The sequence below is a fragment of the Carassius auratus genome, unplaced genomic scaffold (genome assembly GCF_003368295.1).
Source record: "Carassius auratus strain Wakin unplaced genomic scaffold, ASM336829v1 scaf_tig00006550, whole genome shotgun sequence".
Classification (NCBI taxonomy): domain Eukaryota; kingdom Metazoa; phylum Chordata; class Actinopteri; order Cypriniformes; family Cyprinidae; genus Carassius; species Carassius auratus.
The window spans coordinates 4,491-76,579 of record NW_020523764.1 but is presented as its reverse complement, the minus strand read 5'-3'; the positions used below and the strand labels follow the sequence as shown (position 1 = coordinate 76,579).

The 72,089-nt window shown below is 35.8% G+C and overlaps 2 protein-coding genes across 2 annotated transcripts; both read left to right on the top strand.

Moving 5' to 3' along the window:
* Positions 1 to 15,711: 15,711 nt before the first annotated feature.
* On the top strand, positions 15,712 to 41,887 carry LOC113071213 (sodium/potassium-transporting ATPase subunit beta-1-interacting protein 2). The gene is made up of 3 exons (XM_026244576.1): positions 15,712 to 15,918; positions 37,364 to 37,424; positions 41,802 to 41,887. The coding sequence occupies exons 1-3, from the start codon at positions 15,733 to 15,735 to the stop codon at positions 41,885 to 41,887; spliced, it is 333 nt and encodes a 110-aa protein (XP_026100361.1). The 5' UTR covers positions 15,712 to 15,732.
* An 11,538-nt stretch (positions 41,888 to 53,425) lies between these two features.
* On the top strand, positions 53,426 to 65,937 carry LOC113071212 (probable E3 ubiquitin-protein ligase RNF217). Its single transcript, XM_026244575.1, has 6 exons — positions 53,426 to 54,381; positions 60,751 to 60,981; positions 61,133 to 61,297; positions 62,412 to 62,613; positions 63,629 to 63,700; positions 64,935 to 65,937. Exons 1-6 carry the CDS (start codon positions 53,533 to 53,535, stop codon positions 65,012 to 65,014), a joined length of 1,599 nt encoding a protein of 532 aa, XP_026100360.1. The 5' UTR covers positions 53,426 to 53,532; the 3' UTR covers positions 65,015 to 65,937.
* Positions 65,938 to 72,089: the final 6,152 nt, after the last annotated feature.

Here is a 72,089-nt window from a genome sequence, read left to right as displayed (position 1 = left end):
AAAAATATGCTTTAAATTTAAGGGCTGTTCACACCATTAACTAAAAATGGTTAATAATCATTCTAATTTCATGAGAATAGTGAATTCCACACCACAGCTTTAAAAAATAATGACAATATCATTGGAATCACTTTCAGAACCATTTTTTTCCAGTTGATGAATGTAAAAAAAAAAAAAAAAAAACCTGAAACATTTAAAGTGTCAGATGGCAAAACTGCAGAATGCACTTAAAATAATAATTTAAAAAGTCATCCACTGGTGTGGATGCTCATTTACTTATCAATATAGTTGTAGTCACTGTTCTTGGTATGAACAGGCCTTCTGTCAAAACAGAATGTCTTGTTCTGTAATATGTCAGATTCTTTCATTTTAGTTGATTTTAATCTGACTAAAATTGCATTTAATTTTAGTTGACAGGAATGAAAATAAAATATTCAAACGTTTTATGTTTTATTTATATATTAAATTGAACAAAAACATGAAAATTCAAACTTGTATTTTGTATGGCTTAAACAGGTGTTGCTACAGAGAAAGTGTAACTTACTGTACACATTCTGACTAGTGTTGTGTTGTTTGTGCAATGTTGATATTTTTTCTTTGTCATATTTTTGTAAACAGTATGTTTTATTAAAATCACTTTATTATTAATGCTCAATTATAGCATTAATAGATAAAGACAGATAATGCAAATTTTCCTTATCAGCTTCAACTGCTGAAAATTTTTTTTTACAAATATTTTCATCAGTAATTTGGCTGACTACATTGTCCAGCTTTGGTCGGAATCTTTAGTTTGTGGTTTACTCCTGTAAACTATGTTGAACTCGAGCGCCGGTTCATGGCCGTTATTGATCTGTTCACTCTCCTAAAAGGCACTCATAAGTTGGGCCTCAATCCAAACTGGAAGCAGAAAAGCTTTTACCTCAATTAACTATGGACCATTTTGATTAATGCAGTTTAACAAATTATGATAACAGGCTTGAGTTGGGCTTCTTTTCTTTTTTTCTACTGTAGGTTATTTATTTTTGGCACCAATAACTTCATTACATCAGGAGAATAATTGGTGACATTAGTCAAATTAAAATGTGTCCAGAGGTCAATTATGAATAATAATAAAAAAAGATTTTCTTGAGATTTTGCAGAACACACTGACTCTGGTCGCGAAAAGTTGTAGATGACACAAATAGACAAAAATAGTTTGTAATAGGTTCATTGTAAACAAAAAGAGCATATCGACAAGTAATTAGTTTATTAATACCTATTACTTGACGAAAACATACTGTAATTAATTTGGTCTCATAGAGGTTCAGCATTTTTCAGGATTTTTTTGGAGACAGTGTTAGATTCTTTTTTACAAATGTAAACCTGTTTTCCCTCTAGGTCCGGAGATTACAGTGAGATTACAATATGAACATGTTATATGATTTGTGTTTGCAGGGCATTGCGGAAAACAAAACGGCTTTAAGGTTCAATATGTTAAATAGTAATGAAAGCTGAATAACTGACTGTTCATCGTGAATATCAAACGTGAGCACCACATTGTTTTGCCATGTCTTTGTTCACATCTAGAACAAAAGCTTTCAGAATATGAAAAATCTCGTGCAATTTAATCAGTTCCTATACTAAAGACAGATGAAGTGATTTATCTTGTAGTGTTGTCTTTACATGATGTGATTTATATAAACACACAAACATGCACATCAGATATTCACGGCTTGTTGAGCCTGTTCTCCGTATGATTCATTGTTACTATCATTTTGCTCCCCCAAAATATGCATAATATTGCAGTTACCATTTTTATGGCAGGGTGGTAAGAATAAACTTACATTTAAATATGTCTGTGTGTTTTCTTAGTTTAATGTCATGTAGTATTTAAGATTTAGACCAACCGTTACAGGCCTAGTAACATAAAATGCCCTTACACAACATTATGCATTCACTTGGAAGAAAATATGTATAACATATTGCAGAACTTTGCTCTGGATTATGTCAGCATGCGATTGTGCTTAGCGATTATTTATTTAAATTACACAGGACACTGTATTGTATTAGACGGGCTTCTCATAATTCTTACGATTGCGCAGGTGCCTGTAAATCCTTTTGTTATGCGTCTGGTGGGCATCAGTTTGACCTTAAGCAGCTTCAGATATGCCCTTTGCAGCTGGAATAAATTCAGTCTCCAGTGCTGGCGCTGCATTTCAGAGCAGTTCTCATACTCTCAGTCAGTGCGACACCGCTGTCTCCGTGGGGGATCTAGAGACACACAGTTGAGCTCTAGTCGGTGTGTAAGCCATGTATCTTACAGAAGGCTAATGATGAGATGGTGTTATTGGTTTTTGATGAGCCCAGCCGTGTGCATGCAGGAGAGAGATTACTCTGTGTTTCTCTGCTGGCTTTGCCCAGTGCTTTAAAGAGCTGACACTTCATCTAAAGAACAACATGTAAAACTGTTCTACTTCCCACATGTACCGTTGAGCTTTTTTTGTGCCGTGTATAATAACAGACTCATTTGCACATCCAGCATATAACTTTTGCCTGCAGGTAGTGAATTTTTAGGCTTGCTTTGCTAATGATCCGTTTTGCCAAGAAAAACAATAAACAAAAAAGTAGGGAGAACAGAAATACAATAGTTTGCATAAATAATCGTTGTGTGCTGGGTTTTTCTTACACTACATTGTCCCTGGGGCGGATTTTTATTATCTTTGATTTCAGCTTTTTCCCCCATACCATTATTTTGATCTACTTTTCAAAAGCTTTTTATGTTTATATATATATATAATTTTGGCGGAAAAGACGTTAAGGATTCTATTTCAAATAAATACTTTTCATTTTCAACTTTCTATTCATCAAATAATAATATAATAGTGGATAAATTAAAACAATGCTACCACTAAATTAAAATAATGATACAGAGGGCAGAGGTCGCGAGCTAGTTGAAGAAAGAGGCTGACATTTCTGTCCATGATGCTCAGCTGCACCTTGGTATCGTTTCGAGACAGAGATGGTCGTAGTGGCCGGGTCTCTTGAGACCGGCGAGGAGGGGAAAAACTTCAGAACGGCAGCAGAGCCCCTCCAGAGAAGAAGCTATATCCATTTGACCCACTTTTCACATCTAAGCGTCTGCTACAGGACGAGCCATGCACAGACTCCAGAGTTAGGGGATGAGAGACTTCTTTCTTCAATTGATTTGGTTTTATAGCTTAAACCTTGTATTTAAGATGTAATTTTCTCTTTTGAGAAAAAGCCATCGTAAGTTTACCAAATGTCCAGAAATCATATTTGAAGTGTTATTGGTGAAAAGGAAGGAGAGATTTCTATCCACATTTGGTTGTCTGTTTTTGAAAGGTCAAAAAGAAGTTATAGCAGTAGATTAGACACATCAGTGTTTGTTCCTGATTTCTAGATGTTCTTCAAATGGATTTTTCTCCACCAATTGTACTCTTCACAGGTAGCTTAGTGGTTAATGATCTAGGCTGTCAGCTGAAAGGTTAGTGTTTTGATACTGAAAAGGAATGGATGTGAACAGAGTGAGGGACTACTGATGTCACTTTCTGCTTCTACAGTCACGATACCCTTAAGGAAGTTAGGACTTCTTTAGGGAGCTGGTCTTCGTAATAAGTGGTAGCAGATAAAAGCATCAGCTTTTGGCAATGCTTTCAAGATAAAAAAAAAAATAATCATTAATCATTTGTGCATGCTTTCATTTCATGTCTATTAATACCACTGGCCATTATGGTCAAAGTCAAAGGCACAATAGATTACAATCGTCAGTGCTATTTGAAGAGCATTGAAAAAGGAAAACAAAAATCACATGCTTTTCATTTGCCCAGCATTCTGACCTCAATTAGACTATTCATATCATATAAAGGCCGGTAATGCACTGCTCTGTGTAAGTGACTAGGCTGTTTAGGGCTATCAATGCAATTCATCTTGAACCCAGCAACTTATTAGGGGAACAGTTGTAGCACTGGTTGCTTTAACATCTGTAACTCTGTTGGTGCATGTGTTTTGGTGCTATCTCAAATGTTGAAAAATTATTTTAATGCTATTTATTTCTGTGATGGCAAAGCTGAATTTTCAGCAAACATTACAGTTTCCAGCGTCACATGATCCCAGTGTTATTTTAGTGTTATAGTTTTTTTTTTTTTTTTTTTTCATTACTATTATAGTTCTATTATAGTTTTTATAAATTTTGGGTGATTTATTTGGATTGTGTTTGAAGTTTGTTTTTTATTTATATACATATATAATTTTTTTTTTTTTTTTTTTTTTACTTTTTTACTTTTCTTACTTTTTTTTATTTATATTTCAGTTAACACTTTTTAAAATAGGTTTCATTTTAGTTTTAACAATAATAGATAACCCTTACTGGTTCTATTTTGTAATAATAGAAATGTCTTTAGTTTCATTTTGATCATTTTAATGCAATAAAAAATAAAAATAAACATTTTACTGATCCCAAACTTTTGAAAGGTAGTGTACATGATGGCAAATGGCAATTTATTTATTTATTTATTTTTTAATAGAGAGAGATGATAGAGTCTTTTTTTTTACACAGAAAGTGTAAAGACTTTCTTCCCAGTGTTCATGTTTGATAGTGATTTTATCCCTGTCCATAATTTAAAAGCAGTTAAACTGACGGTGTTACAGCTGCCCCCATGTTACAGGCATCTCTGATCTCCCCTTTATGTGAGTCAGACAATCACACAAGTCGAATGCATATTTAACCTGCCTCAACACTAAAACGCTTCTGTTTGTACCTTTCTTTCCTCTGCTGTCTGTTCGATTACACTGCGTGCCGTCTGAAACCATTCCCGTTTGTCTCTGAAGACCTTTCCACTCATTTGTATGGTCCATTTGATTTCCTTCCCCTCTAAATGTCCAAAATAACCAGATTGAGACTTGACTCTGCAAACAAAAACAAAAGAAAGAAACCCTGACGTTTACTCACACTTTGCACTGTTTCAGAAAGCTGCCTGTTAATGGTTTAGCATGCAGACTATGTGACTTTAATGCTTTTCTTTCGATTCCCAGCAGCTGTTTTGCCGCTATTTAAGTCCACAGTAAAGCCTGAGTGCAATCACAACATCTGCATATGGTGCTTGTCTTTAGTGAAGCATGATAATGTCTCAGACGCCTCAACTATGTGCAGATGGCTCATCTATCGGGTTGTTAGGGAAAATTGCCGCACCAGTTAAAGGGAATGCAGAATTTCATTTTCTCTCGGCACAGACGGCTGTGTCCATGTGTTTTCGTCTCTCTGTCTCTCTTGGCCTGTGTGTAACCCATATAATGACGGGTGCTCAATGGCAATGTGCAATCAATTGTGATCATGCACAGAGAAAGTTCAACAGCAATTAGTCAGCCAGTGCCATGTATCACCTCCGAAACAACCCACATCTTTAGCTTTTTCTCTTTTGCCCTTGTCTCATTTATTATCCTCATCCCCTACACTTCTTTTGTCTGCCCTCAAAAAAAACAGTCACCAACTTGAGAGGATGGAAGCCCTCACACTCCTTCCACTCTCATCTCATCTTCTCTTCCACTTCCTCTTCTCTATCATTTCCTATGATTCTCTTCCCATTCGCTGTGTAAATGACATGCAGATAAGAATTTTACTGTAACTTGCCGCTATTTTCCTGCGAGGCTCATCGGCTTTTGATTTCTTTGGCTTTCATCTTCGCTCCCTTCCTTTGTTTTGATTGTTCATAGTCTACTCTCAATAATGACCTCAAAAAGAGGGTTTATGTCACATACAAGATGTCTCTGTCCCATCTGCATTGTTCTCTAAATTGCATGTGATTCCCTCTCAAATGAACTCATTCTGACTCTCATTTATGTCACTGAAGAGAAAAAAAACTCCCTCCCAGTTTTGTTGCTTTAAAATATCTATTCCTGATGTAATTAGCAATAATTTATTATATATATATATATATATATATATATATATATATATATATATATATATATATATATATATATATATATATATATATATATATAATTTTTTTTCTCTCTTTTGGAAAACTTTTGTATCATTATTTGATCAAATATACTGTATTTATTGGCCTTTATGCAATGGCACCTGTCAAGTTGTTATTGGAAATGGTCATAAATACGCTAACAATGTATCAGATTTAGACATCAAAACAACAATTTTGTTATCTAACATTGATAGTGTCAATATTGAAATGAATGCCTGAGCTATTGTTAATTTTCCTGGACAGACACAGAGGATATTGAAAACCGTGTCCGTGTTGTTTTCATCTGTAAGATGTAAGGAAATGAAAATGTGATTCATTCAGTTGATTTTAATATTTACCAAATATGTTTCCCCCTGAGGTTGTTTGTGATGAATCTGCATTTTAAGACATGTTGTTGATTGATGGCTGACAGCTGATGTTATGAATGTGCTGATCAGAGTCTCCAGTCTGCAGTGAGGTAAACATTAGAGAATAGGTTCAGATGCAGAAGAATACCGCAACTATTACGATTCTCGAACAAACTGATTTTTATGAGCTGGTTCTTTTTACTGAAACATATAGCATCAACAGTAGTTCAACTCCTGAATAAATCAGATTAATGAGCTGTTTATTTAGTTAGTTTTGGTGGCACCAGTGTAGTCCTGGTTCCGAATGAATCCCTTCTCTGATTAGATTTTTTTTTAGATAATCAAAAACATACAGTACAACCAGTGTAATCCAATTCCCGAAAGAATCTCTCTTGGGATTCAATTTATTTCAGTGATCCAAAAAATTCAGCACAGCCAGTATAGTCCAATTTCTGAATGATTCCCTCTTGTGAGTCAGTTATTTTAAGTGAATTGAAATCATACAACGCAAGCTGTGTAGTTCTCAAAACAAACTGATTCTTGATAGTGAAAGATGCACATAATGAGTTTTGTTGTAGCCAGTTGTATTTTATTAAATTATTATTTAATAATTATTATTTAATTATTTTTTAATTTAATATATTTTCTTATCTGCTCTGTCAAAATTTGGCAACTGGCTGCTGAGGGCAGTAAATACAGCAAGAATATTTTTCCCAAATATGTCTTTCTCAAAAAGCACTAAGCTGGAATTCCTTCCTTTTTCCATTTCTAGTCCCTAGCTAAACTCTATGTTAAGTGTGCAGCTTGATCCATTTTGCGTGTGAATTCAGGTGGAGATGAAGAAGGCAGGTGTCCTCCAGTCTTTCTGAGCGTCCCACCTCATCAAACCTCTGTCCTCCGCAGGGGTCCTCCTGACAGTGTGGCAGTATCAATGATTTCCTCATCCTGGGTAACTAATGGGGCAGCCCTTGCTCCCATACGCCTTTCATCTAAAAAGTGAATTACCTCTCTAATATCCAGCCTGCTGAGCCGATCAATACAGCGCCTGAGGAACTGATGAGCGCTGACTGGTTTGGAAGCTTCCTCCATTCCCCTCTTGTTTTATCTGTTTTCTTTTTTCTTCTGTCTCTATTCTATCTCTCTCACTTTAAAGTACTTGGCTGGCACCAGGTAATACAGATGGTAATACCATGGTACTTTGATATTACAGGCCACGGTACTGAATACTTTTATAGATATACCATAGTACTGTATTTACATTGTATCGAAGGTACTTCAAAGAATACAAAGGTACTTTTTTCATTACTCTCTAAGGTTTTGTTCACACAGCACTTAGTTCTGATGTTTTTTTTTTTTTTCAAGTGTGATCTTCAAGACAGACTGTCAGTAAATAATACTTTTAAAAAGATGCATTAAAGTGAGGAAAAAACAAGTTCCCCATGACTTCCACTGTATGGCCAAAAAGTGTAATGGAAGTCAATGGGAACCAAAGCAACTAACATTATTCAAAATGTCTTCTTTTGTGTTCCGCAAAACAATGAAAGTCATGTTTGGAACAACGTGAGGTTGAGGAAATCATGACAGAATGCATATGTAACACATGTGAAGCTCACGTTTTACATTCTCCTTCTACTGCATCTAAATCTTCTCAAGTTGTTCGTTTTAACTGCTGTAACCAAGCCGCACCTTTAGACTTTCAGATGCTCTGCCAGTTCCCAAATCGGTTCTAGCGAAGGCGTTGCACTCTTTCCCTGACATTTCTACGCGAGGCACGGGCGTGCTTTCCTCCAGTGCTAAATGTGTAGTCCTTGCACTGCAGTATTCATAAATATAAACAATTTTCCATCTGTTAACGCACATTTTGAAATGTCACATCTCGGTCTGTGACAGATGCATCTGCTTTCACTCCAAACAGTCTTCTCTCTCTGAGGGGCGAGAAAGGAAGCCTGTCGATTAGCAACAGCTCCTTCTGGAGCATCACAGCAGCATGCACTATTATTTTTGGAGCTCCAAATGAATTCAGTTCTGCTAAACAGGCTAATTTCATGCTCTTATGCACAGACAAAACTCTTCCGCTGGCATAAAATGTTTGTTAGGCAGCATCTGGAAAATTAACACAATGGATGTCTGTGATGGGCCCTTGTTTACTAGAGGAGCTATAATAGAACCTAAGGCGGTAAGTGCCTTGAATCTCCTCCAGGAGGTGTTGCTTAGTGCCATTTGTGACTTCAGTGCAGACGTCTGACACTGAGGTGTGTGTTTTTCTCCGAGGACCAAAAGGAAAATTGTTTTTAAAAAAGCAAATAGTTTGGGTGAGTTTGTCTTAGTTATGTTTCATTTAACTTTGTCTCAGAAGTCCTTCTAAAAGAATTTGCTAATTGTTGACACACAGTAGAATCAATTTGAAATGTAATTTAATGTTTGTTTTTATTTTTAATTAATTTGTTCTATTTAATTAAATTTGGCTATCCACTTTATCTCAGATGTTCCTTCTAAAATCTGAGGGAAATAACTGACATCACATGAGTACATGAGTATTAAGAATGAATTCTAAATATAATTTATTTCTATTTACAATTATTCATTTATTCATTCATTTTTGGTGTATTCGGTTATGTTCCATTTGATTTTTAAATAAACCAAGTAATTGTAAATTGTAAAATACTTAAGTGCATTTATTATAATTAATTCATTTAGTAACAAGTTTGTCTCATGTGTTACTCATAAAATTCCTCAGAGAAAAAAAAAAAAAAAACACACAAATTGAGACACAAAGATAGTTTGAAAATCTAATTTTGTGTGACATTAACAGAGATGTATAAAGTACTAGAGACCCATACTTGAGTAAAAGTACAAGTGCTCTATCAAAAAAGTGACTTGAGTAGAAGAAGTGCTCTTTAAGCACCACACTTAAGTAGAAGTACTAAAGTATTCAACATTTTTTGTACTTAAGTATTGCAAGTAGTCTTTTTTAAAATTTACTACTCAAGTACTGAAAGTAAAAGTAGAAGTATTGTGTTATGTAGCTATTAAAGAAAATAGTCAAAAGTTTGAACATATTGTTTTTACTATTTCAAATGATTAACCTAAAGGACAATCACAATTCCTTTGACTGTAACTTCTTGTAAATAAAAAACGGTTAGTAGGGTTAGTTAGCCCAATTTGCAAAATGATGTCATTGATAACTTACCCTCATGTTGTTTCAAACCCGTAAGACATCAGATGGTCATTTAGAATTTTTTGAAGCATCGAAAATACATTTTGGTCAAAAAATAGCAAAAACTACGACTTTATTCAGCATTGTCTTCTCTTCCGTGTCTGTTGTAAGACAGTTAAAAACAAAGCAGCTTGTGATATCTGGTTCGCGAACGAATCATTCGATGTAACCGGATCTTTTTTAAACAGTCCACCAAATCGAACTGAATCGTTTTAAACAGTTCGCGTCTCCAATACGCATTAATCCACAGATGAATTAAGCTGTTAACTTGTTTAATGTGTCTGACACTCCCTCTGAGTTAAAACAAACCAATATCCCGGAGTAATTCATTGACTCAAACAGTACACTAACTGAACTGCTGTGAAGAGAGAACTGAAGATGAACACCGAGCCGAGCCAGATAATGACTCGTTCACGAGTCAAGAACCGTTTCTGTCAGACGCGTCCGATTCGTGAACCGAGGAGCTGATGATACTGCGCATGTGTGATTTAGCGTGAAGCAAACCGACACACAGAGCGTCTGAAACGAACTGATTCTTTTGGTGATTGATTCTGAACTGATTCTGTGTTAATGTTATGAGCCCATGTGCAGTCAACGCCAATGACGCCATTGCATCGAGCGCAAAAGAATCGGTGAACTGTTTTCTTCAACTGGTTTATTGAATCGAACTGTCAGAAAGAACTAACGTTACTGGTCATCCGAGAACCGATGCAACCGGTTCTTGACTCGTGAACGAGTCATTATCTGGCTCGGCTCGGTGTTCATCTCTCTCTTCACAGCAGTTCAGTCAGCACGCGCAGTCTTCTTAATCGCTTGATTCGCTCAATGATGTGCCAGCTTCATCAAACCTGCCATCTACAGTTCTGGCAGTGGTTTGTAATGGAATGATTCGTAACAATATTATAATTGTAACGAGTAACGATGGAGCACATAAAAAAAATATCGGAGTAAAAGTATTAAACTCAGCGAAAATATGTACCGAAGTAAAAGTGGAAGTAGGAGAAAAAAATAATACTCTAGTAAAGTACAGATACCGCCTTTTAGTACTTAAGTACAGTAGTGAAGTAGTTCTACTTCGTTACTATACATCTCTGGACATTAAGCCATGAATATTTCACAACGCTTCTCATGTGATGACATCAATTTATAGGATGCTGGCACTGGATGCTTGCTCCATTTGAGATGTGCCTTGTGGCATCCATTGCCATGTGTGTGTGTGCAGAGAATGCTTCCAAATAATTTTTTGGAACAAACCATATAAATTCCCACTTTCTGAAACTTTTGCCACTTCTAATAGGCTTAGCTTGTCTAAATAAATAAATAAAGTTTATCCCTGGTAGTCTTAATCTTCTATTTTGTTCTGCCCCAGTCCAGATATCACGGTGCTAGCCTGAGGGAAATATAGCTGTAGCTCTTGCCTGCAGAAACCTATTTACTGATGGACAGATGACTGACAGTCATCCCAAGGCTGAGTCTTCCCATCTTGATCCCCTCCAAACGCCCTCTGATTGTTTTCCGACAATAAACAATCCCTGATGATCGAGAATTATCCCAACATGGCCACTGGGTTTTGTAAGCATACATAAATAGAATGTGTAAGAAAACTAGCGTGACTTCAAAACAAAGGCCCCTTTTTGGGGGAATCTACTGTATCTATCTATCTATCTATCTATCTATGTCTGTCTGTCTGTCTGTCTGTCTGTCTGTCTGTGTGTCTCTCTCTCTGTTTGTGTGTGTGTGTGTGTGTGTGTGTGTAATCTTCAAGTTAATTTAAAATGTAGTTTATTTTTGCATAGAACATGGCACAAACTTGATGGATAGTAATTGCCTTAGCAAACATCACTAATTACCAGCAAATATTATGTCTTTTGATTCATTTCCTATGGCACTCAAAGTCCTCTGTGTTTTAGTAATGGTCAAATGTTGTTCCAGCAGAAACGTTTTTATTAGAAACCGTAGGGAGCATTCGGCATGTCATAATTTCTCTCTGTGTGGATATGTTCCTTTGTTCATCGAGTAAATCAAATCTCTCGTTTCTAGTGGAACAGCAGTGTTTTAGCTTCAGTCGGCCATGCTCAATATGCTTATCTTGAATTGCATTTCACAGCAAGACTGCACAAATATGCCCAAGCATAGTCTTGGGTCAACAAATATAAATCATGATTTGTTCCTTTGATCTGAATATGTTCATGAATTTTTAGATATTGAACTTGCATGAGGCAGATGGACCCAGGCAGTAGTTTTAAAAAGCTCGCTGCAGGATGAAATATCCCATCTTTGTTTGATTTGCATATACAGTGATTCAGTGTAAATCTTTTCAGTGCTTGTTGCGGTTTAAGTATTATTTATTTATATTTTCATTTCTATTTTATACAGAAAGCATTCAGTTGATCAAAAGTGACATTAAAGACATGCATAATGTCACTTACAATCACAGGAATAAATTACATATTCAAAAAGTATTTAAAATTTTAGTAATATTTCAAATTTTTATGACTAAGTAACTTTATTTTTTGCAAATAAATGCAAAGAGAATCATATTTAAAGATATACATATAGTATACTGTATGATATATAATTATCACATTGTCATATTCATATATATATATATATATATATATATATATATATATATATATATATATAAAGTTTTATTAATACTTTAAAATATTACTGTATTTACTATATTTTTGGTCAAATAAATGTACCCATGGTGAGAGACTTCTTTCAAAAACATTCAACAATCTTTCCTACTCCAAACTTTTTAATTAATTGGTATAATTTGACTGTTTTTAGACATTACATCACAACAGCATCAAGTGTTCTTTGTTTTTATTGTGCCTAGCAAGACATCAGCTACATGGTTTCTGCAGTCCACCATCACTCACTGTAAAGCATGCTGGCACCTCAGTCCATAACGCCTGTTGAAATGTGGTCTCATCCATCTCCAGACACTGTCCTGACAGCCCTTCTTTCAGGCCGGCAGTGTTTCCCATTGCTGTGACTCTGGCACAGACTGAAAGAGAGTAATGGAGGAGTGTTTGTCTGCGAGACCCCTGCCGCTTTGCAGATTGAAATGCTGATGTGCTGAGCAGTCCGTCCTGTTATTTGACTGCTGATGGATCACGATTATCCACTGGGCTGATGTTCATTACACCTGTTAGAGAGACAGAAAGCAACAGAGCGGAAGAGTGAGGCAACATGTACATTCACTCTCGTTCTGTGGAAGGAAATGTCTGACACGTCTGGGGTCTGACCATGCAAGGGCTTTTCAAGTTTTTTGATGATAAGGACCCCCAGATATGATGAGGAAGATGAAAGGGCTATATAGAACATTTTACTGTTTGAGAAAAAGAGTCCTATTATAAAGACAACATGGAATTTACTTAATTGATTATTTAATTTAATTAAATATAGTGTATTATGCTGAAACCAAAGCAAAGTTATGAAAAATAAAATATATGTATTAAAAAAGATTTTAAAATATACAAGTAAAAAACTATTCTGATACATACACTTTGAAAAATCCAGTTTGAAAATCTCCGGAGGAAAAATACATTCGTTTATTTATTTAAAGAACTCTCAAATTTTCCACAGACCCCCTTAAACTCTCATGAAAATCTCTGATGGGGAAAAAAAGTGTATATTTTTTGTTTGTTTGTTTTTAGATATTTAAATGTTATATTTATTTATATATTAATTCCTTCAAAAATTCTGCGGCTACTGAGTGCTTGGATGACTCTGTATTCATTCAAAGCTAGGATTCATTTTTTGCATCATGGTGGCTATTTATGTCCATCACTGGAGCGTGCTACATGTGTTTCTGGGGACAAACAGGGATTTTTCGCTAAACTGCTATACAAGGCTATTGATTTGGAGTAAACAAATCAATCCAACCATTCAGGTTCTTTGTATATGTTTAAATAAGCACAGAGGACCGAGGACTCGGTGTGTATTTTGCAGAAGGAGAAGTGCTAAGCCTTCCTCTAAGGAGGAGCAGGGCTTATTCAGTCATTCAGGAGCCTTTCAGACGAACCAGTGTCATTCTCACGCTGAGATAGACATTGCACTGTGCGGTTGGGCATTCTGCCGTTAGTGTGCATTTTGAAATGGATTAAAAGTTCTTTATCACATCACTCACACTGGCTGGGTAAACAGTGAAGCCATTTATGAAGGCGGGCGAGTGATTGATCTCCCAGTGGCCTTTAAGAAAACATAATGGGGACTGTGACTTGTGCCCCTCAGATGATTCACTCAGAAAACACTGGAGACAAGTTTTCGACAAATATATATATATATATATATATATATATATATATATATATATATATATATATATATATATATATATATATATATATATATATATATATTATTCTTCATTATGTATTATACACTATTATATGTTTATATAATATACTGTATATTTTCTAATGTGTTACAAAATTACACTTAAGTTATATTGTGAAATATTTCTACATTTTTAAATAACTGTTCTCCATTTTTATAAATAATTTATATGATATATTCTTTTCAGAAGCAAATTTTTTGTCGCATGATACTTCAAAAAAAAAATATTTTTGAGTTTTTTATTAAAAGAACAGCATACACTACCATTCATTATGTCATAGGAAAGGGGTATCTTGCAAAGGGTTCACATTTAATATCCATGGCATTAAAAAGTGTGATTGCTCCTGTTGTAGAGAACACTGATTAGACATGAGTCATCGATATGGAAGAGAGAGACTAAATTGTTGAGCAAAAATCTGCTTGAAAAGATTCTAATTTGTGAGATTCTTTTAGTGGTGCACTAGTATATTTATGACTTCTTAAGACAACTTCTAAGCTGTTGTTGTTGTCTTTCCTCAGGAGGGAAATATCTCCTGGGGAACTTCAGGTTCCAACATGAGTAGCATGCTCAGTGCCAAGCTTTAACACTTGTAGGACCGCAAATCTGGCTATAAAATGCTAGATCGCTGCTCTTTAGAGGGATTTCTTAGAGCACTCGACTCGTACATCAGATTTATGCAGACATGCATCTGTAGGTGTGAGAGTTAGAGCTCTGTTTCTTTCTTTCTGCTTTGCGTCTAGGCTTGGCATGTGTTTTCTAAGACTGATGGATTTGTCTGAATATGTTCTCTGCGTACTTGAAGCCCTGGTGTATAATCCTCCACTCGTGTAACTGGCATTCACTCAAATGACCCAGGATATTGCAAACACTTCAGTCGCCAGCGTGCAGATCATTAAGGCTGAAAAATGGCACACAAAAGTGAATTTGGGATTAGAGAAATGTGATTTCTTCCGCCACTTGATTGTGGAATTAATCTCATGCCACATTTATAAGTATGTGTTGGCTGGTTATTGCTCTGCGGGTCCCTTTGATGTCTCAAAATTAACCACATAAGAGCCACTTAAATAATTGTGCCTCAATGTTAAAAAGCTTCAAAATTATTATTAATACAACAAAATACAAACCCTACAATGGCTGCTAGGGGTCCCATTTCCAGTGTCAGACAACATCAGACTTTTTAAATGAAGGGTGAATATGTTACACTGATCGTGAGCCAGAATATATGATTATTTTAATATAAACAAATGAATGAAATCATCAATTTCAAGAGGTTAGAATGTGAGGCATCTCACTAGAGGGAATGCCTTGCTCTCTTAGCTGTCAATAAATGAGAATGGACTGGATTTAGCTTGATTAAAATATTATGGAGTGCTTGTTATTTGACCCACATTGTTAAATAAGTCAGCGTTCAGAGTATTACATCTCGTAAGCTTGAATACATAATTGAAATTGCTTGAATGCAAGGAAGTGAACTTACTTTAACATTTTTATCTGGGGTCTGAGGGGGTTTTGGGGCTGTGGAGAAATTTTGTTCTACAATAATATATAATCATCATGTTTGTGCAAATTTGCATTTCTGAGAAAATTAGGTTTATGTGTGGTTAGCAAAAAAACTGAAAAAAAAAATATTTAAGTCACTGATGATCTTCGCCGTTTGTTCTGAATATAGTTTTGGCGCCATTCCACTTTTCTTTGCATTTAGGTGAAATAGAAACATAAACATTGATAACTGATTATTCGGAAAATAGAAATATCATTTGAATGTAGGTAATGTTACTTGAAAAACAAGCTTCTCTTCTAACTCATTCTTCTCTCCTGCAGGACACAGATCTGATTATGACATTCAACATCTCCATGCATCGCTCCTGGTGGATGGAGAACGGCCCGGGGTGCAGGGTGACCCCGGTGACCCCTCCTCCCTCCTGGGCCCCGGAGGACCATCGCTACATCAGCATCACCGGCTGTCTGCTGGAGTACCAGTATGTAGAGGTGGCCCACAGTTCCTTGCAGATTATCCTTGCTGTGAGTAATGTCTGATCCTTTACAGGCTTTTCTTTCCTTTTACTGCGATTGCGATTGCAGCTCCTGGTATTAAATATATATAGTTCTTTATTATGTGTCTCTTCTTATTGGTCGGTCGTGGAATTCTGAAGTGAAATATGGGGGTACAATGCCAGCTAACCTTTATGATTTACTGTTTCCTCATGGATAAGAAGCTCTTACTAAGAGTCAAATTTGGTAGGTGTCAGTGCAGTGCATTTGTTTTTGTCTGTTTAAAATATAACCAGTTGATTACACCAAGTCTGTAAATAACGGTTCAGAAATGCTTCTGAATATGAGACACATCAAGAAGTTTGGCCAGGCTCCAGTGTTGATATTGCTTGAATGCGGGTTGATAATAGGAGCTCAGCATGCTGCCTTCCTCTGAGTCTTTATTTTTTATCTCTTGCATTAACTGCTACACCTGCTTCTATTCCCCCCACCCAACCTCCACCCCCCACCCCCCACAGCGTCTCTAAAGCTGCAGTGAAATTAACTGCCTCAAACGTGGATATAGCAGTTCTCTGATTACAACCCTGTACATGACTCTCCCTCTGCTTTCATTCTCATACAATGAAATCTAATTTATTGCAGTATTTTCAACGCAACATGAAATTAGAATTGACCCCGTTTACTGCATGATTCATCAGTGCATGTTATTGAACTCTAATGTCTTTTGATTTCTGTTGATGTAACCAAGGCCGTAGGGGCATGGAAAATGGACCAATAATATCGGAGCCTAGTTTTCATGATCCAACCAAATCCCAATGGATGCAGTGAAGTCATACACGTTAGTTCGAGCTAAATATTATGTTTCATTAAAAATCACATCAAAAATGTTAAATGAGTAGTTGACATAAAATGTCAAGTAGTAACAGCAGTGTCCTGCACTAGACATGTTATACTTTCTACTCTGTATTTAACCTATTTTAAACTTTTTTTCTAATTCTCCTGTACTTAGGTATTGTATTGTATTGTAGAGTTTTCATAGTTTCATGTTTTATAGTTAGTTTTTTTTTTTATCTAATTTTAATTAACAGACTCAATACTGTATATCTCCTTTATTACTTTATTATTATTTATTTTTCACATTACTTGACTGCAGCATGAGTTGCGCTGTACACAAGAGCTTTTCTTTGCATTACCAGTATACCTTATCAGGTGTGATGTCAGGAGGACAGGAACTTTAATGGTGACCCCTGGTGTCTCATAAAAAGCTGTAACAGAGCACAGGCAGGTATCGGCTCTATTCACCCCGGTATTTATAGACCTTCCTCTGTTACGACTGATGTTCCTGTGGAGATATTATACAGTGAATAGCGGAGGAGAAAGGCAGCTGCGTGTCTGTGCAGACACAGTGCCTGGTGGGAGCTTTTAGTGGCTTTGTGGTGCCCCTTCTCAAGAGAGAGGAGCAGGAACCGCTATTCCCTTATTGGTGGTCTGATCTCTATTTTACTGCAGGAAGCTATGTGCATATTGAGGGCATGGCTAATACACACACATAGGTAGCTATAAAACAATTCTGATTTTATTTATTTTTTTCTTCGTTTTCTTGTAATTACAGATCTGAAGCTCCTTGTTAGTTTGCTTGAGTATGAGATAACCCCACGGCTGCTGAGGTGCTTTATAATGACTTCACACGTGCCATGTAATTAGGTGCGTGTTGATGAAACAGATCTCAATGTGGTGCTGTGGAAATGACAATATTGAAGCACACCTGTTCCCAAGGGAGCTTCACCTTCTTACTGTATACCTGAGGGATTTTGTCTTCAGGTTTTTCTTAAACTGTTCCTTATGAAGTGCATAAAATGAGAAGTTACTTTTCAGACTGCCAAAAATCATTCTGAATAGATATCTTTTATTTTAGGGGAACATTCTATGAACTTAGAGGGAACATTGTAGTTACCTAAAGAAAACTTTTATTTGAAAACCAACAAAGAATATTAGGATGTCCATACTGGGAAACAAAAACTAATGTTCCCATTAAAAAAATAATAATAATAAAATAGAAAAAAATAAAAAAATTATATATGTATATTTATTTATTTTTATTTATTCATTTTTATTTATTTAATTATATTTATTTTTTTATTTATTATTTTTTTATTTTAATTTTATTTAATTTTATTTATTTATTTTTACAAAAAATTGTTTGCTGTGTATTTTACAACAATGAAATTTAAATAAAAAAATTATATATTTGAGACATAACCGGAGGAGTATAGAGCTGTAGAATGAATGTGGATGTCTTGGAAGAATTTAATAAAAAATGTATGAATTCATATTAAAAGCTTAAGAAAGATGCCATTAGCCCCCAATTTAATTGCATTGCTGTCTAGGAGATATTTAAGACATATTATTTTTGATTTTTCTTTCCACAATTCACACTTTCATATGCGCAATAAGTAATATCATTAGGGGCTGTCAGATATTATGTAGGAAACTGTTGAAGTCATTGCATGTTCAATAATGCTTGGACTTCTAAACACAGAAGCTGTTACAGTAGGCCAGTGTCAGGAGAACGCATGGTGCCATAATCAATATGACAATGATTGAATTAAGCTCTCTCTGAAGCATTGAAAGGGACAGGACATATGTCTGTGTCAGCGGAAGTGCTGAGTTGAGTCCCACCGCTGGCTGCTGAGACTGTTCCTACGGAGTGTAAAACAATATCAAGGCCTGAAGTTTATTGCTAGCATTTTGTTCATGGGTGTCCCTTCGGAGGATCACAGTTTGAGTCGTTCCTTGAACTCACCAAGCTGAGACAAGCTAACTTTCTTGAATGTCCAAGTTTCTTTTTTATGGTTTTCAAGTTGCTTATAATGTTGTGTTCAGTAATGTACAATATATGGATGGATATCAGTCCCTGGAGATTTTTTTAAATGTATTTATTAGTGTTGAATTTATAACCTCCGATATTTGACAATTAATCAGTCATGCACATTTCCCCTATTTTTACATTTAGATTAGTTTTGCATCATCTAATGCTCATTAAATCTTAATAAAACTAAACACAGTTAATTGTAATTTTTAGCAAATCTCAGCATGAATATCCACTTTTTAGGATGCTGTGATGCCTGTGTTCAATATTTTATAGAATTGTAATATTAACAATTACTCTTTAAATGTGCACAGCAATAAAATACATTTTTCCTTTTCCTTTTTTTTTTTTTTTGCTATTACCCTTTTATGTTTTTGAAATAAAAAAAATTGTGTATATTTTTTAATATTTTAAAATGTAGTTTATTGTGTGATTTGTTTTAAATCATTCTAATATGCAGATTTAATGCAATTGAATTCATCCTTGCTAAAAACAAAAAAGTATACTCACCCAACTTTTGAAATGTTGTGTATATATTAATAGTATAGTAATGTTAGCATTATTATAATTAATATCCATTTCTTTCTTTATTTGGTAAGCAGCTGTTTAATTCAGGATAGTGCACACTCATTGTACATTTATTGCAAAATGGACTATTTCAGAGTGAAACAAAATAACAGTTTTAGCGACAAAGACTGTATGTGTCAGTACATTATCCATTACATAATATTTGCTGTTTAAATCTATTTCATTCAGCAAGATTCAAAAGCATTTGTCAATACTGTCACAGCTCAGGCACTTTTTTCCAGAGATTTATCTGTTGTGTAGCAGAAGTCTTTGTCTTGTATGCAACCAGGTGACCTCAGATGCATGTTCATGTGTTTTCTCTGGAAATGTCTTTGTTTGCAGCAACATCTCAGTGAAGAAACTGATAATTGGAGCTGGAAATATGTGCCAGTGCTGTTTTGCCGCCTCACAACATGTTTCTTTATGTTTTAGACCCTCCCCAGATACACAGTTGTGTCTGGATGCATAGACAACATTTTCAATCATCCCCTCAAGCTCCCAGATACAGTACATAATGAGCGTCTTTGTTCCCCACACAGAAATCTGGGTGTTGAAAAATGGACCCGTTCATTATTTTCTCCTAAAGCGAATAAGTGCCTCTTTGATCGGTTAACTATGGAGACCACCGCTCTCTCGCTCCCTCTTCCCACTTCTCATTTTATCTATAGTTAACAAGAACACAATTGATCAGAAAATCTTGCATCTCTTCTCTTTCACTAAAACACAGTAATCTGACAGTACACAAAGTTAATAATTCCTTATCTCATATTTATTAATGGAAATTACCTGGAGGTTAATTCAACTCAGTAATATGGAGATGGATGTGGCTTGTTGAAAGGGTGTTGATGTGAAGTAGATTAATGACAGCTCGATCTTCATACACACACAGAGATAATTATGTGGATTACAGAAGAGGCATTCGGGAAGGAGAGTCATTTCACTGCTAGCCAGCCACTTTGCACTTTTTTCCAAACGGCACCTGCAGCAGGCTCCGAGTCGTGCCTTCGGTCCCATTGTTTTCCCACGTCAGAACAACAGTGCCTGCACCTTCAGTTAATTAGGTTTCTCTCCCAGCCGAAATGGATGTGGAGCCTTCGACCATTCATTTACAAGCGTCTCAGACATTAGTAAGGCTGCATGCATCATTACACAGTAAGGGAGCGTCAGTCTGAAAGTAATTAAGTAGAGTTGTATGATAATGAAAGGCCCGTGCTGTGAGCTGATTTCGGAATTGTACACCGATCACTTCTTGATAATCCTCCTCTTAAGCTTTTTGTCTTTGCGGGGCCAATGCACAGGTGGTATACAGAATTTAATTTGATCTAAATGAGCATGAATGATGCAAAAGACCAGGCATAAATACCTTTCTGCATATTAAAGAGCAAATTTGCAGGCATTATTGTTACATTTTGGAGTCAGTAAGAATTTTGAAAGGATTTATTACTTTTATTCAATAAGGATGAATTAAATTGATAAAATATTAAATATGACATTGGATGCCCTTTTTCCACAAACTGGTATGCTTCTTTAGGGTCTTCAAGAAATGTCTGCAGCATACATTGGTTAAAATTTCTCAATTGTCGTGTAAAATAACTGTTCCAAACGACCCATTTTGGTGCATGTCTCTTTAAATGCCTCAGAATATCAAAAACGCTTGATAACTGAGATTGTTCAGGTTTTCTGAAGATTAAAAAAAAGAGCGAATGGATTTTTATCATTGTAGGGCAGTTGTGTCCACACACTGCTAAGACACATTATATGCAAACACCATGTTAAAGTGAATGTTGCATCCAGTGTCCCCTTTAAGCAGTGCAACAGAAACACTGAAGACTGGCATAATGGCTGCTGAAAATTAAGCTTTGCCTCGACAGGAATAAATAATATTTAAAATATTACTGTTTTTACTTTTATTTTTATCAAATAAAGAGATTTCTTTCAAAAACTTTAACAAAAATCTTATTAAATTGTTTGATGTTCAATTCAAGAATGAATAAAAATTTACTATTTTTAGTATTAAAGGAAAAAGTGTTCAACCAAACATAAAAACTTTATCATTATTTCACCCTCATGTAGTTTCAAACATTTATAATGGTATAAAAGTTTTTTTTTTTTTTTTCATACAAAGAAATTTAATTGGACCTGGTTAAGATTGTTTATAGTTAACTTTTGGAATATGTGTCTGCAGGTCCATGACTAAATCCCTAACCATTTGAGCAGATCAGATTCATCGGGGAACACTTGCATGATGTATTTCCTCATTTGAAGATGCCACAGTGGATTTCAAACTTATTTCTGAATAGCCCTTCTGCATACCAACTTTGGAGGTCCTTTAGAGGAGAGTGTGTTAATTTCCTCGGGTGCTTGGGAAGAAACAGAGTACGTGCTTGTATCTGCTTGCAACCAGTGCATTGTGGGAAAGAGAGAGAGAGAGCGAGAGAGATAGGAGAAGAGGGGAAGAGAGCACTGATAGTGGGATAACACTTCTCATCTGTGATTAATGCTCTCTCCCTCACCTCCTGCCCCGAGTTCTCATGAGGTCTGTTGTGTTGCTATCCACCAGCCTCTGCACTTCTGTAGACAAGAGGAAGAGGACACGCTTTTGTTCCTACTTGTGTCATATGCAGAATATAGGACTCACCTGAAAAAAAAAAAAAAAAATTGTATGGAAGCTTATTTCTGCCACAGAACAAAAAATACAAGCTTTTTGGTATCACAATTTAGACTTTTTTTCTTGTAAGTCTAAAAAAAATCTGAGTGTGAGAAACTGTGTCAAGATTTTTTCTTCCAAGGAATAAAATAAATAAATAAATAAAATAAAAAATGGGAAATCATGACTTTCTCTCAATTCTGACTTTTTTTTTTTTTCTTGCAGTTCTGAGTTCATATCCCATAATTTAGACCTTTCTGTTCTCAGGATTGATAGACAAATCAGAATTATGACATATAAGCTCAGAATTATGGGGGGCGGGGGGGGGGGGGGGGGGGTCAGAATTGTGATGATTCAGGTGATTACATGGCACAATTCAGAGAAAAGTCAAAACTGCTAAATGTTAACTTGCAATTCTGCGAAGAAAAGAATTAAACACAAAAAAAGATAAAGATATGAACTCAAATTGTTAGAAAAAAAGTCTGAACTGTGAGTTGAAGTTCCACCAAGAAATAAAAAAAATTATAGACGCAGTAAGACTTTTTATCTCACAATTTGTACCTTTTCGCACATTTTTTATATCTTAGATTTAAAAACTTAATTTAATTTGAGTTGAGTTGAGAGAAGAAAAAAAAATCTGAATTATGAGGTAAAAAGTCACAATTACTTTTTTATTCCATGGTTCCATACTTTTATTCTATCACACTCACCACAAATGTACACCTAACTGACATTCTCCACAGAAGTCCTTTAGCTGAATGACTGGCTCATATTCATTTTCGAGAGTCCATCTCTGGGGCGCTGGGACCTGTTCCTGGGCAGATTTCTCTTTCACAGTGAGAGAGAAGGAAGAGAGTGTTGGCAGACTGTTGGCCATACCCCTGCTCTCTCTCTCTCTCTCTCTCTCTCTCTCTCTCTTTCACACAGTCACTGATATGAAGGGGAGTGCGGGGCTCTCGTATACATGGATGCGTCAGCAAATGAGCTGTGTCCAGCACACTGAGCTGCACTGATGTGGCAGTGCCCTGGGATCTGCCTGACCATGAGCAGACTGTGTAACCAGAAGGGCTTCCAGTAGACAGTCTAGTCAAAAGACCTGCTCTCGTGTCAATGTTGTGCACAGAACTGAATAGAGAATGGCTTTTAAAACTTTCAAATCGATTTTTGAATTTGATTTAAAGATTTATTTCATTTATGGGGTTTCACTGTTGCTTCAGAAGTTAGTTATCTATGTAGACAGCAAGTTGGCACACTAGGAGCTGCAATGAGTACATCATGCGATTGCTTTTTATTAATCTTGCATTGTGTTTTAAATATTAAATACCATCTCTGTTTCACAGTCTGTACAGTAATGATAGTGAGCAGCTTCAGGCTGAAAATTTCACGTCATGATAATTTCTGTAATGTGGTCACTGGGTGTATTCTCATCCCTGGTGCTGTCATGGCTGTGCAGCATGACATATGCTAACCGAAATCTCAGCTAGTCCCTGTTTGTGTCAAGCCCCAGTCTCGGTTCTCGTGCAGATGACTGGGTCATGCTGAGTTTGTAGGACTTATGCTGTCTTCTGACAGCTGGTGATTTTGAGTCACCTCCTTTTCGTTATTATACTTGTCCCAAACCTGTGCGCTTCTCAACAGGCAGCAGTATCCAGAGTCCAGCCTAATTAAAGCCTCTATGAGCAGCTATACTGATGAGCTTCTGTGAACGTTAGCAGTGACTGTCATAATCAATCAAGCCTTATTTTCCATCATTTATGTTATCATTATGCCCTGCAGGACTTGATGGTACTAGTATTATATATTTACTTATTTTAATTAAATAATTAATTTAAATTTTATTTTAAATATTTTAACATTTATTATTATTATTATTATTATTATTATTATTTAAAACATTTATTTATTTATTTTGATTAAATTTAAAAATTATTTAACCAGAACACAGTGGGATCTGCCTTTGCAATAATCAGTCCCTGTAACATTCAACGTTATTGAACCACTTTTTCTGCAGTATGAGTAAAGGGGGATAAATTAAAGTGTTTTTAAAAGTGTTTAGTGACTCTGTTAGACACTCAGCAAAACTAATATAATGGGGGAACTTAATGGGCAAATAAAAAGCAATAATGTTGCTTAATTAACAAATATATTGTGAATACATAGCCTTAATTAGTATGTATTTTTTTAGTTAGGAGCATTGTTCCTGGGTCCATTGTTAGTATTAATGTACAAGCCTTCTTGATAAGAGATTTCCTCAATGTCTTACACCCTGTTTAAAGCTGTCTGTATCATATTTGCCTTATTAATAGCCCAGCTTTCCTGTGTTTTATGTACCCTTTTCATATTAAGCCTATTGATCAAGAGGTATAATTTGCATAACGCCCTGTGTGCTAACAATTCTCCCGATCCGGTGTCTCTTAAGATGCATTGAGGGAGATCCTTGCTATCCTTGAGTGTAGCCGGTTTAATACTGCTTGCTTTCTGAATTATCAGAATGACTGATTGGTATCCCAAGCTCACACATATATTTCAACAGCTGAACCTAGACATGTCTCACCTTCTGCTGTTCATTTCTATGCCCATTGTTCTGAGCTATTTGTGGCAATGGAAAGAAAAATGAAGGAAAGGTGAGTGCCAGGTTCGTGAGGGAAATATGTGCCACATCGAATGAGAAAAGACAAACACTGAATCAAACTGGATGCAGTCATTGCAGCAAGGCTAAAAGGATTATCCGTGATTTTTCTAACTTTTTTTCTGAAATAAGGTCAGCAAGCTGGATCCAGTGTAAGGATGTTCAGATACATGTTTTGGTTTGAAAGTGACATGACATTAAGCCAAGTATGGTGACCCATACTTAGAATTCGTGCTCCGCATTTAACCCATCCAAAGTGCACAAACACAGAGCAGTGAACACACACACACACACACACACACTGTGAATTGTCCAACAGTAATTGGCCTGAAATGTACTGTGTGCATTGTTATTTATCTATCTTTGAGTGCAGCAGAGGTGCTTTAAAGGGGATGAAATGTGCTGCTTCAAAGCATCGCAAAAAGAGTTGCGTGTAGTGTTACTGACAGTAAAAGCCTCTCTGAGAAGTTTGCCTCTAAAATCATCCCCTTCAAAGCATATAAAAAATAGAGCTAAAATATAAATAAATAAATAAACTCACTAGTCAAACTTACTATATATTTTTGGTAAAGCCCTTTGATCCATTAATTCCTAGTCTGATGGTAGAATGCTTTGCATTTTATTAAATTAAATAATTTAGTTAAATAATTTTTTTTTTTTTTTTTTATTTTTAAATTAACCAATAATAAATATATATATATATATATATATATATATATATATATATATATATATATATATATATATATATATATATATATATATATATATATATATATATACATTAATTAATTAATAATTACAATAAAAAAATAGTTTATAAAAGTTATTAATAGTTTATTTGACCAAAACTGGATTCTGCATTTGTTTGTTTGTTTGTGATGTACTATAATGTTGATTTTTTTTTTTTCTCCAACATTGAAAAGGTTTCAGCTAATCTCACTATTGGGACTCTAGATCACTCGTTTTGAACTTTCTTCTGTTAAAACTCCTTAAAAGAGGCATTTAAAAATGGATGCATTAGCCATTATGCAGATGTAAACATCCTTTAGCATTTATACTGAAACAATAATAACTTTTCTTAAGCTGTCAGTCAATGAACGATTTATGGAGCACCTAAAGAAGACCTAACTCTTTTGACAAAACATAACACCCAGAGGAGAAGAAAATCAATGGACCTCATTAATTGCCAATCCCTCAAGACCTCCATGGAATTCTATCACCAATTTCGATTCAAGACATAATTTGGTGACAAGGATGAGTTGTGTTCAGCAAATCCTCAGCTTGGCAGATGCCAGTGGAGCAGGCGATTGTCATCAGCTCTTGTAAATGTCAACACTAGGCAGTGATCTTATTCAAAGTCTATTTTTCTTTCTTTTTATCCAGTTGTTGACCCCTTTCATTCTCTTTCTTGTCTTTCTTTTTCTCCGTCACTCTGGCGGAGTGAGTAATGACGCAGGCCACGGCTGAGTGACAGGAGGTCTGATATCGTCTGCCTGGCTGACGTGGCCGAGTATCTCATCTGATAAGTCAGACAAATCAGCGACTATGACTGAATGGCAGAGCCCTATTACTATAACATCACACACGGCATAAGCAGAAGGTTGACAGGCGTCAGCTGGCAGAGCTGGTTATATAGTATATACTGGGATAGAAAATTCTTGGGATAGAATTTTTGCTTTCGGCACCCTTTTTTGTGCTGTTAGGGTGTTTGTGTGGTAATGTCTTTGTGATGCAATTCTTTTATTATTATTTTTGTCTGTGCAGCAACATGTGGACAATACATATATGTGCTGCTGTATACTTTCAACATCATTACCATAAAGACATGGTTCCTGTTAGTTTTCAAATATCGGCATCGGCCGATAAGTTTTTCTGTTTGGCCGATGTTTTTGAGGGGGGAACACTTTTATTTTGACGGCGCACGAGATGTGCTTTCCCTGCTTTGCCAGATATCGGCATCGGCTGTCAAAAAGCCAGTTGACCACTAGGTCCTGTCTTCCTCTGAGCCAGGTTACAGCTAATTGTAGGAAGTCATGGCCTAGTGGTTAGAGAGTTTGATTCCTAACCCTAGGGTTGTGGGTTCAAATCTTGGGCTGGCAATACCATGACTTAGGTGCCCTTGAGCAAAGCATCGAACCCCACGTGTGTGTGTGTGTGTGTGTGTGTGTGTGTGTGTGTGTGTGTGTGTGTGTGTGTGTGTGTGTGTGCGCGTGTGTGCGTGTGTGTGTGCACTTTGGATGGGTAAAATGCAGAGCACAAATTGTGAGTATAGGTCACCATACTTAGCTGTATTTCAAGTCACTCATTCAGTGTGTATATATATGATGTATGTATATATATCACACATAATGTGTTTTTCAGCTCTGAAGTTACAGAGAAATCCAGCAAAAAAATGATTTGTTAAAATCTTTAGAAGCTTATCTCGTCTGAATCTGACAGATTAATAACTTGTGTGGTGAATAACTTTAAGAAGCCTGCCTTTCCCTCACACATCAGAGTCTGGACCAGATCAATGTTCTACACGTATGATGCACAGCATTATTGGCTGGACTCAGTTGTCAGACTGAAACCAACTAGCTGTCTGTCATCTGTTATTGTAGGCAGAGATGTTGTTTTCTATGTTAGAAATGATTCCAAAGCCCTGTCAAAACAAACATGTCATTTATTTACTGGAATCCCTTGCAAGGGTTTTTTAACCTTCCAGTAGCCTCTCCATCTAATATCAACCTACCCACCACCTGCGGGCTTCAGCTTTAAATCCTTTTGTCTGTTCCTCTGTTTTTCAGGATAGAACCTTTCACTTACCCAGTTATACAGCAGGAAAGGAAATATCTCTGGTGTGTTATAAAATTGTCATTACTGATGGAGGTCTTCAGGAGGTCACTGAAGCATTTATTTGAGAGTCGTTGCAGATTTTGCTCCGAGTGCTGTCTGACCTCTCGATCTCAGCTGGACACCTGCCCACCACCCATCTTTTCCTTCTAACACGTCAGGAGGCCATGAGGTCTGCCAAGCGTTATGTCATGTGTCCTATTCAGTGCACAAATTCTCCTTCTTGCTTGCTTCATCTGTCTGAACAAGCTCATAAGGCTGCCATTTTGATTTGTATGTTTTATGCCATTCGTTATGGAGGTCACAACTCAGAAGATCCACTCCTGGTGGCGCTTTTGTCACTTTGCACAGTGGAAAACTGGAAATGCAAGCAATTGTGCACCATCGTGCTCCAGGCCTTTGGCACTCTTGGCAGCCGATATGCTGAGCAGGTATTCAAACATTATTTGGTCAAGATCAATAAGATGTCTGAATTCATTACTGTAAACAAAGAGCAATTATGCTCTTTACTTAGAGAGTCGGATTTTACAGCAGACAATCAATCCAGGCACAATGGAGCTGAGAGCTCAGGGTCACGATATGAATTAGCATCAAATGAAGGAAAAGCAGGAAATGCAACTATGCTGAAGCCAGTAAAATTGAAGCAGAAACACATGAGTTGAAATCCATAAATCCCTTACAGCAGGAATGAAGAAGTTACCTACCTATAAAGGATATTATTTTATATTTTAGTTCAAGTTGAGCTTTATAGTCATTCTGCTGCATTTGGGGACATACAGTGCAACGAAATGTCGTGGCTCACAGGACCACAGTGCTACATAAATACAGACATACAACAATGAAGTAAAACAGTATAAACCTATACACAACTAACCTACTGAGTTCTTCATTGATGATTTTCAATATATTCATATTCCTGTTATTTGGTAATTAATGAAATGCATTGAAAGTGATGTGTGTCATTTTCTTTAATCACATTTTTGCATATTTTTTTTAATAACATTTAATTAAACAACTTCCCTCCCCCTACAATTTTCATGATGTTTTTTTATTATTATTATTATTATTTATACATCATAGTATACATTTTAGTTTTTAAATTTAGCTTTTAAAGCTAAATTTTTATTTTTATTTTTTCTGTACAATCATTTAAAAAATTTAGTATTTTTCAAAAAATGTACAAATAAATTAGACTATTAAAGCTGCCACTGTCTATGACATCATCAGTAATAATCAAACAGCAATAATAATGAAAAAAAGAAAGACCCATAATTGCAACTGTCTGTAAACTTTCAGATACTTAAAGCACTCTCAGATACTGAATGTTTACTTTAAAGTATATTTGCTTGTATGTTTTGAAGCTATAATTAGTTTTGTCAACTCCTTTGACATAAAAATGATCATGTGATATTTGTAATCATTACAGATTATTTGCTTTGAATGTACCATAGTCATAAAGTGAGGAAAAATAAGTCTATAGAAGAAAATGGTGCAACAAGATGTTTTGAAATTCATTTTATCATAACATCAAAGATCTCTGAATCATAAACAAATCGAATCATAAGGTGCCTAGGGATTCCCACCCCTAGTCTCAAGTTATAAAAGCAAACAAAAATCACAATATATAGCAGTTTTGAACTGCAATAATTGTAGAATCGCAGTTCATATTTATTGACTAATTAAAGACCATAAGTGATCAGCAAAAATGTTGGTTCTGCTGGTTAAATGAAAATGATACTCTTCATCTTTAATTTAATGAATCTTTTATTAATAATAAAAAAAGTGTTAGACTATTTTTTGTTTAATAGTTAGTAATGCTAAGTTGCAATAATCAGAAGCTTGTGGGAATGATTATTTATTAATATTCATAATTACAAATAAGTTGGTTTAATTTTTTCATGCAAAATCTTAATCCCTATACATTTTTTTTTTATTCACCCTAAAAGAAAAACATGGCCATTGTGAATCTTGTATGTTATAAATAAGAAATAGTAAATAGTAAGTTCTATCTATCTACCTATCTTGCCACGCCAGGTTCACCAACATGTTTTCTGGAGCGCTGCAGTCTGTGGAGGTCTGTGTTGTGTGTCTCTTCTCAAGAAAAGCTTCCTCTATGAGCATCGGGTGTTACTGTGTCATGGAGAAGCTTATCCCCTCTAGCTAAGTGCCTGCTCAATTGTGAAAGTGGAATATTGGGTGTGATGTGTTATTTGAAAATCAAAGCAGTTGTGATGAAATTGCCTGCTTTACTTCCTTTTTTGTGTTTCTTCCGTAATAACATTGCCAATTATGCCATTTGTCAACAAAGCACAAACTCTTGGCGTGTAGCATTGACTCATGGATTGCTGCCTTTTAGAAAAACGTTGGCAGAAATAGATAGAGAGTTAATTTTGATATTGATATTGAGAACTCAAGGCAGTGAATTAAGGAAGTTCTTAGCCATGATTAAAAAGCTTAAAAGGTTCATTTAGCATTGCTAACAAGACTTCTCTTTGCTAGCTCCGAGGTATAGTGTGGCCTTAGCTACACTAATGTACTGCGTCTAATTCAGATTAACAGCCATGTGGTCAAGGCCCAAGGAGGTCAGCACTGAAATTGATTTCTTCCGAGGACTAAAGGCAGTGAGGGGATTATGCAAATGGGTCAAAAAGTGACTGTCCGAAAGCACAAGGACTAAATAATTTGTAATATATATATTTTTTTTTTACAAACGATCAGTGTTTGTGCCTGTGATTGGAAATAGGCTGACATTTATTTTAGATGATCTGAATTGTAAACGAGGCTTTGAATGTTTAATTCTTTTGTTCCTTTGACACATTTTGTTTTAAGACTGATGGTGGCACAGTAAGAAGGTCAAAGATGGCATGTCTGGTACTGGTGTAGCCCACAGCAAATGACCCAATTAAAACACTTAGTCAAACACTGGAACATTCAACTCTGATAAAATAGTCTATTCTGTAATGTGGTGCATTTTCAAATTACATGCTGCTGGATAATTTGCGTTGTTAAAATGAATACTTGTTCATAGCGCATGAAATAATGTTAACAGATGCAGCTTTAAAAGTAGAAATAAACACTCTATTTTCTGATTTGTTTATATGTTTCTGTCAGCTGCAAGAACAACAATTTGCTTACTCATGTCACAGCTTTAAAGGTGTCATATGATGCGATTTCAAGATTGTCTTTCTCTTTGGTGTGTTAAAAGCTGTTAGTGAATAGATAAGATCGCTACAGTTCCAAAGACTAAAGTCTCAAACCCAAAGAGATATTCTTTATAAAATTTAAGACTCGTCCAGGCCCTCCTAAAAGACATCGTTTAAACATGCCCCCATGTTTATGTCACTGGGTGGGAGATTTGCATAACACCACCTAAATGTTCACGCAAAGAAAAAACACGCAACTTTGATTCTCGCTGTAGTATTGTTGCCGCCGTCATGTCGTGGAGATGTTGTGTGCTTCATTGTGAAAGCGAAAATATTTTGTTTGGCCTTCCAAAAGAGGACACAACTAGAAATCAGTGGCTAAGTTATATTTATAACACTGTTCCAGAACAGTTCGAACCAAATATACGGAGGACTGTTTCCTGATCCTGGGAGAGTAGCATACAATGCCAGCTGTTCTGACTCACATCCTGTAAGTATGTTTTCATATTTAAAGAATTTGCCACTGACGATGCAAATGCGAGTTTTGAGCAGTGTAGAGTAGTGCTTGTTTGTTGTTCTCCTATAAAAAAGTTTGATTTTTTTGCATTTATAGCATCTGCGTCCTTGAGCTAGAGCTAATCAAAGGCATTAGACGTCTTTGTGATATTCTCTTGGCTTTGAGCCAAGCAACACTCCATCCATTTGAAAACAGGACCGATTTACTGAAAAAAGTGTTTGACTTTACCACGAAGACTCATAAAAAAGACATTACTTCCCCTCTCACCCAATAAAACAACCCAGACAGCAATCTATTTCAGCATTTCTTTGTCAGCTATCCACATTTTACAAGAACACGGCCGCTATAAACGGCTATCTAAATAATATCATAAAAAGTGCATAAACCATTCACCCTTGAGTGTTGTTTGAAAAAAACACACACACAATTCCGACTGCCCCGAATAAGTGTTTGCACTTGGTAGATTGCAGAAGAAGTTTGGTGTGCATTAAGACATGGGTGGTTGTTGGCATGTTAAGTAGCTCACTAGCGCAGTCTATAAATCCAGGAGTGAGCAGCCCACCTGGAGAGAGGCCCAGCGCCCGAGGAGGAAGTCAAGGACGTGAATTAGTCCAAGCCGCCAAGTGTGAGAGCACAGTTTGAAGCAGACATCCACACTGGCACAGAAATGGGTTGACTGATGCTGTGTCGACATACGAAATTGATTAAGCCATGTGATTCTGCCCAGAAAAAAAATGAAAGAAAGAAAGTAGGTTATCTAAGAAACTGATCTTAGTGAACGTGAAGAAATATATAAGAACACCAGTCATCAAAAGGTTTTAGAAGATGAAGAAGGATTTTTTGCTAGGTTGGTACGTTTTTGAAAGAAGGCTCCTAGGCCCACCAAGGATTTTTTTATATATATGACCAAAAATACAACAAAAAGAGTGATATTGTGAAATAATATTACAGTTTAAAGAGTTGTTTTGTAATTTAATATGTAATTATTCATGTGATGGCAAAGCTGAATTTTTACCAGCCATTACTCAGTTTTCAGTCTCACATGATCAATGCCTGCTTGCAAAATGAAAGGATAAATTTAATTTTAAAAACTCTTCCTGGCCCCAAACTTTTAAACAGTTGTATTATAATATTGCATATTTGGACATTTTGACTTTTTGATCAGGGTCAAAGAGAGGAATGAAAAAGGCTTGTGAAAAACAAAATTTACGGGAATAACCGTCAAATAAAATTAGCAGAACTGCACTTTTTTATATATATATATATATATATTAGATATCAGGGAAACTACTAAATGGTTACTGGCTAAATTGTATGATATTTCAAGCTTGAGTGTTTGTACTAGGCTGATCAAACAATGAACTTGTGTGGAAAGTGACTATAAAGCCATTTCCGAAGTCACAATTCTCTCCTGTTTCCAATAATGCTGTACATGTTTGTGTTTTCCTATGTATTGTGTTTCTTCATAGTCACTTAAATGAGAGTTTGTTCTTTATTCTGTTTGTTGTGAATGTGAATCAGTACACAGAAGGATGTTTGCTATTCTGTGTTATGTAAGACGTGTAGCCTGTTTCTGTGTGTCTTTGTGGCAGATGTTCTTAACATGCCGAACCAGCTTTTTTTCATCGTGAATTTGCTCCATTCTTTGAAGATAAACATATTAAACATTAAAACTCATTCATCAAAACTGCAGTCGATGAAGAATGAGCGAGCTTGTACGTGAGGTTCAACTTTAAGATCCTTGCATCGAGATCAATCCTTGCTCCCAGACGCATCCTCAATTATTTAGCACCTCCTTAGAAACCCTGCATGTATTATTCACATGTATAGAATCTAAATTTAGTCATGTCTATTGGGAATGACATGGCAGAGGAAGAAAGAACACAATACAACAGCATGTCTGTGGCTGTGAATGAGTGTACTGGTCTGAGCTGCTCATCGTGCAACTCTTATTCTCATTTCTCATTATTACTCATTTCTGAAGAATGTACATTTTCTTTGTTTATGGAGTATCCAGATGTGACAGAGCTCACTGTGTAGAATACAGTATACCACAATAGATGGAACTTTACTCGATCTTCCATTTACATTGTGACCATAACCAGTCAGTAATGTCTGCCTCAATAAAATTATTATTTTTATTGGCTCTGATTTCAAGTTAAATAAGTGACATAAGTGTGCGATAATGACAGAAAGTGATATCTCAATATTTTTTTTACATTTTTTAGACAATATTTTGCTGAGTGTGTTATTTTGCTGGTAACTTTGCAGGTTTAGGACCGCCGTGTACAGCTGACTTAGATTTTTTTTCTTTTATGGGAATTTTTTTCTTAGGCTATATGGTGTGGGTGTGTGTGTGTGTGTGTGTGTGTGTGTGTGTGTGTGTGTGCGTGTGCGTGTGCAAGTGCGTGTGTGTATGTGTGTGTGCGTGCATGTGTGAACTCATTTTCTATATTTCAAAACTTATAAATGACTAAAATGTATATAGTTAGTTATTGTAGGTTTAAAAATTAAATAAAACAGACTTATTACTATAGAGTTTAATTATTTGGCCATTTTTGTTCTGAAATATTGGTGTGTTTTTGTGTGTGTGTGTGTGTGTGTGTGTGTGTGTGTGTGTGTGTGTGTGTGTGTGCGTGCGTGCGTGCGTGTGTGTGTGTGTGTCTTGTTCTGCACATCAGAACTACATTCTTTGGTTTTACTCCTTGTGGTGGATGATTAAAGGATTTTGTCCTTTGTTTTCCTCATATTTATAATCCTTTGAAACAAGAAGTCATGGCTGGACAGTTTCATGCTCCTAGTCACCCTGGTGTGCCAAAAAATGTGAATATAAATGGGAAAATACTTCAGAGATATTTTACTCATACGAATTTCTAGAGGTGCCCATAATTGTGGTCAACATGCATTGGAGAAAAACATTTATTTTTATAATCTGAGTTTCCTTTCAATTGTTTAACTTCAATGAAAAGGTTATATTTTGTGAATATTTTGAATGAAAGCTCGAAAGGATAAACAAGGCTAATTTATTTTCACAACCACCTTTGCTCATATTTGCAGATATTAGTAGAGGGCATTGTATATAATACTGGACTGGTGTTCCTATATATAACTATTGTAGATTTTGTACATTTACTTAAACATATTTTTTACAAGTTTCAGTTTTTTACATGATCTCATATATATTTGGTCATTTTTTTTTTACATATTATCAATCTAACTTGTTTTTCCCAAAATATATGTGTTTATGTATCTGCCTTTCGAAGTATATTTTGTAATTTTTTGCCATTTTAATTTTGAACTAAATAAAAATGATTAAAAATAAAATTCCTTCAGCTGTGCTGTTAAAAACATATATTTAGCATGTATTTGAGATATATTTTGGCCAGAAAATATATAAATATAAATCATTGCTGTCTCTTTTCACCGCTCTTCATCACACAGCTAGTGCAGGCTGTATTTACATCCTGCTAATTTGGTTTACATATTTTGTAAACACAATGGGCAAATGATAGCATCAGGTAATCAAAAGAGCAGCCTGTATTGTGTGCGTTGAACCCTAATCTGCCTTTTTTCCAACACAAACACACATCTTCCATTGCCTCCTTACCCTCACTGGGTGCTGTATCCAAGGAACCGGGAACCAAAATACTCTCTGGCCCAATGTGGTGTTGCCTTAGCTCAGCACATTGGGTCAGACAGTATTTTGGTTCCCGGTTCCTTGGATACAGCATAGTTGTGTGATATTATGTAAATGACCCTGTCTCGATACGGACTGCATGTGTGCGAGCACGGCCCCATGCTCTCCACTGCCACTCGGAAGGAGGAGGGAGTGGTACATTATTCAGTGTAAATGAGAGCAAGACCTTGAGGTATTCTCAGAATCCTAAATCTGCTTTTCCTCCCATTTACCGCCGTACTGTGATTATCCAGAGGGACTGGACCGGGAATGCAGTGCTGGACTGTTTGCTCTGTTCATTTAGTTAAATTAACTGCTCAAATGATAAGAAATGGCGATACATAAACAGTCTTGTAAACACGTCCGCATTCTAGAGCATTCCTTGAGGGGACACAAGTTTGTATCTCATAGAAGAGCAAATGACGCTCATCCTCTTAATTATAATCTTAAGTCTGGGTGGCCTTTTTAGCAGTATGTCAAAGTACATTTGCTCTCAGCACAACTGGGGCACTGTGTTGGGGAATGTTACTTTAAAAAATAACGTGTATTGGGTTAAGTTATTTTGTGTTACGTTTTTCTGTCCAGATGTCTCTTTTGTCCTTAATGGAAGTGATTTGATTGGTTTGCAAAAAATTTTCACATTCAAAGTGATTTTTTAAAATGTTGATCTGTCCAACGTATGTTACCATTCAAAAGATTAAGATCTGATATCACACTGTAAAAAACGATATGTTCAATTTAAATTGTTATATTGCTTTAAATCATCAAAATACATTGAACAATAATAAACAATTGTATAAATTCTATGAAATTCAGCTTGAATTTTTAAGTCAGCTTAAAATGTAATTTAAGTTGAAATGACGGTTGAAAAGTTTTTAAGTTGAATTAGTGGGATTTTTTACAGGGTAGCATGATTTCTGAGGGATCAAGTGACACTGAATATTAGCTACTGAAAATTCAGCTTTATTATTACAGGAATAAACAACATTTTAAAATATACTAAAATAGAAAATAGATTATCGAATTTCAATACTGTTTCACAGTAGCACTGTTTTTACTGTATTTTTATCAAATAAATGCAGCTTTCAAGACAGAGCAAATTCACTACTGCTTTGATGCAGGTTTCCAATTTCAGTCATTTAATATATTTAAAACCATTATACAGAAGTCATCATTTGAAGTTCATGAAAGTTGTCCTACGACAAGAATGTGAATGGTTTTGGTTTTAGGACAACTCTGATGAAAGATTTTGATCCAATTCAAATGTAAACTACTGTGTATTTATTTAATATTTTTATAATTATATTAAAATAGTTTAATATGTAATATTAATTAATGCAATATATTTCAAATCATTATTCTCTATAAAAAATATTTATGCTATATAAAATTAACCATATATATGTATACAGTAACCACTAAAATTACCATATTGGAAAAACCTCATAGATCTGATTATGTAACCAGGGTTTTATTGTTGCTGAGTTTCCCACAGCACTGGTCTTGTAGACCTTATTTTGGCAGTGCAGACAATGGGAGTTCAAGCTGTCCCACTCTATCATTTGTCTTGATTTGATCAGAGACTTCTAATCAGTCCGGTTCTATAAAATCACCGGTCTAACACAACAACATGGTTCTCTGATGAAGAGAGTTTATAAAAAGCCCAGCAGTGCTCCCTGGGCATTTTAAAGAGTCTGCTCGAAGAGATCCAAGTCTTTTGTCTGTCCATTAAATGTGTTTACAGTACTCAATATTCTGGTGCGATCTTTTCATCATCGTTTCACATTCATCCTTCTTAATGGCTGTTGAAGTCCCAAGCCCGCCACCGACCTTTGTCTTTAAACATGGATGCTGATGAGTGATTCAGAGCTAGGAAAATAGGACCTTTGTGCTTCTATGATTCAGTAGTGCTGTATTTTGGAGCGGCAGTGAGGATGAGGATCCAACATTTCTGCTTCACTCTGTCCTCATTGCTCTAAAGACACATTTCCTGTGGCAGTGTCTCAGTTTGATGTCAAGTTCTCGTCTCAATGAAAATAAGCCAACCTTTCTCCATCTTTGATCTCTTCATTCTCTTTACATATTCTCTCATTTAAGCAGAACATATGAACACATTTTTTCTACTGTTTTTATTTTTTCTCTCCAATTAACCGAATGGACCACTAATGGTTTTCTCTAATGGTTTGTTTGCTTATTCTGATATAATGACCACATGAAATGGGTTGACACACTGTTTTATTTCCTTTGTTGATGTATTTTCTGTTGACAGAGGAAGTCAGAGCAAAATCATTATTTGGAAGGGACAGTGTCATTCTAAAGAGATTTTTTTTTAAGAGCATTGAACGAAGATTCCTCAATAATGCTCTTTCTTGAAAGGGAAAACTGTACATTTTAAATGTGTATATGTGCTAAAAGTTTATTTTTTTATTTTAACAAAGTCGACATTTACCATTGCAAAAGAGTGCTAGGAATGATTGTGGGAAACATTCTTTTTCCAGATCTATTAGGTGCACTACACTTAACCTTAATATAGGTAAATTGATTAGTAGAGTTGATTATTCTAATCAATGTGGTTTTCTGTTCTCTTCACAGCTTGCTGGGTTCATCTATGCCTGTTATGTTGTGAAGCTCATTTCAGAAGAGGAGGACAGCTGTGAGTATACTTCATAATTCAGTTATGAGTTTGTTTTTGTTTATTTTTTAATGAAGGTTTGGCTTACGCTCAAATAAATAATGCTTGCTTAAAAGATATCAGTTATATTTATACTACGTGGCTGCTGAATACTTAAATCTGAATGTTCTGTGTGTGTGTGTGTGTGTGTGTGTGTGTTTGTCGTTTGAAAGAAGCAACTAATAAGACAAAATTTAGACATGTTTTTAGTTTACAACCTAAAGATGTAAAGATGCATATATATATATATATATATAAAATGTATGCTTTAATATGGGGAATATTTGTTTCCTGTGGTAATGAAGCACTGACATAGACATAGCTCTTGGTGGCAGATCTTTATCCTAGTTTGAATGCCCCTGTAAACATTTGAATTTAGATGTTGCAGGATCTAAGAGATTGCTTTTATTGATCCCAAACGACCAGCCTGTGGCCTAGTGTTTTAAAGCAAGGAGACAATTGTTGCATTTGTAGTGCTCAGGCGATCACACTTACCACCATGCTGAGACACATAGGTATTTCGCTTGTGTCACCTCCTTGTCCTGTCAAAAGATTAGAAAGCACAATAATGAGGATAGAAGTTGCAATGATTTATAATATTTCTTATATTTTGTTCACCCAAAATTTTCTCACTATAGTGTATGCAAACCAGTTTGCCTTACTTTTTTTGGTGAGCACACACAGGAAAACACAAAACCATAATATGGCTCCATAAAACTTGTAATATGCACCACTTTTATGATACTTTTAGTGTAGATTTTTTTGTTGTTTCACTTCCATTATATTAAAAACTGTGGGCTCTACATTGTTCAACATTTCCCCATTTGTGTTTTACAGAAGAAAGAAACATGACAGACTATTCATTTAATGTGTTTTGCTCTCAGATGCTTTTAACTTTTTTCTTAGGAGAGTCTTTTGAGGAATAGCTACAATAACAAAGGATATGCAGCCTAATACTGGCATAAAAGATCAATACTGTTGTTCTCTTGCAGAGTCGAGCCTTATTTTCCCTGTTCTCATCATTCTCTCATAACCAAGCAACTAAAACTGACTGACAGAGAGAGAGAGAGTTGTAAAAGTGTGTTTTTGTGGCTGTTTATTTGTTAGGCATCCCTCTTTTTTGTACTCTTTTTTTATTGCATTTAATCAGTTCGTAATCAGAATCATTAGACTTCACTCTGAATTTAATTAAGTATGGCCACATTTGGAGGGCCAGCCTCTCATTAAACGGAGTGCCGTCACTACATGTTAAGATCACGAAGAGGGAGCCCTGTGGCAGAATCCATCCAGTGTAGCATGATGGTCCATTAATGCAGAATATTTGTGTGTAAATGGGTTTTTATGCATGAGTTCACTGGCATGTTGGTCCAAGCTAGAGCACAACCCTTTTTTTTATTATTATTTCTTATTATTATCAATGTTGAAAACACATATGTTTTTGTAAAAAGCGTGATACTTTTTTTCAAGATTTTTAGATAGGAAGTTCAAAAGAACACCATTTATTTAATAGTAATATTTGTAACATTTCAAATGTTAATTTTGTTATTGCAACCTTAAATTATATATAATAATAATAATATATATATATATATATATATATATATATATATATATATATATATATATATATATATATATATATATATATATATATATATATCCTCACACAGGAAATTATTTTGACAGATTTTTCATATTTGGGCGAAGTACTTCCTGAACATTAAATATAGTTCCTTTGTTGGAAAAGACCATCTTAAATCAGAATCCTTATAAATTTGTGGATTGTTACTTGCTAGCCTTTTTCAGAGTAGCTTATGAATAAAACTCTCCAACTAAGCGATGCATGCAAAAACTAAATAATTTCATCCTCTCTCAAAATCCATTTTATTGGCATTAGATTAGTCAAATGAGCTAAGCTTTGCGCCACAAAAACTTCTGCCGCCACACTGATCGGTTAACTTCCCCAAACATCATTCAGCAGTGTTCCCGGAGTCGAATGGGGGTTCTGATTGTCTCAGTCAGTGATCAGGAGAGATTCTAGAACATTTTGTGTAATTGGAAATCCCTCTCGAAAGTCTCTCCCAATAAGTCCATGGGCAGCCTAAGTTTGAGCTACTGCCAGAGCACTCGTGATGAATGCCACACGGCTGGACCGTGACAATAGCATCCGTTGAGAGAATATCAGTGCCGTTGATGTTCCCATGGTGGGCACAATAAAATTCCACTGAGAAATATAATTGCTGAAGCTCTGAATCCTCCAAGCAGGTGAACAATATTGATGGCTTGATCCCTGAGGCATGTAGAAACACTAATCAGGACACCATATTGGCCATTAAGACTTTAATTAATATAGTACAAGAAGCACCTCTGCAAAGGTAATGAACAGCTCAAACCAATCAACATGGTCCGCATGTAATTACAGCTACTATCACAGGTAACCTCCAGTATGGAAAGGCAAGATAGAGAATAAGGAAGTGTTGGTGGGCGCAAGTTGCGGTGAAACACTTTCTGCATCTATAACAAGGAAATTAGGTTAAGGCTTTCCTTTGGGGATATGCAATCAGGCTTTGTGGTTGCAGGGTGATGGGAGCTCATGCTGATAGTCTTTGTGCGCCGCGTGCCGTTTACAAATGCCTTTGTCAGAGGAAAAGCTTTTGGAAGGTTGAAGCCAAAACAATAAAACTCATAAAGCCTTGCTATATGGACGCTGTAAGGAGAAAACGTCCATCTCAGCCTAATTCCCTGCAGCGCCGGTGCCAGAGAAATGCCTCCTTTCTGGGATGTGTCGCTTAAAACAGAATAAATAGCTATTTGAGTCGTTTTGTTGGGGTCGAGGAACGGTTGTTGTATAAGTTTGAATGCTAATGCTGAAGCTCAAGGTGACCCAGAGACCCTCGATCTGTCCGCTTGCCCAAAGTCAGTGGTGCTTGTAAGTTTTTTGTTGTTGTTGTTGTTGTTGTCTTTTTTGTCATTACTGGATCAGTGATCCCAGCATTTCCCATTATATTGCCGGGAAGCATTTCTGCAGTGAAACAACTTGTTTGAAATGTTTTCAGAGATGTTTAAAAGCACAATGGTATCTGGCCAGAAGCAATCTGTTTTAACATTTACCCCCTGCAGACATATTCATGCAAAGGACATTAAGATGGGAATGTTCGGTCGCAACTTAATTTTATTTTTGATATGATCATTGTTTTCATGATCATGATCAATTCTCTCTCAGAAACTGCTTGTAAATTTCACAGTTACAAATAAATGGCAAGTAACACATTGAATTGAATTAAATGTGAAAACTTGCAGTAGAAAAACTGAAATAATATTTTTTTTTGTAAAACACACTTCAGTATTTTTTGTTTGATTAACAATTTCAAAAACATTATTGTTATTATTATTATTATCATTATTTTTTTAATTCGCGTTTAATTTGAATGATGGTTCTGTAATGGCCATTATTATTATTAATTTGAATAATGGCCTGTTTCAGACCAATCTGAACCTTTCAGTCTAAAACTTCAACAATTCATATAACATACAAGTTGATGTGCCACATTATTATTATTATTATTTCTTTTGTTGTCTTTGTCATTTTTGTATGTAGGTTGAATTTGAAAAATATTTTAGGTCAATCAAATTATAGACTGGACCCAATATATTGTTGATTAATTACATGATATGATGTCATATATCACTGTATGTTGAGAGGTGAAATTCAGACAGGGTTCTGCTAAATAAGCACTCTGGTTTAAACTGCTGGCACAAGCTTTCAGACTGACCTCTGCGGGTCACCAGATAACACTGATCAGGACAAAGGTCTAAGTCCACAGTGAGACCAACATAGATTTAGGGATTTGTAGGTATGTGCCCCCTAAAATCTATTATCAGAATTATAATGGTTCCAGTTTTCCATTCTCCTTCTGTTTGGGATGCACGAGGGATGCTCTCTGCTAATTCCACAGTTTATCTCCTGTGTTCGCTGATCTAGGAAAAAAGCCTCTGATTTCCAAAGCCTGGATCTTTATCGAACAGTTTATTACCTTTGCGTCTTTGTGGAAAGCCCAGATACTCTGGGCTTCCAGGGCCTGAAACATCTGGTGGGACCTCACAGAGGGGTCCGGGGTTAATCCTGTCAGTTTGCTTTATGTTAGCCTATCATATAATCCAACAGGCATCGTGCCAGAAAAAGGCCTTCATAGATATCGGTCTCACAGAGGGTCGGGCTCATGATTAGCACACTGACACACCCATGGGATACATGATTCTAAAGTGTTTATTTGAATGAACGAAAACCTTAATAAGTGTTTACTACAATTAATTATCTCTTTTTGTCCCCCATCTTCTCTCCCTTTCTCATTTCTTTAGTTGACTTTATAGGAGGGTTTGATTCATATGGTTACCAAGGGCCACAGAAGACGTCACATTTGCAACTACAACCAATGTACATGTAAGTATAACAAACATGAATGGTTTTAAAACATGAATCAAACCAACACTGAGATCATAATGCGCAACATTGTATTCGTTTTAGCAGTGTTTTATTATATATTGGTGCCTCAGGGTAAATTTCCCTGGGGTGCTGTATTTTATTCAAGCAGTTTTCTTTACTTCAGCTCTCTACAATTGCTCATAAATGCAAAAACTCGGCAAGGCGATTTAAGTTTTCTTAGTAAGCTGTATCTAACATGTTTATAAATTTATCAAACTATTTTGATGGTTTACTTATTTATTTGTAAGATAAATGTGTTGACTTTTATTTTTATGTACATCTATCAATTAAATTATGACTTTTAATTTATAACGTAATTATCTAAATATTTTATTTATGATAAAAATTATTCTTTATCTGTGTAAGATAAATGTATTAACTTCTATTTTTTATTAAAATGTATCAATGAAATTATTATATAACATAATTATTAGGTTATTTACATGAAATTATTATATTATAATTTTTTTTGTAATAGTAATAGTAATTATTTATGTATCAGATACAATTAATAACTTTATTACATTTATTTATTTAAATGTATTAATCAAATTATGACATTAAGTAACAACAGATACAGTAATCATAAGGAAATTTATATATTTATATAATTTTTGAATATTTATGTATTTATTTACTGTAATTAGCATGTCAAATAAAAACATACATTTTTTATTTCATGTTATATAAAGAATGCTTGACATTGATTTTATTATATTTTCATACTTGGAAATTTGTCCAGTGTATAAATTACCATTTAATTTTCTTATGTAATTGAACAAAAGACATTTAAATTTGAAAAATGTACAGATGGGAAAATATCAGCAAAGTGTAAGTTATTTAATGGCAACACAACCAGTTGACAATAAAATTCATTATCAGCTATTTTCCATACAGTTTTGTACTGCAGTTGTAGTCTCTAGACTCTTGTGCTCTCATATAGTGAGTCAGTGTGTTTTCATCACAAAACTCTCTGTTGGACAAAGTGGACATACAGCGGAGTGGTTTTGTGAGATCTGGTCCGTGACAGACCTGGAGCAAAACAAAACCCTGAGGAGTATCTCTAGACAGACATCTCTAAAAAATAATATCATTGTCAGTCTGGCTGGGATAATAGCTTAGGTCAATATTAGGAGAGGTGATCTGTTTGCGTAGTCTATGTTGGTACCTTAAATGTTTATGAGGAAGTAGCTGAATGCACAGAGGTGGGACTGGGTGATCGCTGGGAGATTTAAGAGGATTTGGCTTATTGACACTGATCTATTGGTGATTGTGTTCTACAGAGTCAGCCTTTATGTCCACAATGCACTCCATTATGCCAGAAGGTGAGACAGCAATGCTATCAAAGCTTAGGCCCATTATCTATATGAAGAGAGCTATTTGATGGAAAACCAAACTGCAATAAAGGCAGGGTTTGGGGAGTCACGGAAAATCAGTAATGTGTAATAATCTTTGCATCAGAATCAACCATCTAATATTTTTAGCCTGCTAACCAGTCATGAAAATGACTCTCAAAGGCAGTGACTGTCCTTAATGTGGATAGTCAACTATAGTTAAGCCACTCATAGGTTGAGTGTCCTAAAAGTGAACATACAGGTAATATTAAAACATTCAGCATAGCAACACTGGCACAACCAATGACGTGAGTTTGTGGCGTGACTATCCCTTTGTCCAACCAATGGAAGATGAAGTATATATATATATGTTTGTGTGTGTGTGTGTGTGTGTGTGTGTGTGTGTGTGTGTGTGTGTGTAAATATACATTATACATCCATACATATATGTATGGGCATACAAGATAAACAACTTCAGCTGTACTTTACCCTATGACATCATCCAAAGTCATTTTTGGCCTGTGGGTGAGATCTGCCCAACTGATGTGAAAACATATGGTGGGGCTCCAAATGTGCCTGTCACCAGTCTTGGCACACATGTGACACCAACGGCAAAATAGCAGCCGGAACATTCCCCGCCATCCTCCAGGGAAGGAAGGACACAGCTGAGCTGCCCAGCACCACAGACCAGACACAGGGAAAAAAAACTGTCTGGAATGCTGCCACTGAAATGGGACCAGAAAAGATACCTCATATTATTCAAATAGCAAGGGACTGTGTTGATTTACCAATAATATAGACGTAGTTTGTCCCTGGAGGATTCCCATTAAGAAATCCTTTGTTTAAATTTGTACAGAAATAATTCAGAAAAATCTAGCATGTTTATATATACTACCATTCAGTTTAGGAGCAGTAAGATGTTTTAATGTTGATGAAAGTCTCTTCTGCTCACCAAGGCTGCATTTATTTGATGGAAAAATACAAAAAAACAGTAATATTGTGAAATGCATTTTGAATTTTGAAATTAGTATTTATTTATTTTTTTTATTTTTTTTATATGTATATAAAATGGATTTTTAACATCATTACACCAGTCTTCAGTGTCACACGATCCATCAGGAATCATTCTAATATGCTGATTTGCTTCTTAGAAAACATTTCTTATTTTTATCAAATTTGCAAAGCTGTTTTGGCTGCTTAATATTTTTCTGTAAACTGTATAATTATATGCATTTCCATTATCTGCCAGTTTCTCCATTCTCTATGCACTCAGCAGAAAGGTGCCATTACATGTGCTTTTAGATCACTGAAAAGTAACAATGCTTATTGCTTCGTTTTCTAGGAACAGATGCAGTAAAATTGGGATTAATGAGGATTACACAGAAAAGTTGTTCCCCTAGTCTTCTTCAGAGAAAGTGTCTTGTTGAAGTTGCAGTGAATATTGACTGTCAGCCAGTGTTTTGTATTTATTACATGGCCGGCTGACTAAATCATTCTGTCACGTCATGAGTCTCTTGCCTTTGTAAATGTCAGACTCTCACTTTTCCATAATGCATTGGAGTGCTTTGAATGGCAGGTCCATTCATAAGCAGATTGCATATTTTGATATTTGAGGGAGGAGGTTTTATCCACATGGTTCTGTGTGCATGTTGTTTAGTGGATTTTGAGATTCAGTGTGGAGAAAAATTGAATAATGAAAAGTGGAAAAGGTCACAGCTAATAATTAGCTAGAAGGGCAAGATGATATGAGAAAACTTAAATGAAATGAATAGATCTCACTCAGAAGCCCTTTAACATAATGCACAAAAAACACATATATGCCTACAGTGGCCCATTATCTAGTGTTTATTATCTAGTGTTTTATCATTTAAAAACAACTTTTGGAAAATGTTTTGTTTTAGTGAGATTAAAATGTACAGAGGGTATCATACCCAATCTGAGGGCACAGTTTTTGGAATTTTCAAATAAACATTTGTATTTCTTAACTTAAAGGTACAGTTCACAAAAAAAATTAAAAAATAAAAATAAACTTTACTCACCGTCAGGCAATCTAAGATGTAGATGAGTTTGCTTGTTCATCAAAATATATTTGGAGATGTACAGGATTACATCACTTGCTCACCAGTGAATGGGTGCCGTCAGAATGAGAGTTCAAACAGCTGATAAAAAAATCACAAGTGTAATCCACATGAATTCAGTCCATCAGTCAACATCTTGTGAAGCAAAAAGCTGCATGTTTGTTATAAAGAGATCCATCGAGGCACTTTTAACAAGTCCTCCATCCATGATATTGCTTTATCCACTGAAAATGTTTATGTGAATCAGGAGAGAAATATGGACAGATCAAGAACTATTTACAAGTAAAAAAATAAGTTCAGTGGATTTTGATTTAAGAGAGCATTAATATGAATTTATGACTCCTTTTTTAGCCAAAAACATTTAGTTTGAAATAAAAAAAAGTGAAGAAAAATGGATTTGTTGTTTACAAACATGCAACTTTTCACATTACAAGATGTTAATTTATAGACTGTCATGTGGATCATTTATGTCTAAATCTGGTTGGTCTAGTTAAGTCCTATACCTCATGCCACTCAAAATAAATGAATGATGATCACTTGCAAATTCAGTTGCAAATTATCTTTTTTTTCACATATTACATTGGATGTCCTTTGCACACTAAGCGCAAACTATACAATTGAAAGTGCCACTGGTGTCTCTAAAAAGACAAGGTTGCATGACACACCTGCGTGTGCTGTCTTTTCATAATAGGAATGCCATTTGGTTTGATATTTTGTTAGTTAATGCAGTGACATTCATACATTTTTAATGTTAAGTGCTTTGTTTCACACAGCTGAGCTTAATAAAGCAGTCAGTCAGTCAGTCTTAAAAGCATGCACTGTGATTTATTACTTGTTTATGCTGTCTCTAGATCAGTCTTTAACACTTGTTTTTTTTTTCTCACACAGGTCAAAGTAAAAGGATAACTGCCTTATCAGCCAATCAAAACGATGAACTGATGTTTGAACTTGTCTTTCTACGTAAATGTCTTAACATGATAGTGTCTTACGGATTGTCGAAGGAACACAGAACCGACACTTCAACCTCAAAGACTCCAAGTGGATTTTCTTTGTCTACGCCCAGCCCTTCCTCCACCAGAGCGCTGCCATCAGGCACGAGAGAGCCCTCATGTGGCCGACCCCCTCTCATCATTAGCAGTGCGAAACGGAGGAGCAGATTGAGTCAATGTCTGTGGATAGATCTGCAATAAGAAAGACTTGGAATCGTGCAATGGTACACAGAGATGATATAGTGTCAGTGTCTCCAACTGACTTTCACGGAAACCATCCATACTTAAAGAATGTTCATTAAATAGTCAGTATGACATTAGTTATCTAGTCCTACAATCTTTCAAATGGTCTCTTGAGTGGAGAGTCATTATTCCAGTTGTGTTTACAAAGGGTTATTCCAAGCATCGGAATTACCATCTGTGTTTAATTGCAACCCAAGTCAGTTTTTCTTCTTTCTCCTGGATGTACTTGTCTTGAAAGTGCCAAGAACAGTTACGTAAAAAAAAAACTAAAAAAAATCAAATAAAGAAATTAGTAGCTGCTAAGAGATTCATATTTTTTTGGAGTTAAACGAAACTATGATTTTATCCGTTCGACGTCACCATGGGATCACCCGTATTTGTTTGCATGAGGTGTCCAAATCTGTTGCGTATTTAATATCTTTCAGCTAGACATAGGCTGACCTTGGAACGGGTAACAGTCGCTACAAAAGGTTACTTGTGAATATTGTTGTTTTTTAAGACGGTGTTGAGTCTTGTTAACAAGATAACGGATAGAAAACCAATTGTAACTTCTTTCTATTTTAAGCCTTTTTTAACGTGTGCCAGTGTTCACTCTTTTCTAGTAGCCTAATAATTTATTATGGTGTGTAAGTGGCCCTTTCTTTTCAATATTCCTGTACATACTGAGGGGGGTAGGGATAGAGATGCAGTATTTCTAGTGATGTGACATGAGAAGAGGTGTGAGGAAGAGTCTAATCTGGTTAGAACGCTTTGTTTTGTGTAGTAACAGGACCCCAAGAATAACGAGTTTTCGTTCCCCAATATTTAGGCGAAAGGGATAGAATCGCGCAAAATGCTGAAGCTATTCAGGTGTTTTAGCTGTGCTGTATAACTTCTTTTGTTACTTGCCTCGTGAATGAATATCAACAAAGAGTTTCTTTTAATGCTGCACTTTCAATTGCCTAAAATACTGTGCATATTGTAGCCCTTGGATGATGCGTGAAAGCAAGAAATGTTTTCATTTTGCTCAAACTACCATGCCAAAGCGCAGCTGAGTAACATACCCCCCCCCCCCCCCCCCCCACAGATGATGTGTATTTCTCCACTGTATATTATCTTTTCCCTTAAACTGATTCTAGTAACTGTGTGGAGTTGGCATATGTATGCGGTTTGGTGTCGAATATTCTGAGAGAAAGTGCCTAAAATGACATCTTGTTAACATTCCAATAAATAATGTTCCAATAAATGGCAATCTGCTCTCACCCCGAACAGCTGTACATAAACAGAGGGTCTGACTGAACTGGGTTTCATCAAACACCTTGTGAACTGCACTGGCAAAGCTAAGTGGCTTTGATAATTAATAAAGATATTTTAGCTGCGGCACTCTCCAGACCTCACTGGCAAATAATTCCCTGCAGTCCCTTGCTGCAGTCGTTCTGCATCTGACTCGATATGGAGTGATAGATGTTTGTATGGGTACTGCAATTAATCAGAATGATGACACTAGGAAAGGAAAGCTGTATGGGCATGTCTCTCAGAACCAGACTTTTATTTTTGTATTTTAATTTGTATTAATAAGGGAGATTATTATATAATTTATCTTAAATTATATTATTTATTAGAATACTGTAATGCACAAACATCACAATCTCATTACTGTAATGCAATAATAATATCAAAAGTAGAATATTACAGTAATGAAAGTCTTGATAGAATAACCATTAAGAATATTGGGAACTTAAAAAAACAAACAAAATTGGTAACAAAAAAGAAGCAGCAGGAAATGTTATAACAGTAATGTTATAAAATATCTTAAATGTCTTATAGAATTAAATCATAAAAAGGGGACCTTAATAATTAAATAAAAAGCATTGAATTTATTTGCAAATTACTTAAATGCCTCCTGATATATATACACTGATCAAGCATCACATTATGACCACTGACAGAATAACACTGATTATCTCTTCATCACTGCATCTGTTAGTGGGTGGGATATGTGAACATTTTGTCCTCAAAGTTGATGTGTTAGAAGCAGAAAAAAATGGGTAAGCATAAAGATTTGAGCGAGTTTGACAAGGGCCTAGGATAGATGACTGGGTCAGAGCGTCTCTAAAACGGCAAGCTCTTGTGGCCTGTTCCCAGTCTGCAGTGGTCAGTATCTATCAAAAGAGGCCCAAGGAAGGAACAGTGGAGAACTGACGACAGGTTCAGGGCTCATTGATGCACATGGGGAATAAAGGCTGGCCTGTGTGGTCTGAGCCAACAGATGAGCTACTGTAGCTCAAACTGCTCAAGAAGTTAATGCTGGTTCTGATGGAAAGCTGTCACAATATACAGTGCATCACAGTTTGTTGTGTATGGGGCTGCATAGCCACAGACCAGTCAAGGTGCCCCTGCTGACCCCTGCCCACTGAAGAAAGTGCAAACAGTGGGCATGTGAGCATTAGCAATGGACCTCGGAGCAATTGAAAAAGGTGGCCTGCGAATGACATTTTCTTTTACATCACATGGATTGCCGGGTGCTTGTGCGTCGTACCTGGGGAAAACATGGTATCAGGATGCATTAAGGGAAGAAGGCAAGCTGGCAGAGGCAGTGTGATGCTTTGGGCAATTCTCTGCTGGGAAACATCCATATGGATGTTACTTGACACGTACTGTACCACCTACCTAAGCATTGTTGCAGACCATGTACACCCTTTCATGTAAACAGTATTCCCTGGTGACTGTGGCCTCTTTCAGCAGGATAATGTGCCCTGCCACAAAGCAAAAATGGTTCAGGAATGGTTTGAAGAGCACAACAACAAGTTTGAGGTGTTGACCTGGCCTTCCTCAGATCTCAATCCAATCGAGCATCTGTGAGATGTGCTGAACACCTTTCCATGAAGGCCCCACCTTGCAACTTACAGGACTTAAATGATCTGCTGTTAACATTTAGGTGCCAGATACCACAGCACAGCTTCAGGAGTCTAGTGGAGTCCATGCCTCGACAGATGAGGACTATATTGGCAGCAAAAGTGCTGTTTTGACTAACATATTATTAGGAAGGTGGTCATAATGTTATGCCTGATCGGTTTATATATATATATGTGTGTGTGTGTGTGTGTGTGTGTGTGTGCGTAATTTAATTGTGGAATTATTTTATTGATTTTACTTTTTTATTATTTGGAGTTTGGGGTAGTTGCTTATGTTTATGCTTATGCCTAAACTACTCAAAGATGAGCAGATTCCAAAAGATTGAGACTTGCAACAGTCTACCATACTTTCAAGACATTTGTAAATACATCCTGATTCAACATGGTGCTTGATTAGACTTTATCATATTTAATAAACAGGGCAAAGTTAAAGCAAAAAAAAATTTTTTTTCAATAAAAAGCATGTTCTGCTTCTCAATATACTTGCAAGGCACATTCTAAGCTTACATGAGATTTACCCAGCATTAATACATGTAAAACAAGACTTGACAATGTTAAATGTCAAATTTGATCAAATCATACTTATGAGCTGAAAGAAGCCTGAATGAAAATGAATACCGTTCTAGTTCAGGAAATCCTGCATGGTGCTTCTACCCAGGAGTGCTCTAACCAAAACTGGGAATAAAAAATATGGATTCAGAAATTGGTTTAAATTCTTGTGAAGTGTACAACATGGTCCGATCAAAATAGCAAGTCATTAAATGGTCCACTATGATATTGTCAAACAAATGACACTCATGGTAGATGCTTTAAGCAGCTTTCCAGGTTGATTTTATTGGGTTCAGTGCTGAGTTTTGAACAGGTAGGAATTTTCTATTTCTGTAACTTTTAAAGAATGACTGTAAATAAAACCAGACTGTGTCATTGACTCTTTATTTTGCTTCTCTTATCAGTTACTTCACTTCTTTGTCATTCTTATGCCGTTTCCAAGTAGTAACATCTCATATAGCACATAGCGACTGTGCCTAGCAACAGACTGTAGCTTTGACAGTCACTGATGACTGTCTTCCACTTAAAAATGAATCGCTGTCAGTCATGCACGGCAAGCCCTGAATTTCCCTCACAGCAGTAGTGATGTGCTCCAGCATCAAATGTTCTAGTTGCACACTGCCTTTTGTTCTTTCGTAAATGCTAAAAGCGTTTGTTTTACAGTCATGTGCTGTGCTACTGCCCACTGAGAAGCAATGATTAAAGATCACATGCACACACACACTTAATCAGTCATGCAGCTACCTGAGCATTCTTATTTTAGTACCAGAGAGATACTAGTTTGTTTTTTACTACACATATTCTGAATCATATTCGTTTTTGTCTATTATATTTGTTTTTGAATCCTTTCTTGGAACAGAAAAGGGGGAAATGGCCTCATAGAACACTTTGTTCCCGCTTCTGGAGAGGTGGGGAAATCTAAAGAAGTACGAGTTAAGGAGAAATCATTTGAAACTACTGAGATACTGTATGTGCACTGTGCTTTGAGCTGCACGTGGAGGTCACATCATAATATGCAAAATCCCACAACGTTAAGAGCTATTGATGATGTTTGGAAAACCCACTGTGCAATCTTTAATATTTCAGAGGTATAAAACTATTTCCACATTCCATTCTGTACAAAGACTGTATGGGTACTTACAGAGGGGCACAGAGGGGTTGTGCTGTGGAGAGAGGTGATATATAGGGATGAAAGACCAGATTTTGCTACAGAACGCTGCTGACACTAAAGTTGTTCTCTGCACATTTTGATGGCATAAGCATTCCCTACCATTACCTTATCATTTCAGCCCTGTCCATCAGACACTGAGTCTGGGCTCTGTGCCACAGACCCCATAAGTTGTTGAATCATCATGATCCATAATATTTTATCTACACTATTAATGGGAACACTGTAGAAAATGTACCGACTTATCACAGGACTGAATCATCTAATTGCTGACTTCAAGTTTCTTAAGTGTTCAGGAGCAAACCCTTATAATTTGAATTGATTATTAAGGCTGCACTATATAATGTTTAAAAATTAATTACAAAAAAAAAAAAAAAACCATACTCCAACAATTGTTTTATTTACAACTTGAGAAAAAAAAAGTGTTTTATTCATTATTATAATAAATATTAACTGGGAGTAGCATTGTGATGATTCATGATAACTATGGACTTTTATCATTGCTAAAATTAGGCAGCTTGTTAAAAAGAAGTGTGCTATTGTTTTTATTAATGCAACATTTTAGCCTGCCAGATGATAAAATTAGCACATAAAAAGAGAGAGAAAACACATTTTGAAGGAGGGACGTAAACCACTAGCTACAACCAAGAACACTCCAGTAACTACAAAGCATTATGCTAAAAAAACAAACAAAAAAAACACCCCAGCAACCACCTATAAACTCTTGGCAGTGAACTGATGAGTTTTTCAGAGCCAAAAATGTTCTTTAATCTTTGTATCCAACCTTTATCCATTTAGGCACTAAAAATGACAGGAAATATGAATATAGATGTCTCAAAGCAGCTCAGGGACTCTGCTTCTACAACTCAAACGAGCCTCCATGTAGCGCAGGATTTGGTTGCTTTGCACGTGTAAAGCATGCTTGAATGCATTCTGTGACATTGTGACCCCTCTTTGATTCATCTCAGATAATAACAGATGGTCACTCCTTAGAATTTTTAAAATTAGCCCCCTAACAGATGGATGTTTAAGCATGACTAATATTCGTGATTTTGATTTATTAATTAATGACGGGTTTGTGTCACGCTATTATAAATTGCCACACAACACTGACCATTTGTCAAACAAGCTCAGTTTAAAAAGCCATCTTGGGAAGCAGTGCACTTTCTGTTATTTCAAGGAAGGAATAGCCATTTCGTGTTTAGACGTGCTTGCAAAAACATAATGTTAACATAATAAAATGCATATCAATAGCTTACAAGTGAAATTATTAACATGCTACATAACTTATGCTACACATTATTTAATTATTAACATCTTTAGCAATATTTCCCTTTTGCTTTTATATAAAGCCGAAAGCTTTCATTTCTGACCTTGCAAGGCTTAAAGATGCTGTGAATGTGCAAATATCATCAGGGACCCTAGGGCCACTTTATCATAAAGGAGATCACCAAGGTGGGGCAGAATGTTGATTCAGCATGTACAGCTTGTCCAAGAGACCTATTACTGGGTTGATTTACCTTTTACTTTTCCAAACATACCTCACACTGAGCATTTGCTTATGTCATTCCTTTTTCTAAAATTCGTAGCCTGTGAAGCACCGAATCTGAACCCATCTAAAGCAAATTGAGGTTCTTTTATAACTTACGCTCTACCTCCCTCTAGTGTCTAGACATTTTAAATTAATGATGATAAGACTGACAGGGAGGAAAAGGGTATGATTATAAAAGAAATATACATATTTAATACGCAGTCATTGCAAAACTATACTAAGATATATAACGATCATTATTCTCGTTGGTAATAGAAGAGTTCTAATCTGACTGGATTCTAAGAATGTAAAAAAAAAATGTTGATGTGACTTTTCAGTCATGTTCAGTAATATTTATATTTGTTTAAATAAAAATAGGCTAATAAAAAGAGAATAATTCTATATTTGCTGCAACATGCTTTACAAAATCGAATTGTTGTAACGTTACTACATTTTGTATTAATATTAAATGCGCATTTAATAGGTTATAAACAGTATTAGTTTTCAACTATAGAACCTAACTGAAAGTAGCATAATGCCTGGCTCTAAATTTATTAACCCTACGATTGCCATTGGAAGGCACAACAAACGTCAAACCCTCCTGATTCATATTCATGAGCTTGGCCGTATGCCATTGGAACGTTGCTACGCAATGTCAACGTGGCTTAATTAATATTCATGAGCAGAGGCTTCGCCGTAGTAGGATTCGTGATCTCGGACCCGGAAGTGGTGTAATAGTTTCTCGCTCTGTGTTTAGTTTGTGAGTTTGAAAGCGGACTGTGTGTGTGTTTTCGCACAAATGGAAAGTTGACCGCTCGGGAATGGAAGATGAGTCTTCCGTGCGTGTGAATGTCACGGCTCATAATATGCCCGGTTATATTGGACGCGACGTGGAATCTGTCCATGTATCCAGCGGGACACGGAGCACTGATTTCGGCCGGGAGGTCCTCAGTAGTGAAGCGAAGGTGCCGTCATCATTGTCGTTATCCTCGAAGGATGTTTTGGAATTTCATAAACACAAACATGAGCCAGGAGGAAACAATAATAAAGAAAATGACGAGAGGGAAAACATAAGAGCCGTGGACATTTTAAGAAGGAATTTTGGTTCGACTAGTATCAGAGATCCAGAAGATCCCAAAGACCTGGAGAAAGTAGGATTGAACGACTTGGATCATGAAAGGATGCAATGTAGCACAAAAAGTCTCCAACAAAGCATGGACAGTAACTCAGGATTGGGAGATCCTGATGGGAATCATCAAATCGATCATATTGATTTGAAGAGTGGTGAAGATCCCAGCCAATCAAAAGAGCACGTTTACTGCACTGTATACTGTATTGCCAATGATAATTATAGGATACCTGTTGAAAAAACATCATCTGATCACGAAACTACATCTTTGTCATCATCATCATCATCATCTTCATCAGATGTGCTGGTTTTACCTCCCACCGACTTGCCAAATTCAGAATTGGACTATGAGCACTATCCAGCGCCCTACACAGTCACCGACTTGATGCTGTCTGGAATAAACAGCTATTACAATGCTGACAACAGTTTATCTGTTGTGTTAACATGTCGTATTTGTCTTGATGACAAAAAAACCTTACCACTACACTGCTGCAAAAATGCAGTTTGTGAAGAATGTCTGAAAAGATACATCATCTCACAGGTAGCCGCATCCATCGATACCATCTCAATGCAAGGTTTTCCTTTCTTTTCAGCACTCAATAAAATCTTGTTTGCAGGGATGTTCCTTTGTTTGTGTCTGCAGCCACCTTTAAAGTGGACTGATGCAAACCTAATATGCATCTACATGCCAGCAATGAGAATCGCATCCTAGTGAACCTGTGAAACAGCTGTCATCTAATCCTCATGTGTTTTTCTGTCTTTATACCTTGGTATAGTGAGGGTAATACTGTGATACTGAATGATCACCATGTTTATGGTCTTAATTACAAGGTATCTCCAAAGTGTTTCAACAAGCATGTTTTGCTGGAGGATCACCTGTCAGTCAGCCCGATATTTGCTTTTTTTAATTGATTGTCTTCTAATGATAGCATGTTTCTGTTTGTTAATGGAGTAGTTCTCCATTGTGTTTGTGAAAACGTTCTCAGTCTGTCCTGCCCTGCTTTGGAGAAGTGATGCATTTCCTGTGTTGCTTAGCCTGGCCCGTGTCATCATAGACTTGGACATGTTAGTTTTAGTCATTTTGGTACTTCGTTTGCTGCAGAGCAGAGGCCTTTATTGTGTAACACAATACAGTCATGTCTTTGTGACATAAAAAGCATGACCATTCTGAGTTCCTCATAAAGTTGTATGACACACCAGCATGTGTTTAAATGAGTCTGGTTTAAACGTAAATTTTTTAAAACTTATTTGTATATTTACTTTTAAACAATTTGGACTAGGCACAGTCAATTTAGCAATTATTATTGGTGCTTTAATTTGCATGCAGTACTTTAGTTAATAGATATTTTGCATTTGCAAAAAAAACCTCTTTGAAAAGTTGCATCTTTAGGTTAATCCTGTTGAGAGCATCACTGATATATAAATTCAGATTGGCTGTTGATATTAATGGGGGGGGGGGGGTTTGAGACAGCATAACAAGTTTATAATATTTCAACCTCTAAACTTCTCGAGACCCATTGGATTCCACTCCATGTAGCTGTTTTTGAAAAGAAGAAAATGCCTCTTGTAAACAACCCCTTAAGCTGTGTTTTATGTTAAAATAAATTGTGTTACTACTACTAGAATTGCGACAGTTGTGTCTGGAGATTGCAGACATTGAAATGGTAAGTCTAGGAAATGTGTCTGACCATGTCTCTTGGACCCGAAGTTGTAAAGGGATAGATGATCGATCTAAACAATTAAACTTCTGCAAACATTTACTCAACCTAATTTCATTTTAAACCTGTATGACTCTCTTTCTTTTGTGCAACACAAAAGAAACATTGGAACCCAATATACTTTGAAACAGTTTCAGAAAAGAAATTCCAATTAACACATTTGGAAGTAGAAAGACTGAAATTGTATGTTATTGTAAAACGTTCTGTAGTCATCTTTAAAATGTTGAGTTTCACAGTAAAAAAAAAAAAAAGGATATGGACATTAAAAAAATGAAAAACATAGGGGGCCTAAATTAATTTTTCATTTTTCTTTGAACTTCTTTAAGACCTTCATGACATGTAACCCTAAACTAAAAATATATAGTTTTTCACATCCGTAGTTTGGATGAGAAACTGTAATATCAGGTTTTTAGAAAGAGGAAGAGGTCTAGACATTTCTTTTTTCTATCTTACCCAGTGGCAGTGAGTCATGTTGCTGGCAAGTGGAGGAAGAACTTGTGCTGTAATTGATTGCTTAATCAATGATCTCAGCCTCTCTGTGCCCTAATTACGTTACGTGACTGCTGGCTGGAAGGTCTGTGCAAGGTTTGGAGGCAACATAGAAACAATTTCCCCTTCTGGCGGGATCTTGGTTGTAATCAAGTAACGTTGGCTTGCCTGTTGCTGTTCTTCCATCAAATCAGATTTATTGCCCCCGTGAATGATCTTGGGGGTCAGGCAGAGGTCGCTGTGATGATGATCGCTGTCTTTTGTAACTGAAATGTATTAGTCTGGTTTTGTCTTATTCATGCCCAAGCAGTAACCTGCATTTGGTGAGCTCGCTTGGCCTGTTTAGCTGCAAGCCTAGACATTTTCATGACTGTGTTCTGGAGTGCTCAATTATGACGATGATGCTGCCAAAAAGAATTTTGTTTCTGTAGCCGCTTACAGATAGATCGCCACGGCTCCCATTTTTGTAGCGCTTGTTTTGCTATTCATGGGCTTAATATGAAAAGCTGATTACCTGTAAAACCTGTCTGTTTGAATAGTATCCAGTGACACAGCTGTGTACAGCGTCATAACAAGGTGGTGTAATGAATGAGCACTTAGTTTCTGATTCCGGCTACTTGAAAACATGAAAGTGTCCAGCTTTATGTGAGCATTAGGATAAAAAAAGTACAGTCTATGACTAGATTTATGTTTTTACTTTAGCAATGATTTAATCTAAAGTGATATTGGCTTAAATTTTATGGACATTTGCAACTTTTTTCAAAATATCATCTTTCATTTTCGGGTGAACTATTCCTTTAAAGTCTGAGTTTATGAGTTAAGTTTTCCCTTTTGTTGTATGATTTGAATCATCATTGGTGCGCTTTTCTACTTTTTAAAGGTGACATTCGGCAATCCTGCTTTCATATCAGTCATCTCTAGGCCTGTGCAGTGCATGATTTCAAAAGCAATTTGCATAATAAGAATATATGAGATCAAATGAATGCTATGAATATGGTTTGTAAGCAGATGAAAGGAAAGGGCGATCGGTTAATTTGCACTTTTACCGAAGAGAAATGGCAAGAGGTTTGCGCTACAAAAGACTCATTTAAATAGCTAATATTTAACTTTACCGAGCCACTGTTTCTCATTTCAGGCCTTTGTGTTGGGTTTGGCAAATGGGACGGCTGGTCTAAATGTCAGGTGCCTATGGCAAGGGCGTTTGGTTCATTCTTAGGAGTGATATTTCAGAATGTTGGCTTGTACTGGGACGTCAGTGGTTTACTTATTACATTTAAAGAGATTTGGATTGTCGAAATATACAGCATGTCACTATATAAAGCCATATCAGGATTACGATTATAAATATGGTGACAACCGTCTCGACTATTTTAATGCTTTTGAAATGAATGTTGTGTATTAAAGTGTTGTGTGATGAAATCAAAACAGGATACAGAACTGTAATCTTTAATATTAATAAAAATACATTCATGTTGTGAGTATGATAACATGCAAGTAAACATTGGCCTCTAAACATGTTATCATAGCCTATTTTTATAGGTTTGATATCTACAAATTTATTTAGATTTTTGTAGTTATTGTTTTAGCAGCATTGTTTCAAAGGACATGGATAAAGAGACAACTTCTCAGAGCTGTCTAGTGTGCTGACAGCATTTGGCACGGTAAACTATTTTAGAGAGTTTGTGTCTTTTTATATTCATCCCCTGTTAAGCAGCACTGCTACAGCCATCAAAACATTGCTTTTATAACAATTACATAGCCTTCAATAATAAATTACAACTACTGTCAGACCTCAAAACGACTGCTTTAAGTAATGTTTTCATTATTATGCATAAACTGTGACTTCTTCAGTCTGTGCTATTTTTTGATTGTTGCTCTAAGTAAAACAAAACAAAGCTTGTGTTCAACATCATGAATGTATCAAGTTAAAAATAGTTCTGTAATTTTTTTAAACATGAGATCCAAGATCCTTGCATTCCATTCCACTTTGTTATGCCCCGTCCAGCTGTTTTTAAACCCAAGCATGCAATCTGTGTGAATGCATGAAATCTGTGGTTTTTTTGGAGTAATGAAATATCTCTTGTGTGACTGGTGAAAGTATATGAAATCCAACTCATAAACTTAAAGTGGCACAACCCTAGAGCACAGAAGTTTTTTTTTTGTTGTTGTTCTTTTTTTCTATAGTCAAAAACTTTTTCATTCACCTGTCTATTTCATAAACATGGAACCAAGTTTTGGAGCAGAGTGTTTTGTATTTTACAAAATGATTTGGTAAAACTGTACCAGAGTAATGCCTACACATTTTGGAAATGTCTGCTTTAGAATTTTTGCTTTGATGTACAGTATATGCCTCAGTAGATTTGATATTAGGTATCAGATTGTGTGAATGTTTGGTAAAGATTTGTTGGTTAATTTCACTGACCTTTTGTAGGCTTGCAGAATAACCGGTCCATTTAAATGTATGAATGTGTATAGTTTCTGCTAGACTGAATATTGCATACAGCCTACTGTAATTGAGATGTATGAGGCCTTAGATTAAAATATGCATGCAGTGCTCAGATGAGGTGATGCAGGAAATCTGCTGAGAAAATAAAAATTGTTTGATTACTTTTTTTTATAGATGCTAAACTGAAAGTGTTTGGACATGCACTTTTCCCACAGCAATTTGGTTGCTGTCTCACTGTTGACTGAGTGTTCACTGTAATAGATCTGCTATATTCTTAACAGGCCTCAAAGAGTGAATTCTGCACTCGATTTCAAATCTATCAAAAAGATATGTCCCTTTAAAAGATAGCCCACCTCAAAAGGTGGTGCTGATCAATAAGAAACATGTCAGAGTGAATACAGGATGCCAGCTTGTGATATGGCAGGCTGGAAATCAAACTCTCCATCCATACTGAGAGGAATGTTCACACCTGCAGTGGGTGCTGAGTCCCGTTATTGTGCGAGCTGTGTGGTCGGCCCATTAGCAGCAGGCTGACAGGTGTAAAAAGGGCCGGTGGGTGGCCCTGGGGGAGTGCTAGCACTGCTGTCACCAGTTGGTGCCACGTACTCGGGTAAGGGCTCTCATGGGACTGCCAGATCTCATTAGGTGCCACACAATCAGCCACAAAAGCCCTTCTCTCAACATGAGCATTGTTAATGCTGTTTACCAAGACTATCTTTTGCATTAGTCAGGTGCATCATTTAAAAATGACCTAAGCAGCGTCCCCAAACTTAGTACAAGACTGTTTCAGCAGAAGTTAGGTAAACTAAACTGTGTTCCCCAAGTGAAGTACAGTACTATACTATCCACTGCACTCATTCATCTAGTGCATGAGGTTTAATAGTTTATTTTGTCGTCCAACATCAGAGTGTAATAGCCACTTTCCATAGACTATGTAAGGGAAGCTGCAATAATTGAGTGCACATTTATCCATTTAGCCCAACTGTATTAATCAATATTTGTGTACTAGTTGATTATTTGATCTTCAAGTCACAATGTAATGGAAATAGCGACATCTTTTCTTTCCATATTGTGACATATTGTACACTATTATTGACAAAACAAAGTAATGATTGGATAAGTCTGACATACGTCACCACAGAGAGAAGGTTGTCATTTCACCAAAAGATTGGATTAGGACAATTCAATTAAAAAATGTTTGACTGCTGCTGTATGGCTAGTCAATTACTGTGACTCATCTCTAAAAGTTACTCTTGCTCTGTGACACTGTTACAGGATTAACCTTATCTCAAGAGCTTCCTCAGATTGGGGTTATTGTTATCAAGCCATTTCCATATTTTAGGGATGGACATTTTCATAGTGGACGTAACTGTGTGGGTTCATTTTTGTCATCCTTTCTTGGTGCTCACATCATCATGCATTGACAGATGGAATTCAGTCTGGTCTATTTTAGTCCAGAATGCCTTGCTTCCAGATGTCATGGCAGATTTTATTCCAGCTGATTCGTAACTACCCAAGACTTGCCCGGTTTTACAGTTTTCTCTTGACCAAACTCTTTTCTTGTCACCTCAGATAATGTCCCTTAAATGCTGTTGCTTGAAATCCCAGCACAAAAATAAGAGGGTGGAGTGTAGATTAGTTCTCACAATGGAAATGCTTAGTAATCCTGTCGTCCCAGAGGGGAGATGAAGGAAGATGGGTGGGGAACCAGAAGCAGGATGTAATCCTCTCACAGGGGAGGTGCTGATTGTCATAGTCCCGCAGCTGTAGGACTACACCAAAGCCCTGTTATGTGAACAATGAGAATGAAATGGATCTCACTGATCCATGAGATCACCTAACTCCCTCTAGGAAACTAGGAAAGCTCATTCAACACAGATCCATTTATCAACGAATCATACCACGTTCAGCCTGTGCAAACTAGCCCCTAGGGTTAGCCCTCTTCAATCACGTATTACCGTACTTCAGTGATTGTTTGATAAGGTGATGTTGCTTGTTGACTTGGAAGTACCTCATGTACAATGCTGCTTGTACAGTGGCTGTTTGAGTTGCTTGTGTACACAGATCGTTTGGACTTCCTGTAATCACTGATTAAAAGCCACTATTTCCAAGAACACGAAATCATACTCACTGTACGGTTAACTGTTCTCAAACAGGGTGGTTTACATATTTAACTGCTCATAGAGTCGTGAAGGTTTACCACTGCATTAATGGAGCGGTTTTCAATGGATTTGGCTGATTGCATGTTTCTTTTAAGGTTCACGTGGGTCGGGCACACTTGGTGTGTCCCATCACAGAATGCAGTGGTTTCTTGGAGGATAGTTTGGTGATTTCGCACCTGTCAAGTGAAGAGCTGGCAAAATACAAGTACTTCTTGGAGCTGAGCAGACTGGACTCCAGCACGAAACCATGTCCCCAGTGCAGCCTGTTTACCTCCCTGAAGGGTCGTAGCCAACAGACGTCCTCCAAGAGTGAACATAAGTATAAGGTGTGCTTTTTCACATGTTGCCCATTCTGTAGTTAAGAACATTACTATGTGGAATTATTTGTCTTAACTCTGAATCAGAGTGACTTTCTTTGCCAAAAGGCTTTCTTGAGTAAGCAAACTGTCTGTCTGTCTCTTCAAATATTCCCCGTAGATTCAGTGCACAAAGTGTCAGTTTGTCTGGTGTTTCAAATGCCATGCACCCTGGCATGATGGCCTGAAATGTCGAGACTACAGGAGAGGAGACAAACTGTTGCGTCACTGGGCCAGCGTCATCGAACATGGCCAGAGGAACGCTCAGAAGTGTCCATTCTGCAAGGTAATGAACATGCTTTCCTAAAATGCTCTGTACATATACTGAAAACTGGATTTTTGTTTATTTTCTTTGACATGGAAACGTACTACAGTACTACTGTACACAGATGTTCATGATACCACATTTGGTATGGTATTGACATCACAACCATGAGTATATTCATTTATGCCCTCCCACATTTACATATAAACTCATTTATATATAGTCTTGGTAATACTTTACAATAAAGTTCAGTTTGTTAACACAAGTTAAATATTATACATATATAATTCATCAATTAATGTTTAATGTTTATTTATACAACTTGAAAACAGTTTTGTTATGTTAACTATTGCATTGCTTAATGTCATTAGAAGCTTATTGTAAAGTATTGTTTAATTTTAGTCTGAGAGAAGGTTTGAAAACTCATCTGTCACAGTTTCAAGACACTTTACAAGCCCTCAGGGGATTAATAAAATGCAATGTAAAATATGGCCTTCTTAAAATTAATAGGAGTTACTTAGTTCAGATAAACAGAGTCAGTCATTGTAAAAACTGAATGTTCCCGTCTGAGATAGTGAGGAAGGATTGTGTTTATTGTCTGTTTTCTCATCCTTTCCTCCTGTCTAACTTTAATTACGGTCTTGGGAAAAACAGCATTCCAGTCATAAGACGTCATAATACTGGGGTCTGGGCACAGTGATCCTGAATGAAAGTCCACACAAGATCATTTTCTCTGCACTGAAACAATTTCAAGAGATCAGCGAGTTCTACAAGGCGTTGCTGTTTTCCCTCCAGACATGTGCAGTCATGATGCTTTGGAAGACCCATCGTAACACAAGTTTTAAGCATAGTGCACATACCTGAGCCAGATACCCGAAGGCTTAGCTAAGATCTTCCCTTTCTGAAGAAGTTTCTCAACCCATAATACTGAGAAGTGCATTGTTTGTTGGAATAATCGCAGTGTAATCATTGTGAATTATCATTTTGTGAGCTCTAAGCTTTCACTAATTGAAAATATCAGTCGCTGAAAATCTGCCCCACTAGTTCACAGATCTAACTAGACATTTTAAAAACAAGTGAAAATCATTGTGATTTGATTACTCATTGCCAAATTATTTGTTCTCCATACCAACAGATCCACATTCAGAGAACGGAGGGCTGTGATCACATGACCTGCACACAGTGCAACACTAACTTCTGTTACCGTTGCGGGGAGAAGTACAGGCATCTGCGCTTTTTTGGGGACCACACCTCCAACCTGAGTGTGTTTGGATGCAAGTACCGCTACCTGCCGGAGAAACCCCATCTGCGCCGGCTGGTCCGAGGCTCTGTTTGTAGTGAGTGTGCATAAGTAGAGAATACAACATGATTTATTTAAGCTTTTTCTGAATATTTGGGGTTACCTTGGAAACATAACATTGGCTTATCTTAAGTTTTCTTGCCGTTTGTTATCATAATGTGCTCTTAGTTGTTTCATAACCTGCTTGTTTCCAATATACAAGTATTCTGCTGTACTGTATATATATCAGTGTTTATACTGGATTCTTTTTCCCTTGAATCCAATTACATTTAGGAATGATAATTATTAAACTGTGCATTTGTAAAAAAACAAAAACAAAAAAACAAACAAATCAATAGCCAACAATGAAGACAGACTCACAGACTTTACAAACTGTCATTTTTTTTGTTTGCTTTAAAATAATGCATGGGGGGGCTGTTTTCTGATCATTTTGAGTCAAACATGGCCAAAAAAAGTTGCATTATTTATGTATCATCTCTTTATTTTATTGACTTCATTTAGATTGCAAGCTCACCAATGAACATTAGTATACAAACACACTGTGGTGTGTGTATGTATCATTTTGTGTATAACTGCAAAGTTAAATATGTATATTTTTATGTTCGTTTATAGCTGTACAACCCTTGCACTTCTTTACGCATACAAAATATGTTCATTTCTAGATTTTATCACAAAAACAAACTGTCCTGACACAAATAGAGCACCCTAAAAGAACAGTTTACACTATTTCAGACCATGCTAGTTTACAACTCCCTGATAACGGCAGTTAGTAATAGCACAGAGATACGAACGACTCCATGATCTTCTTTCAGTTTGCATATCTGTGTACACTTTACGTGAGCCAGTGTTTGTGTGGTGTCCTCAGGCTAGTGCAACGAACTGTGGTATAATACCCAACCATCCATACATCACAGACACAAGTGTTTGGTCTAGAGGTCACTGGGTTCACATTAACCGACTGACTTGTTGAGAAAGACAAATGCACTCCATCTTCTCTTTAGTCCAGCAGTAGATAGGAATTGTAAATGTGTTTTGTTTTGCTCGTTTCACAGTGAGTAAAGTGCTGGTGGCTCCAGTGGTCATTGTCCTCGTGGTGGTCGTTGGAGCTCTGGCTTTGGTCATAGGTAAGGATTGTGTAACACTTCATGAATCTCACAAAGCCTGTCAGGAACATGTCTGGAATATATTTGATCCCAGATTCCACAAATTCAAAAGAGTAAAAGATTATATCATTATATTTGCTTTTTATAGCTATTTTTAAAACATTTTTAACATTATTTTCATGACAGTTAAGCACCTTTCTCAGTTTTATAATGAAAACATAAATGTGGTTGTGACATAAAATACAATGGTGAAATGCAGCAATGTATTTAAGCATTCAAAACTGAAGAAAGGAAATATGGGTGACTAGGATGTTGAGTATCATTTATCTCTTTCATTCAACTGCCTACTTTCAAGAAATGTATATATTTATATTACAGAAATTAATTATTTATATGCATCTTGGCAATATTAGTTTTATTGCCATTATGTATTTATATATTACCTTAATGGTTTTTTTAACAGTAATGGGATTCACTTAATCTCTAATAAGAACATGGAGGAGACTAATGAAAATGGCACGAAATTAAAAAAATGTATGTTTGAAAAACAAAATGAAAAAAGTAATGAGACTCATAAATAAATAAATAAATAAATAAGTTCATGATCCTGAAAGTAAAAATAACATCATTATAAAAATGAAAATAGATGGGACAACTTATTCCATTGAAAATAAATAAATAAATAAATAATTTTAATAATTAATAAAAAATCAAACTGAACGATCTGTATCTTTTTCTTTAATAAGATGTCAGTTGGTACTGCTGCAACACTCTTCATACTGTAGTTCATGGTTCTGTTGTAATTGGCAGAAGAGATTTGTTCTTCCACTTCTGGATGCTAAATGTTTTAGCAAAACTTATCTTTTAGTCTGAATTATTGCACTCCCAAAAAAATTAATATACCTTACAAAAACAGTTTCTAAATATCAATAGCTCAACTTCCACAGACGTTCTGAACACGCATTAGTTAAACTGTATTCATTCAATACATATGTATACTGAACCAAACATTTTTATTTAAGAATCTTAAGTCACTTGGAATTTGCTTCAGTTTTATATATATATATATATATATATATATATATATATATATATATATATATATATATATATATATATATATATATTATCTTTGTTTTTTTTTCCGTAAAGCTCACTGATGGCACACATAACTTTATACTGTGATTGAATGGCTAGATTAGTTTCTTGTTTTGTGTGACCGAGCTGTCCTGTTTTGTGACTGATCTCTCCGCAGGCTTGTTTGCTCTGCCTATCTACTACATCTGTAAGAGGAGGAGGAAGCGCTCACAGGGGTCGAGTCGCTGGCTGTGCTGATTCAGCTTCAGTCTTCCTGCTCAGGACCTGGACACACAAACACACACCCTGAATAGCCCTGGGTGCCAAGTGACCGAACACTGGCCACTTATACAACAGTCACAATATGCAGTTTTCCTGTTGGCTGCATCTCGTGAATATCCTCAATTGCACAGTGACCCTTTCCTCCACATGGCGTATTTGGCATCAGGATCAGAGACTAATTGAGGAGATTTTGTTTTTGGGATGTTTGATTTATAACCCCCAAACAGATTTGAATTCAGTTCATTTTTAGGAATGGAACTACAGACTGGTTAATAATTTCCTGCAGGATGTGTTATGCAGTGGAGCCAAACAGCATGAATGATTTTGTCCTTCATTCTACTTATGACGTACATCAGATGTTATAATCTGTAAGCGTTTAGTGCATGATGATGGTGACTTGATGAATTAATGTCTGTCCCTCTTGATCCCCTCGCTATTCCTCCCTCCCTCCCCTTCATGCTGTGCCAATATCCGCAGGAATTTGCATGATCAACAAAACCCGTTTCTGTCTACTGCACTGTGGAAAACAAAAGGCCCTGAATTACAGGGACCCGCAGCTCCACGCCAAGACATGTAGGTCATCTAGGTCATGCAATTCAGTACTGTGTCATGCAAGTGTTTTAGCTCTGTGTTTGGACAAATCTAAAGCTGTAAACCACAAAAATACACCGTGGGGTCCAAAACTCTGAGACCACTTTTTGAAACTGCATTTTGAATTTCTCTAATTTAATATTTAAATGTAAATTTGTTCACTGGAGTTGTTATTTGATAAAATAATTTGCAATGAAAATATTTAGGATTTCCTAACTAAATTTATGTAAATATATATAATAAAAAATGTGTGTGTGTGTGTGTGTGTGTGTGTACAATACATAGGTCATTAAAAATATATATAAAATTTAAGTTGGAAAAATCTAAAATATTTGTATTATTATTTATTTTATTATCAGCATAACAGTTAGAGTGAAAACAAATTAAATTAAATGTAAACTTTACCTGAATTTAAATTCTCAAATTTAATATTTAAATTTGAATTGGTTCACTACAGTTGTTAATGTTATTTATATTATTTATTTATAATAATATTTGTAATGATAAAATTTTTTAGATGTCCTAACTTGATTTTTTAATGTTAATATACTGTATATAACAAAAAATATATATATATATATATATATTTTTTTACATAAAATTTTACTCTATAAACACACACACATATATTAAACATTGTAAGAATTAATTGTGTATTATAAATTATATTAGCGCGCACACACACACACACACACACATATATATATATTTAAATATATGTAAATATATGTGTTTGTATATATATATATATATATATATATACAAACACACACACATTTCAAAATGATCTGATAAAACAACAATTAGAGTGATAACAAATTAAATGAAAACTTGAAATTAATTTAGCCGTATTTTAATAGACTGTTTTAGCAGTCACGTTTTTTTTTTTCATCATGAATTCAAAATACTTTCTTCATGCATATTCAATATCTTATTGAGAGTGATTCATCTGTGCATGTGATTTACAAAGAAAAAATTGTTTGTGCGAATCCTGATCATTTTATCCAGAATGACTTGTGAATAATCCAAAGAACATCTCATCATATGTAGGAGTTCACAAGATTGATATCAGAAATGAAGAATCGTTGAGAATATTAATAATGTTGATTTTGAGTCCCTGATTAGCAGTGTGGTCTCTGATTTTTAAACCCCACATGGAGGCATAGTGCATGCCTTACACCTTGAACAAACTGCTTTCTACTTGAGTGCATATATGTTCATTTAAATTGAAAGTCCATAATATGGAAACTTTGACATTCATTTCTAGTATATTTTAGCTTTGCACAGAATGCACACTGAGACGTAGCTACTGAGCAGCACAGCGTTCAAGACTATCAGCCCAATAGGCATCCCTGCTGTATTTTGCACAGTGTTATAGATTCATATCCACTGTAATCCATTGCCACATGTTGGGTTTATTTCAATCTCAAGCTGTTACAAAAAAAATGAATAATGTAGCATGTTTTATAACCTTGACCATAAGATGTATATTAGGGTACATGCAAAGAAATTTTAACAAATGGCAACCCCTAAAGCTTGTATTGATTGGAGCTATCCATTTAATATTCAAACTAAGGCTGGTCTGGAGAAAAGCCAAGAAAGCACAAGGAAAAGTATTGCAGGAAAGATTGTAAGGTTGTCTAACACTCGTTTGGGTAATGCCCTACACAGAATCATCAATGTAATAGCACCTAATTCAACTCTGATTATAAGTGGTCATTTCAAAGTGGTTATCAATTGGATTTTGTAAGACAATCAGTTATGAAGATAAACTCAGGCCGGTAGTGAATGCCACTGTTATTCTCAGGGAGAATTTCGTCACATCTGCTACACACTGCATTATCACTCCAGGGCAGATAACTGAATTATCTGTGCTTATATTAAGGAAGAAACAAAAATCAATCTGAATGTTACCTTGGGCTGTTTTAGACATGCTAACATTATAAACTGAAAGCTTTGACTGCCAATGTGGTGGTGGTGTTTTTTTTTTTTTTTTTATTTAACTCAAGAGACGGTGCCTTTCACCAGTGGGATTGAACTTTACTCAAAGGAACTTTGTATATTTTGAGAGCACACCTGCTGTGATTGACTTCCAAAGACCTGTAATATTTTATTCCCTAAATATACTGTAGAATGTGTCTGAATCTATTCCACAACACCTTTGTTTAATTTTTTTATATTTTATTTTTAAAATGCACATTGTATTTTTTTTAATTATTATTATTGTTACATTTGCTGCTGCACTTTATTTTCAGATTTAAAGTCAATTCAGGCCTGCAGACAGCAAATATATGTCTTTATCATGTTTCAGTAAGAATTAAAAGAAGCTGCCAATATTTGGTTTCACTTGGCTTTTAATAAGTGGTGTTTGCTAAGTAAAATATCACTATTATAATTGCTCATACTCAGGGTTAGTGATCTGGGAGGGGGGGGCTCTAAGTATTAGATTACAGCATGTCTCCCAAGATGCACAATTTGTGCTACAGATGCACTACTATTTAAAAATTAAGGTCAGTAGTTAGTCACTTTCTTAAGTAATTAATAAATGTATTCAACAGGGATGTATTACTTTGATCAAAAGTGACATTTATAAAGACATTTATAATGTTACAAAGGGGGTTTTAATTTCAAATAAATGCAGTCCTTTTGAAATTTCTATTCATCAAAGAATCTTTGGTTTCTAAAAAAAAAAAAATATTATTAAATATTTCTATAAAATATTAAGCAGCACATTAATAAGAATTGTTTCTTAAAGGGATAGTTCACCCAAAAATAAAAATTTGATGTTTATCTGCTTACCCTCAGGGCATCCAAGATGTAGGAAACGATCAGTATTTATATTGTTTTTTACCTCTGATTCACCACAACTGTCCTGAGCGCGTTCTCGACAGCCAGTGCTTGCTCAGGACAGAGAGTTTGGACTTTGCAGTGAATCAGAAGTAAAAAAAACTAAATACTGTAAATACTGTTCAGTTTCTTACACAGACCAATCATTTCATGTCTTTACATATCAATGTATCATCACAAGCTGCAGTGTTTAATTTGGTTTTGATTGTGTATGTTTTTTGTACTCTAAACCTGTACTTCCCATTCACTTCCATTATATGACTGACAGACTGCAACAGTTTGAGTTAAATATCTTCTTTGTGTTCTACTGAAGAAACAAAGTCACCTGCATCCTAGATGCCCTGGGGGCAGATAAACATAAAATTTCTTTTTTGTGTGAACTATACCTTTAAACACCAAATCAGCATATTATGATTTCTGTAGGATCATGTGAACCAAAGACTGAGAGGACATCTGAGGAATAAACACATTATAAAATTTATTCAAATAGAAAATGTATTCTAAATTGTAATCCTTTCACAATAATAGTGTTTTTACTGCATTTTGGTCAAGTAAATGCAGCCTTGCTGAGCATAGATGTCTTTCAAAAATATCTTATCTTACAATATATCTTATATCTTATCAACCACCATTTTTAAAAGGTTAATCTTCTACATGCTACAATGATTAATTATAAATATGTTTATTTTGGCTAATACAGTAAAACCAGAAAAACCTGACAAGTTTTCCATGTATAATTTTGTATATCATGAAGTGGAGAGTGTTCTTATGATGTGAGTGAAGTAATGCCTCCATGTATAATACTGTATTTTATGAACTTTTGTAAATGTAACATCTGTCCAGGGACTGCAGGTGGAAATTAGCATTTTTGCTATAACCTGGCACATACATCTCTTCTTTTTTAGACTAATGTTTTTTGTGCATTGTCCCTGATTAATATAAAGAAACTAATTTCTCAACTAACAAAATCTTACTGTAGTTGCAGGCAACTAACTGTGTGACCTACATCTACATAAAGGAAGTGTGGTGACAGACGTCACTGCTGGACTAAGCGTACTACTGTGATTTGCATGTGCAGCAAGAGAAAATATGCAAGTCTAACCACACATTGGGATAAAATAACTATTGTCTTCTATTTCACATCCAGAGAGCTGTTTGTCCATCTCATTATGTGGTCTGGGTGCAGCTGTCCGCTGAACTAGCAGCTGACGCTAGCTAAGTTTGGAAACGTCACCCAAGTGGCAGGCTAGCTTTTATAATGAAATACATGAAAGTACATTTTGATATGTTAATTTAATTATGCAGACTTCATGTCATTAATAACTTTTTTTTCTCTGTGGAAAATATATTTTTGTCCATATAATGGATGTCAGTGGGATCCAATATTATTTATGTGCAATTTCAAACCAAAAAGAAAGTCATACAGGTTTGAAACTACATGAAAGTGAGTAAACAGATTGTCTGTTGTGAAGTTTGAATCTACGTCCAGAGATTACAACCTGTGTGTGTCACATGAGTGACGGTTTCCTCAGATTTCCTTCTTTGACCCTCTTTGCTGGTAGTCTCTGATAATGCAAGTTCCAGTCAGATCAATTTCCTGCCTGTGTAAGCGCTTTGTTAGGGGTCTGCTGGCCGAAGAGGTGCTTCTGAGGTCAGCTGACTGACTGACATCCTGTTGACACCAGCTACCCTGCTGCTCCATCACTGTAACCAGCAGTAACTCTAATGGCAGTGCAGGCCACGTAAGAATGACAACAAATATCAATCTCTCTCACTTTAATACAATAAAAGTGTGACTCACATTGCTATGTTGTAGTTCTTACTCTTGAAACATGGTAGTGCAAATATTATTAATGCTACCTCATTTATAGTAGCTTCAGAAGTGTATGCTAAATGATACATGTAAGTCATGAAAGGTATATAAGCTATATGAATATCGCAATGAGCAAAGTCAAATGTGAATGCTTTATCAAAATATCAGAATATGGTTGTAGTGATGATGTTTTGGGGGATGTTTTTGTTTTTGTGATTGTTAACGCAATGCTTTTTTTCTGGACAAAATTAAAAAGTGTTTGAAATGATAGTGATTAATATGTTCGCGTACTAAATGTACAGTATATTGGTGACCAGACTTGATTTAGTTTGATAAGCTTTATTGCTCAGCGATTTTAGTCAAATGTAATGATGGTGACATAAAATATACAGGATTATATGTTACCATATTAATAAATGCATGCGACAATTAATTATATTAAGTTTTTCAAAAAGACAAGTTTACTTAAAAAAAAAATTATTATGTGGTCATTTTGTACAAGTCTGACACCTGGTGGTTAAAAGGTGAGTTAAATAAACTTAACTCGAGTGACATTTTTGTCTTACCATCATTATAAATAACACCTAAAAACCTATGTTTAGTAAACTCAGTATAAACGTACGCATACATATAAACCACCATATAAAAGCCACACAGAAACAAAATTACCTGATTACATTCTAAAACAGATCTGCCTCGCATATGCATAGGTTGGTATCACGCCAAAGATTACCACCCATTTAATTAAACTGTGCCATTATTGTGTGGGATCATCTATTCTCTGTTTGTATATCCACGCTTGGCGTGCTGTTGACTCGTTACAGTTTTAACCCTCCTTATTACAACAATGAAGTTTAATAATTGTCTTAAAGCTCCCATAATCACATGAATAAATATTAGCTTCTGTTACACATCATTAAACGCTTTACGTACGTAGCTTGCCAAAACCAATACTTCAGCAAATTCTATTCTGTTCTATTCTACAATTTGATATTTTTATATTGAATTATTATTTTATTTACTATATGAAACATCTCTGTTGCGTTCTCAGGCCAGCCTGTCTTTCCGTGTCTCACCATGAGATGGCGCTGTTGACTGCAAACGATAATACAACAGACTGTAAACTCGCTGCTCTCAGGTAATAGCGTCACTCATGACATCATCGGTGTGGCGTGCAAAACGTCTTTGTAAACAAATAGAATATCTACGCTGTTAAATTTACCAGGATTTTATTAAGAACTGTGCTTCGTTTATAATTGACCAGTTAAGGCTATAGATTATAAATTAGCCTAGCCTACTATGAAATGTTGCTTTAAAACCTAGAAGGAATTAACATTTTGGAGTCATATTCCCTCTTTGAATTTTCATTTTAATTCTTAGTTAAACTAAATTGCAATAAAAGAGAAGAAGAAGAAGAAGAAGAGAAGAAGAAGAAGAAGAAGAAGAAGAAGAAGTAAGTTGATAACAGTTTGTCAAACAAGTAAACTGCTTTAGGAATCGGTCAACCGTTGTAGTTTTTAATCGCTTTTATATATTTATAGATAGGTTTATATTGAAATTAAAGACGAATTAAATAGCAATGGGTATAATATGTAGTATAATTTAATTAGAAACTAATCAGAACTGTTCCCATTGGTTAGTGGCTTAAGCGGCTCCGGTAACGGGCGGGGTTTGAGAGCAGAGGGCGCCTGTGTGCATCGGTTTCTGTTGAACGGGAATATTTCTCTGAACTGAAGGTGCTGTTCATGTGAACTGGACCAGCATTTACACAGTACTGGCAGATATGGAGCCCAGACAACA

Excerpts from the sequence above, each read along its gene's own strand:
- LOC113071213 (XM_026244576.1), top strand. The coding sequence starts at position 15,733 with ATGACATTCAACATCTCCATGCATCGCTCCTGGTGGATGGAGAACGGC. Across the intron at positions 15,919-37,363 it reads CCTTGCAGATTATCCTTGCT|CTTGCTGGGTTCATCTATGC; the intron begins GTGAGTAATGTC and ends TTCTCTTCACAG. Across the intron at positions 37,425-41,801 it reads TTCAGAAGAGGAGGACAGCT|TTGACTTTATAGGAGGGTTT; the intron begins GTGAGTATACTT and ends TCATTTCTTTAG.
- LOC113071212 (XM_026244575.1), top strand. The coding sequence starts at position 53,533 with ATGGAAGATGAGTCTTCCGTGCGTGTGAATGTCACGGCTCATAATATG. Across the intron at positions 54,382-60,750 it reads AAAGATACATCATCTCACAG|GTTCACGTGGGTCGGGCACA; the intron begins GTAGCCGCATCC and ends GTTTCTTTTAAG. Across the intron at positions 62,614-63,628 it reads GGTCCGAGGCTCTGTTTGTA|TGAGTAAAGTGCTGGTGGCT; the intron begins GTGAGTGTGCAT and ends CTCGTTTCACAG.